Below are 53,915 nucleotides of genomic sequence, written 5' to 3' on the forward strand. Positions count from 1 at the left end.
CCTTCCTTTCTTCCTTCCTTTCTCCTTTCTTTCTTTCTTTCTTTCTTTCCTTCTCCCTTTTCTTCTGAGCTGTGTGGCTGACAGGGTCTTGGTGCTCCAGCCAGGTGTCAGGCCAGTGCCTCTACGGTGGTAGAGTCGAGTTCAGGACATTGGTCCACCAGAGACCTCCCAGCTCCATGTAATATCAAATGGCAAAAGCTCTCCCAGATATCTCCATCTCATCACTAAGACCCAGCTCCACTCAACAACCAGCAAGCTACAGTGCTGGACACCCCATGCCAAACAACTAGCAAGACAGGAACACAACCCCACCCATTAGCAGAGAGGCTGCCTAAAATCATAATAAGGTCACAGACACCCCAAAACACACCATCAGACGTGGTCCTGCCCACCAGAAAGACAAGATCCAGCCTCATCCACCAGAACACAGGCACCAGTCCCCTCCACCAGGAACCCTACACAACCCACTAACCAACCTTAGCCACTGGGGGCAGACACCAAAAACAATGGGAACTATGAACTTGCAGCCTGTGAAAAGGAGACCCCAAACACAGTAAGTTAAGCAAAATGAGAAGGCAGAGAAACACACAGCAGATGAAGGGGCAAGGTAAAAACCCACCAGACCAAACAAATGAAGAGGAAATAGGCAGTCTACCTGAAAAAGAATTCAGAGTAATGATAGTAAACATGATCCAAAATCTTGGAAATAGAATGGGGAAAATACAAGAAATGTTTAACAAGGACCTAGAAGAACTAAAGAGCAAACAAACAATGATGAAGAACACAATAAATGAAATTAAAAATTCTCTAGAAGGAATCGATAGCAGAATAACTGAGGCAGAAGAATGGATAAATGACCTCGAAGATAAAATAGTGGAAATAACTACCACAGAGCAGAATAAAGAAAAAAGAATGAAAGGAATTGAGGACAATCTTAGAGACCTCTGGGACAAAATTAAACACACCAACATGCAAATTATAGGGGTCCCAGAACAAGAAGAGAAAAAGAAAGGGACTGAGAAAATATTTGAAGAGATTATAGTTGAAAACTTCCCTAATATGGGAAAGGAAATAGTCAATCAAGTCCAGGAAGAGCAGAGAGTCCCATACAGGATAAATCCAAGGAGAAACAGGCCAAGACACATATTAATCAAACTATCAAAAATTAAATACAAAGAAAAAATCTTAAAAGCAGCAAGGGAAAAACAACAAATAACATACAAGGGAATCCCCATAAGGTTAACGGCTGATCTTTCAGCAGAAACTCTGCAAGCCAGAAGAGAGTGGCAGGACATATTTCAAGTGATGAAAGGGAAAAACCTACAACCAAGATTACTCTACCCAGCAAGGATCTCATTCAGATTCAACGGAGAAATTAAAACCTTTACAGACAAGCAAAAGTTAAGAGAATTCAGCACCACCAAACCAACTTCACAACAAATCCTAAAGGAACTTCTCTAGGCAGGAAACACAAGAGAAGGAAAAGACCTACAATAACAAACCCAAAACAATTAAGAAAATGGTAATAGGAACATACATATCGATAACTACCTTAAATGTAAATGGATTAAATGCTCCAGCCAAAAGACATAGACTGGCTGAATGGATACAAAAACAAGACCCATATATATGCTGTCTACAAAAGACCCACTTCAGACCCAGGGACACATACAGACTGAAAGTGAGGAGATGAAAAAGATTCCATGCAAATGGAAATCAAAAGAAATCTGGAGTAGCAATTCTCATAACAGACAAAATAGACTTTAAAATAAAGACTATTACAAGAGACAAAAAAGGACACTACATAATGATCAAGGGATCAATCCAAGAAGAAGATAAAACAATTGTAAATATTTATGAACCCAACATAGGAGCACCTCAATACATAAGGCAAATGCTAACAGCCATAAGAGGGGAAATCAACAGTAAAACAATCATAGTAGGGGACTTTAACACTCCACTTTCACCAATGCATAGATCATCCAAAATGAAAATAAATAAGGAAACACAAGCTTTAAATGACACATTAAACAAGATGGACTTAACTGATATTTATAGGACATTCAATCCAAAAACAACAGAATACACTTTCTTCACAAGTGCTCATGGAACATTCTCCAGGATAGATCATATCTTGGGTCACAAATCAAGCCTTGGTAAATTTAAGAAAATTGAAATCGTATCAAGTATCTTTTCCGACCACAACGCTATGAGACTAGATATCAATTACAGGAAAAAAATCTGTACAAAATACAAACACATGGAGGCTAAACAATACACTACTAAATAATCAAGAGATCACTGAAGAAATCAAAGAGGAAATCAAAATATACCTAGAAACAAATGACAATGAAAACACGATGACCCAAAACCTATGGGATGCGGCAAAAGCAGTTCTAAAAGGAAAGTTTATAGCAATACAATCCTACCTCAACAAACAAGAAACATCTCAAATAAACAACCTAACCTTACACCGAAAGCAATTAGAGAAAGAAGAACAAAAAACCCCGAAGGTAGCAGAAGGAAAGAAATCATAAAGATCAGATCAGAAATAAATGAAAAGGAAATGAAGGAAACAATAGAAAAGATCAATAAAATTAAAAGCTAGTTTTTTGAGAAGATAAACAAAATTGATAAACCATTAGCCAGACTCATCAAGAAAACAGGGAGAAGACTCAAATCAATAGAATTAGAAATGAAAAAAGAGAAGTAACAACTGACACTGCAGAAATACAAAGGATCATGAAAGATTACTACAAGCAACTATATGCCAATAAATTGGACAACCTGGAGGAAATGGACAAATTCTTAGAAAACCACAACCTTCCAAGACTGAACCAGGAAGAAATAGAAAATATAAACAGTCCAATCACAAGCACTGAAATTGAGACTGTGATTAAAAATCTTCCAACAAACAAAAGCCCAGGACCAGATGGCTTCACAGATGAATTCTATCAAACATTTAGGGAAAAGCTAACACCTATCCTTCTCAAACTCTTCCAAAATATAGCAGAGGGAGGAACACTCCCAAACTCATTCTATGAGGCCACCATCACCCTGGTACCAAAAACAGACAAAAATGTCACAAAAAAAGAAAACTACAGGCCAATATCACTGATGAACATAGATGCAAAAATCCTCAACAAAATACTAGCAAACAGAATCCAAGAGCACATTAAAAGGGTCATACACCATGATCAAGTGGGATTTACCCCAGGAATGCAAGGATTCTTCAACATACGCAAATCAGTCAATGTGATAAACCATATTAACAAATTGAAGGAGAAAATCCATATGGTCATCGCAATAGATGCAGAAAAAGCTTTTGACAAAATTCAACACCCATTTATGATAAAAACTCTCCAGAAAGTGGGCAGAGAGGGAACCTACCTCAACATATTAAAGGCCATATATGACAAACTCACAGCCAACATCGTTCTCAATGGTGAAAAACTGAAACCATTTCTTCTAAGATCAGGAACAAGACAAGGTAGTCCACTCTCACCACTATTATTCAATATAGTTTTGGAAATTTTAAGCACAGCAATCAGAGAAGAAAAAGAAATTAAAGGAATCCAAATCAGAAAAGAAGAAGTAAAGCTGTCACTCTTTGCAGATGAGATTTTACTATACATAGAGAATCCTAAAGATGCTAGCAGAAAACTACTAGAGCTAATCAATGACTCTGGTAAGTAGCAGGATACAAAATTAATGCACAGAAATCTCTTGCATTCCTATACACTAATGATGAAAAATCTGAAAGAGAAATTAAGGAAACACTCCCATTTACTGTTGCAACAAAAAGAATAAAATACCTAGGAATAAACCTACCTAAGGAGACAAAAGACCTGTATGCAGAAAACTATAAGACACTGATGAAAGAAATTAAAGATGATACAAACAGATGGAGAGATATACCACGTTCTTGGATTGGAAGAGTCAACATTGTGAAAATGACTATACTAGCCAAAGCAATCTACAGATTCAATGCAATCTCCATGAAACTACCAGTGATATTATTCACAGAACTAGAACAAAAAATTTCACAATTTGTATGGAAACACAAAAGACCCCAAATAGCCAAAGCACTCTTGAGAAAGAAAAATGGAGCTGGAGGAATCAGACTCCCTTACTTCAGACTATACTGCAAAGCTACAGTAATCAAGACAGTATGGTACTGGCACAAAAACAGAAATATAGATCAATGGAACAGGATAGAAAGCCCAGAGATAAACCCACGCACATATGGTCACATTATTTTTGATAAAGGAGGCAAGAATATACCATAGAGAAAAGACAGCCTCTTCAATAAGTGGTGCTGGACAGCTACGTGTAAAAAAATGAAATTAGAACACTCCCTAACACCACACACAAAAATAAACTCAAAATGGATTAAAGACCTAAATGTAAGGCCAGACACTATAAAACTCTTAGAGGAAAACATAGGCAGAACAATCTATGACATAAATCACAGCAAGGTCCTTTTTGACTCACCTCCTAGAGAAATGGAAATAAAAACAAAAATAAACAAATGGGACCTAATGAAACTTAAAAGGTTTTGCACAGCAAAGGAAACCATAAACAAGACAAAAAGACAATCCTCAGAGTGGGAGAAAATATTTGAAAATGAAGCAACTGACAAAGGATTAATCTTTAAAATTTACAAGCAGCTCATGCAGCTCAGTATCAAAAGAACAAGCAACCCAATCCAAAATGGGCAGAAGACCTAAATAGACATTTCTCCAAAGTTGACAGATTGCCAACAAATACATGAAAGGATGCTCAACATCACTAATCATTAGAGAAATGCAAATCAAAACTACAGTGTGGTATCACGTCACACAGGTCAGAATGGCCATCATCAAAAAATCTACAAACAATAAATGCTGGAGATGGTATGGAGAAAAGGGAACCCTCTTGCACTGTTGGTGGGAATGTAAATTGATACAACCACTATGGAGAACAGTTTGGAGGTTCCTTAAAAAACTAAAAATAGAACTACCATACGACCCAGCAATCCCACTACTGGGCATATACCCTGAGAAAACCATAATTCAAAAAGAGTCATGTACCACAGTGTTCCCTGCAGCTCCATTTACAATCATCAGGACATGGAAGCAACATAAGCCCATTGACAGATGACTGGATAAAGAAGATGTGGCACATATATACAATGGAATATTACTCAGCCATAAAAAGAAACGAAATTGAGTTATTTGTGGTGAGGTGGATGGACCTAGAGTCTGTCATACAGAGTGAAGTAAGTCAGAAAGAGAAAAATAAATATCATATGCTAACACATATATTTGGAATCTAAAAAAAAGTTATGAAGAACCTAGGGGCAAGACGGGAATAAAGACACAGATGTAGAGAATGGACTTGAGGATATGGGGAGGGGGAAGGGTAAGCTGGGACGAAGTGAGAGAGTGGCATGGACATATATACACTACCAAATGTAAAATAGATAGCTAGTGGGAAGCAGCCGCATAACACAGGGAGATCAGCTCAGTGCTTCGTGACCACCTAGAGGGGTGGGATAGGGAGGGTGGGAGGGAGACGCAAGAGGGAGCAGATATGGGGATATAGGTATACATATATCTGATTCACTTTGTTATAAAGCAGAAACTAACACACCATTGTAAAGCAATTGTACTCCAATAAAGATGTTTAAAAAATAAAAAAGGAGGTTTTGACCTGCGTAGGACAAGTCATGCTTCTCTACATAAAGAAAGGTAGTTTAGGATCAGTAGGCAATAAATATAGGATAAGTGGGCTTCCCTGGTGGCGCAGTGGTTGAGAGTCCGCCTGCCGATGCAGGGGACACGGGTTCGTGCCCCGGTCCGGGAAGATCCCATATGCCGCGGAGCAGCTGGGCCCGTGAGCCATGGCCGCTGAGCCTTTGCGTCCGGAGCCTGTGCTCGGCAACGGGAGAGGCCACAACAGTGAGAGGCCCGCAAAAAAAAAAAAAAAGATAAGTAACAAAGGGGTGTTCTTAGTGTGGGTTCCCAGGAAGCTGGCCCTGAAATGGGGATTTGTATGCAGGAAGTCTATCGAGGATCCTCTTGGGATCAACATCTGTGAGGGAGTGAAGGGAGTGGACTAGGCAGAGGCAACAATTGATCCACAACACAGTCACAACACAGGCTTCAGTCAATCCCACAGGATGCTCTGGAGCTGGGGAATCCTTCAGAGTTGTCACCCCTTGAAACAAGATGGCCTCACCTGCATAAACCTCCCCGACCAGGAATTAGATGCAGCTGTCCCCAGGGACGGTCCTGACCTCAGGCCAGGTGGTTCCCTTTGGCAGTGAGCCATCAGCTGGCAACACTCCCAGCAGCAGAGGAAATGGGTGCCTGGGTCCTGAAGGGGGGCTCTAGGCAGCACAGCACAGCATCCACTGCAGGGCGGATCGGTGACCTTGGTGATAAATGTTCATAGCAGGAGGGGGCGGAAAGGCCCATTCCTAAGGAACTAGGAGCAATCAGGGAATTTGAAGCATAGTATTATCACCAGGCTCGGTTTGCTATTCATTTCACTCTGACCTAAGACCGTCTCAGACCCCTAGAGTTACAAATACTACTGCAGTGTAACATTTGCCCCATAAAATCTAGTAAAGAATAATTGAAAACTCAGCTGACTCTTTTCAAACCATAAAGGTCAAACACATTCCAAATTTGGTTTAATTATCTATTTTACAATTTTGGCTATGATCCTATTGTTTTCCAAAACACTGTCTAAATGACTGTGAGATTCCGTCTTTATAAAATTGTTTCTTTTGGATTTGCCTCCTTGGTCTGTCACATTTATCCCAAGTCTCCATTCCTACTGCCATTAGCTTCTTTCAAGTCTTTGCCCAAATGTCACCTCCTCAGTGAGGACTTCTGACCATTTTTTTCTTTTTTTGGTACGCGGGCCTCTCACTCTTGTGGCCTCTCCCGTTGCAAAGCACAGGCTCCAGACACGCAGGCTCAGCGGCCATGGCTCACGGGCCCAGCCGCTCCGCAGCATGTGGGATCTTCCCGGACCGGGGCACGAACCCGTGTCCCCTGCATTGGCAGGCGGACTCTCAACCATTGCGCCACCAGGGAAGCCCTGATCCTCTTAATTTAAATTGCCCCCCTCACCTCCACCTTAACATCTTTATTCTTTCCATAGCACTTATCACCATCTGGCCAACTCTAATTCATTTATTAGTTGTATTTATTGGTTCCCCCCCACCCCACCCCGTGATAGAATGTAAATTCCATGAGGGCCAGGATAGTCTGTTTTATTCACTCTGTATTCTTATTGTGTAGGAGAGCGCCTGTAGTATAGTAATCGCACAATAAATATTTGTGAATGAATGAATTAATGAATAACCCCAGTTTAGGCCTCCATCAGCTCTCTCCTCTCCGTCTCCACGTCTCTGAGGTGTCCCCTTTCTAGACTACTGAGGCATCACTGCTAGGCTGACTTCCTCACGCCACTCTCTGCTCAGAAGCTCTCCATGGCTTCTCAATGCCTACTCAGGCTTTCAGCACTCTCCGAGAGCTGGTGCAGCCCTCCCGGCCCTGGACAGGCCCCCTCCTCTGTGAGCAAATTCTCTGCCTCTCCCCTCCCCTCTCTCCTCTGAATTCCTCCAGCAAGAGATTGTAAGAGGGGCAACTTAAACATCCTCTAGGGTGCTCTGCAGAGTAAGTGTGAGGTTGAAGGTTAATGCACATCACAGAGACCAACACTGTTACAGACGACCACGGCTGCTATGCCATTATACGATTCTGCCACAGCTTCTCACTTAAATCATAGGCTGAAGCTAGGAGCTAAAAAATCAAGTCGGGTTCTCCAGCTTACTAGGAACAAAGCTGATCTAGTGACTCAGATCACAGTGGTGTATCAGAGCTGGCTAGTGCCAGCTAACAAGATCCAAAGGTGAAGTGTTCTTGAACTTTGAGAGCTGATTGTTAAACATTCACACGCTCCTGGCCGCCTATCTGATTCCTGTGTTTATTTCTGGTTTGCAATCCAGAAGGGATAGAGGTGTTACTGGTTACTTCACAAACACTATCAAGTGAGAAGGAGAGAATTAAAAGGATCTGGGAGAGAGGTGAAGAAGTTTGGGGAGGGAGGATAGAAGTTCTGTTTCAGACATTTTGAGTAAGACCCATAAGAGGAGAATATACGGGCTAGGCATTCAAGGGAGAGGAATGAACCGGAGATAAAGATTAGGAAATCCCCTGGTTCTGGCAGCACTGGAGGACTTACCCCAGGGATCCAGCAGCCACTGCTAACCCCAGTCCACCCAACCTACGGCCAACAGCACAGTCACCAGGGCCTGCCTCTGTCACTTTAGACTCGGTTCAGGTTCTCTCCTGCCGTCCCAGATCAGTCTTTGATCACCTCATGCCTAGATTAATCCAACGGTCTCCTAATTTCTTCCCTTCTCTCTACCTCTCCGATTCATCCCATTCATTACTGCCTGGTTGGTTTTCCTGAGGCTCCATGTCACCACATTGTGCCTTTGCTCAAACACCTTCAGCAGCTCCCAATTCTCTGCAAATAAAATCCCAACTCTCCTATTCAAACTCTTCTTCAAGGCAAACACCTGTACTTTCTTACCTCCATGCTTGACACCCATGCTTTCACCCACCATTTTGTCCACAGCTGGAGTTTAATAAATATTTTTTTTATCGAAGTATAGTTGATTTCCAATGTTGTGTTAATTTCTGCTGTACAGCAAAGTGATTCAGTTATACACATATAGACGTTTTTTTAAATATTCTTTGCCATTATGGTTTATCACAGGATATTGAATATGGTTCCCTGTGCTAGACAGTAGGACCTGTTGTGTATCTATTCTATATATAATAGCTTACACCTGCTAACCCCAATCTCCCACCCCATCCCTCCTCCAACCCTACCCCCCTTTGGAAACCACCAGTCTGTTCTCTATGTCAGTGATTCTGTTTCTGTTTCATAGATAGGTTCATTTGCGTCATAGAGTTTAATAAATATTTTTGAATGAAGACTAGAAGTCACAAATAAGCTGTTGTTTCCATCAATTCCCTTGTTCTTGCCATCATTCCTCACCTTGTGGATGAAGGGGAAACCTCAAGTTATAACTAAAATATAGAATTTTCTTGTATTTATTGGCATCAAGGATACAGAACTACAGATTGATTTTTGAGTGGCAAGAAGCAAATTTTCCAAGATTTTTGTCATTCAGGAAACTCCAGGAATTTTCCCGAGGAGGCAGCTCAAAGCTCCAAAAAACACTTGCTGCTGAGAACCAAACACAGCTGTCCAGGCGCGGAGGAAGCTGGTGCTTGGTGAGAAACCAAACCAAAACAAAGCCCTGCCCGCACATTTGAGGATGGCAGAGTTCCCAGGTCGACAGCTTGAAGTGAGTAGATGATACAAGACTTTTGATATAAAAGAAAATAAACCTACCGGAAGCAGAAGTTTTCTCTCTCAAACTGACTTCTTCTAATGCACAGAAACGGAACAACAACAAGACTTCTCAGGACAAAAATAACGTTTTGTTTTTTTTTTTCTTCTTTTGACGGGAAGAAGCCCACTTCCCCACCCAACCCAGGGAGAACCTGCAACCCTCTCCCTTCTCTCCTGCCCCAGATACTCATACTCAATAAAGGTCTATAAGATCAATCATATGGATACCAAGTATTATCCCAGATGGGAAAACAAATCAAGATTAAATGAAGGAGAACAGCAACTGCATAGGAGCCGGAGAGTGGCAGCCAATGGCCAGGTGTGCTCTCTGTTTCCTCATAGCTGCCATCACCTACCCAAGCCAGGACCACTGGTTGTGTCTCCAGCACATGGGAGTGGCAGTACGAAGGGGAGGGTAGAATAGGGACCACGAACCCACAGTGGGCCAGGTGGCTATGTTCATGTTATCTTGTTCATCACTTACAATGCAATGAAGTCGGCACTATGATTGCCGTTTTACAAATCGGAAGCCGAAAAGCCCACAGGTTAAGTGACTTGCCCAAGACCACACACCTGGTGAGTGGCAGGTGGTTACCAGGCCTAACTCCAAGACCCCAGGCTGAGTGTGTATGCAGCTGTCAACACCTGTGGTGTTCAACAAGGTGATCTAAGTGTTCTAGGAAACAAACCAACCAAAAATTCAAGCAAGTTGGGAATACATTGGGCTAACCTAAAATAAACAGGTTTCTTTACTGCAAGGCTCCCCGAATAGTCTAACACACATAAAGTTTTTCTGGCTTCCCTAATACACCACAGAACTTTCTGTTTTGCATGGAACACTTCATGAGAATAGTGTCACCCAGGGCCCATTTTGGGAATCATGGCAGGACACCCTTCCAGTCTCATTGAGATCCTCTGTCTGTTCTTGAGTGGGCCTGACACCACTTTTGGAAGAGTCTAGGGAAATCAAAAGTCCAGTGAGAAGTACTGTGACAGAAATACCTCTCAATTGTGTGGGAACACCACAAGGGACAGGGGAGGGAAGGGGGCAAGAAAGATGAGCTATTATAATGACAATGAACACTTTTTAGCACTTGTTGCCTGCCGGGACTATTTGAGGTAATTATTTAGTCCTTATAACCACCTATAACATAGAAATAATTATAACCTCCATTGCACAGATGAGAGAATTGAGGCACAGAGAGGTTTGATAACTTACCCAAGGTCACACAGCTCATAAATGTCTGGGTGTTGAATTCAGGTAGTCTGGCTCCTTTATTACTGTGTTATACTTGCTCACATTGAAGAGACATTTAGGTGGGAACTTGTAGCGTGGAGAAAGGCAGACATGGCGGAAGATTCATATCATAGTTATCCAAACAGCATAAAAGCTTAACAAAAACACCAAGTTAGATTTGATTTCTAGTTTATTCTACATTTACTGGTGCCTACTGTACAAGGAGCTGTGTTAGGTGCTGGGGATTCAGATGTTAACATGCCCTACATGATTCCTGTCCCAACAGGATTTACGGTCCAATAGAAGGTACACACAAGGGATTAGTGTATTACAGCACAGAATAGCATGTGCTCTTATGGGCAAGGGGACACAGAAGACTGTGGGAGCACAGACGGCACCTGACCCAAACTTAGGATAGCCCTAACTACTTTAGTGCTTTATAAAGCACTTTCACCTCTATATGATGCTTGAAAGAGGGAACAATTGGTATGAAGTTATTTCAGGGGGGTCACATCTTCTTGTCCCCAGGACCATACCCACAGCTTGGAATTCTGGCAAGTGCCCAGAATGGCCTGACCACTGTACAGTGTGGTCCCCCTCTTGAAGCCTCTCCTCTAGGAAGTGTAGGGCTCTGGCCCTCCCTAATCTCTTCCCCAGGCTTGGTTCAGGTGCAGTAATGTCCCCTTGACTGGGAGTCTTCACAACCATCTGTCAGCACTTAGCTTGATCCTAGGCATGGCAGAAACAGGAACACTCCCCCTAAATCCCATGTGCTCCCCTGCATTTCCAAGCCCTGCTGTAGTTAGGTGGACTATGTGGCTAATTCTGACCAATGGGCTATGACCAGCAGTCATATGTGTATCATTTCTGAGACAAATTTCCCCTTAGAATAAGTATGCCTTCAGCAGTGTAGGTGATTCTCCATTTCCTACGTGATTCTCCATTTCCTACACCCTCACTTTCACTGGACAATGTATTTGTCAGTCAGGGTCCAGTTAGGAAATAGGAAAGCACACTAGATCTTTCAACAAAGAGAATTTAATATAGGAGAGTGGTTTAGCAGGCATCGGAGGGCTACAAAGCAAAATGAGAACACTGAGATATCTCAGAGAGAGTAACTATAGGAAGCATGTCCCACCCCAAGGGCTGCAGGAACAAAGGGACAGAGCAGGCATTGTTGAAATCTGAAAGTTTGGAGCAGGCAGTCCCCATGGAGCTGGAAACCAGATCTCTGAGGAAAGGGTGCTGCCTGCTGCTGGTGGTGCTGTAGGAGTTCATAGGAAGATCCCTGCAGAGCTGAGACTGTGCCAGAAAAGGGGGAGAAAGGTTAAAAAAACAAAAGCTGGAGATGCCAGAGTGAAGAACCATTACTGAGAAGACCCTGAAAGTATCAGCAAGCAAATCAAAAGGGTCAAGTCCTCCCCTCTCCAGGCTTGCAGTCTCTCTCTCTCTAGTGCCCCCCTATTGGCAGGGGCCAACACAGAGCCAGATGACATGAGAGATGGAGTTTGCACGGTCCTAGCCCCAAAGTCATAGAGCAGATCATAGGAAGAGAGATTTCTTGATTGAGAGACAATAACCTAATAACCAGACAGGCATCATCACATTTTTAATTTTTGATAGTAATACTTCCAATACTAATGATTCAAAGCAAATTAAATAAGACATTGGTTAGCATAATATTTCAATGATTTAATAGCTTTATAAATCATATAGAATTGATTTCAGATCAAAGTGGGACTTCTCTAAAAACAAAACACGAAATCACTACCAACTGACATTTATTTAAAGTGCTTCCTCTGTGCCAAACACTCCACTCAGGAGTTGCTGTGGGTTACCTCAGTCAATCCTCATTTTACAGATGGGGAAATCTGAGGCTTAGAGAAGTGAAGCACCATGCTCAAGGTCACAGTTCCAAAGCAATGGAGATGATGAGATTTGTACAGGCAGCCCGATGTCAGAGCCTGAGCTCTCAGCCATGTCTCTGTACTTCTCCATCCCTTTTACCACTTAGGTGACATACTGGTTCTTCCTCTGGCCATACCCTGGAGGTGAACATGACAATCCCAGATTCTTGCCAGAATCTTTCCCCTACTCCAGGCCATGGGGCCACTTGGTAGTTAAGACTACATTCTCACGTGAAACATTCAGCACTTCAGTAACCAAAAGCCTACCAGCGAAGACCACAGTGGACTCTCATCCCAGATTTTGATCTTTGGCAAGCAATCACAGCACACTGGAACGGTAGAACTGCAGTAAAGGTCTTACCAGATGTTTAAATCCCTTCTGTAACATTTCAACAAACAGTTGTTTGGACTCTATTTGAACAATTTTCATGACCTGTAATATCCCACTGTGCAATGTGGCCTCTCTATTTTTAGAGAACCCTAGTTAATAAAAAGTTCTTACTCGCAGAGAGTTAAAATCTATTATTCTGGAAATTCCCTGGAGGCAGTGGTTAGGACTCTGTGCTTCCACTGAAGGGGGAGTGGGTTCAATCCCTGGTCCAGGAACTAGGATCCTGCAAGCTGCCAGCTGGGACCAAAAAAAAATGTATTACTCTATAAGTTCCATCTGAAAATTTTTGATCTTTCTTAATCAACACAGATAGCTTTCCAAATGCTTGAAGGCAGCTGTCATATCACTTTTCCCTGGTATTGTGGTGAGGAGTTCATGTACTTTTGAAGGTAGCAACAGTCTCAAATATGGCAGAATGGATGAGCAGAGCTCAGATTTGTTATTGGGGAAGACACATGTAGAGCAAGGCTTCTTTGCAGTTAAGAGCACAGGTTTCATACTCAGATTAAATTCAGTCATTTCCTACTTGTGACCATTGACTAGTTCTGTGACCTTGAGAAAGTTGTTAAACCCAGTGGGGATGCTAGTACCTACCAGACAGTGGTGTTGTGAGGATTCAATCAGCTAAGGCTTTTAGGTGCTTGCCATGGCCACAGAGTAGATGCTCCGGAAATGAGATTAGTAAAGTGTATTGATGAAAGACACGAATTTTATTTTACACATAAAGTTATGAAAATGTCTCTTTATGGCAGTAATTCTCACCTAAAGATCATCCCATCCCATCCCAAAAGATTAATTTTAGGCTTATATAACAGACTACTTAGTCTCCTGAACAGACAACATTAGTCTACTGAAAAGCTGAGATATTTAGCATTTGAAACCCAAAGACCTAAATCAAAATCTGATTCTGCCCCTTATTCTGTGATCTTGAGTACATTGAGCCTTTGTTTCCTAACTTATAAAATGCACCAGCATAGTTAAAATGCCCACCATGAAATTCCGATGGAGCAATTAGAGGCAACAGATTAGAACAGAGTAATGTGAAAGGATCTGAAAACACAGTTCTGAGTGAAAAATAAAAAGGTGACCAGCAGGATAAGAAGTATAACAGTGCCATTTATGTAAAATCAAAACAACCATACACGATGAATAACACTCATGCTAACTACAGAAATCCAATGTATTGCAGTGCTAATCTATGAGGGGAAGAGAATGCAAGCTACTTGGGAGGTTAAAAAATCATCAAAAATAAAGACAAGGGAACCCTCTTGCACTGTTGGTGTGAATGTAAATTGATACAGCCACTAAGGAGAGCAGTATGGAGGCTCCTTAAAAAACTACAAATAGAATTACCGTACGACCCAGCAATCCCACTACTGGGCATATACACTGAGAAAACCATAATTCAAAAAGAGTCATGTACCACAATGTTCATTGCAGCTCTATTTACAATAGCCAGGACCTGGAAGCAACCTAAGTGTCCATCGACAGATGAATGGATAAAGAAGATGTGGCACATATATACAATGGAATATTACTCAGCCATAAAAAGAAACGAAATTGAGTTATTTGTAGTGACGTGGATGGACCTAGAGTTTGTCATACAGAGTGAAGTAAGTCAGAAAGAGAAAAACAAATACTGTATGCTAACACATATATATGGAATCTAAAAAAAAAAAATTGGTCATGAAGAACCTAGGGGCAAGACGGGAATAAAGACACAGATGTAGAGAATGGACTTGAGGATATGGGGAGGGGGAAGGGTAAGCTGGGACGAAGTGAGAGAGTGGCATGGACATATATACACTACCAAACGTAAAATAGATAGCTAGTGGGAAGCAGCCGCATAGCACAGGGAGATCAGCTTGGTGCTTTGTGACCACCTAGAGGGGTGGGATAGGGAGGGAGGGAGGGAGGGAGACGCAAGAGGGAAGAGTTATGGGGACATATGTATATGTACAGCTGATTCACTTTGTTGTAAAGCAGAAACTAACACACCATTGTAAAGCAATTATACTCCAATAAAGATGTTAAAAAATAAATAAATAAAGACAAGAGGGGTCTCAAGAAATTTATAATAAGTAAATAGATTAATTAATTAATTAATAACATGGGAAAAATTATGCTTCCCTACCTTCCTCAAAAGGTTATTCTGAGGATCTGATGAGATTATGCATAGGAACCCAAAAGTTAATTTACCATTTCCATTATCATCTCTGTACTGGACAAATGAACAGAGGTGGCAATTCCCCATGGATCTTCAGCAGGAAGTCATGAACAGGGCAGAGCCCAGTGAGATGGTGAGATGACATCAGGGCTCCTTATGAAGGAGGGGCAGGCTCTCCCTCACTTCTGGAGACACCACTTGTTGGCACAGCCAAAGGCAGCAGCAGTCTCTTCCCATGGATCCGCTGCACGTGGCCCCCTCAGGCCCTCGGAAGAAGAGACCCAGGCAGCTGGGCACCTCAATGGCCTCCCCTTCTTATGACATCAAGTTTGGAGATTTGGTCCTCTTCATTTTGGAGAAGAAAATGGGAAGCACCCGCAGAACCTTCCTCATGGAGCTGGCTCGCAGGAAAGGATTCAGGGTTGAAAATGAGCTCAGGTAAGACATCACGGATTTCAGTTTGTGAATAAGCAGGGCTTCTTTGGAACCCGTGTTTTCCTCCACCTACAGAAGAGGTGACTCTCCCACTGGGAGAACAGGTATGAAATTAAACAACAAACTTGAGGCAATTAGTTAAGGGAAATAAGATGAGTGAGGATTTGATGCAATTATATTGAAACCAGTTGGCACCAAAAGATAACGTAATTTTTTTTTTTTTTTTGGCCTTTCACTATTATGAGATGAGGTATCTAGGGATGATCAACAGAAACCTAGTTGGGAAGTTCAATGATGAAACCATTCGAGTTTGTTCTTGACCAAATTAAACTAAAGCACCACTGAGTTCAATCAAAAACTGTCAGCTGCTTGGAAGCAAAAAGAGTGGTTTGATTGCTTGGCCCTTGAGCTGTGCATCTGACTGTGCTGAGGTGGGTAGTGTCTGTGATGGTCTAGGATGAGTGACTAGCTGGCTCACCATAGGCACCCAAATGTGGCTTTGATCATGCTTTTCTAAGCAGCAGTCTGAGTGGGATTTGTAGAGAGAGGGATGCTGGTTAAAGATTCAGGGGCAGCTCTGTCCAGGGGTGATGGACACCACGCTGAGAGTGGTGAGATCAGAGCCCAGACAAGAAGGCAGTTGAAGCAAACGTGTGGGGCACCTCAACTGGCTCACTAGCAAACCCACTCACATCCCAGCACTGGCCCTGCTCTTTTTCTAACGGTTACGTAAACTCTTCACTGGTTTCAAACAAAACAAAATCCAGACACAAATGGTATTAGAACCTTGGCATAAACAGTTCCAAACAGAATTGCCAGAGGGCTTGTAATGAATAAAGAATGATAATTAATGCAATTGGCTGGCTTTGATTGTCCAAGGAATAGTTTGACCGCATTTTTTTTTTTCAGGAAAATCGATAAGAATTCTGTGTGAAAATACATTTTTACTTTGAAGATAGTCTTTGACGTTAAAAAATAAAACTGACAAGCATTTCCTGAGGAAGTGTCAGTTTCAGATTGCTAGAGAAACATATGTCAAAAGTCAATATCAGATATGATAATTTTCACAATACCCATAATTCATATGAAGAGTCAATCTCATAGAAACATTTTATTTATTTATTTTTTACTGAAGTGCCCCATTTAGAAATTCCTGAGTTTCCCATGGTCTCCCTCACCCGATTTCTCTTTACATGGTCTCCTTCCCCCAACTCCTGCCTCTTTTTTCGTTTTTAACCCCTATCTCCTTTGGGATATTAAGCTCAAAATCTCATTGAAACATCCCTTCCACAAAATCATAGATGTCATCCAATTGTTGAGTCTGCCTTATTTAACAGACTTACATAAAATATTGGAATCAGGAGGGGGAAAGACGACATAGGTAAGTGGCTAAAAACCGAAATTGAAAAAAAGGAAACTGAAAAAGTAGAAACTAGAAGCCTTAGCAAATATGGAACTGCTTTTTGCGGTAAAGAAATTTGGCAAGGGCCAGACAGGAAGGTGAGAGCCAGATGGTCAAGGCATCACTTACATAGAAAGCTCTCTGTTGAAATGTCCACACTTCCAGCAAGAGCTGACTAGTTTAGTTACAGGCACAGCTACGAATATGCACACGGTAGCTGAGGCAGGTACTAGGAGAGACGCTGGGAGGCAAGCTTCTTTTGACAAGAGCCCAACAGGCAGCTTTGCTGCCAGGGACCGAGCCCAGCTGCTCAGGCGACAGAGGAAACTGGCGCACGGTGAGCCAACTGCTGCTGTGAGATGACGGTGGCAAGGTTCCCAGGCTGGCTGCTCAGAAGACACATTAAATACAAATGTGTTTTATGGCACAAAAATAAACCACAAGAAGTAAAAGTCCTAGCTCTCAAACGGAATTTCCATACATAGCTATATAGACTTTAACTGGAAAAGACGATGGAAATTATTGTAGGGGAAAATCTCTAGATAAGAAATCTAGAGACCTCAAATTCTGGCTCTGACCCTTCCCAGCCATGTGATGTGGGGCAAGACCCCCCTCTTCTCTCTGACCTTAGTTTCTTGATAAATGGTCTAGTCTATCTGATGTGATACCACATGTGATGATGGATGTCAATATACTTGGATAAATTAAAACAGTTATACAAATGTAAAGTGTGGTTGTTTTCTTGTTACTTAGCTGAATTCATTGACCTTTACAGTAAATCCCTAAGGAGAGGGCTCTCTCTCCACACTCTGAACTAGATCAAATGACATAAATAAATAGAACAAAGAAAGGAAGGAAACCCATCAAATCGTCTATTTCGTAGGGAAAGGGGTAGTAGGGAGAGACTAGGTAGTAGGCGGAGGAGGTCGTAGGGAGACATTATGGCTGCTTTTATGCTCTGTGTTTTCCAAATGTTTTTACAATAAACGTATATTTTTAAAATGAAAATAAAGGAAGTTGTTTTTTAAAAGAAAGGATACTTCTCAATAAGAACAGCTAGATCTCTCCTTTTGATATATAGGATTCAGAGAAAGAGGAGCTAAAATTAAAAATGCTCTGAAAATAGACAGTAATCTCCATAGTTTCTAACACATTCTTTGGCTGCCAGGAGGATTAAATTTGAGGAAAAATCTGATTCCTACTTTACATGGACCTGAACACACAGCTTAGAAATGGTGTACCTGAATGCATAGAACTATCTGGAACTATTTAAATTTCTAGCATATGTGCACTGTATCTTTATATTTGGATTGGACTTCATTAATATTTATGTTATATTGCAAAAGACATGCTATTCCATGTGCCATAGGAAGCTGGTTCTTGAAATATAAATCAGGAGAGGTGTCAAGTCCTTTGAGGCATTTGTGCACATTCATTAAAAAGGTTTCTGAATTTTATTCCATGGCCAACATCCTAAATTTTAGAGCGGCTTCATAATATTCGAGCTACTCTAGCTGGGACAAGATAGAGAAGGATCAGAATCTAGTGTTTGTCATGTTCTTCTTTTATCCTTGATTCCAGTACTTTGAGCTATTTTAAAACTTTATCTGCATCAACCCTCCTCTATGAACATATTAGCTAAGCCTACCATCTATGTCTTGACCTAAATCATTGATGCTGAGGAAGAAAGGGCTGGGTAGGAAGGGTGGATCTCCATGGTTACATCGCCCAGCAGATTAACACTTGCTGAGTTCCACTGTTCAAGCTGTAGAAACCCATCAGAGGATACTTTTGGCCTTCCTGGACCTGCATAATTTGTTTACAAGGGTACCTTTGGAAGGCACTGATTTTACTGAAAGCAAGATATACCATCATGGCATCACATATAAAGTGTTCTGTTAGTACCCACTCTGCACGATATGTGTCAGGTTCTGGAGACAAAAAATAGTAGAAGACTTGAACCCTGCAAGCAAAGAGTTTAAAATCAGACAGGAGAGTCAGGAACTGCACCTTTGTTGTCACCTAGCATGAAAAGATAGCATAATGTATTTTCCAAGTATGTACTCGTCTTCCTCTTTTTTTAAAATTAGCATTTTCCTACCCAACACTTCGAGCCTTCTTGTGTCATTTTGGTTTCCATCCATTCACTACATAACTTTTGAAATGTGGCTTCTGCCTCACTCATTATCCCAAAACTATTGTCTTCAAAGAATTTCCTGGTAGTCAAATCCATGGTTTTTCACCTGAATATTGATAAAGACTCTTTCCTTGACTAAACTCTAGCGTGGCTTCTAGCAGCTTAAGGCCATGTCCCTAGGATTGTACCCCTGGCCCCGCCTTAAAATGCCTGCCTGAGAAAGTTCAAGATTACCAGAGAATTTACTGTTTGTTCCAGCCAAAACCTGGCAATAGGCAGATAGACCCCTGAACCCCCTCTTAGAGCAGGTACTTTAGAAACCTTGCCAGTATAAACCCTTTCTCTGCCCCTTTGAGATGTAAATCTTCCAACCACCCAGAACTGTCTTCTCAAGGACCTGAGAACAAACATCCAAGGAGATCATTCTCACCCCCAGTCTCTGCAGGAAGGTAAAGGCCTAACTTCAGTGGGCCCCTTGCTCTAACTTGCCCCACTGCCTCCTGTCACAAAGATTCCAGACGTTTTCTCCTCTGAATAAGCAGCAATTAGCAAATCCAGGTGGCCAGGTCACAAGGACCAGCCCCCTTAATGCCTCTCGGTGCCTTTCCCACACTCCAGCCTTTACAAGGTCTCCTGCCTTCTGTTCGCTCGAAGTTGAGTTCCATTCATGATGGACCCTCTTCCCTATTGCAATAGTTATTACTGAATAAAATCTATTCTTACTGCTTTCAGTAGTATCCAGCTCTGTTTATCTTTGACAATGTCTGATCACTTCAAATTTGTGGTATCTCAAATAAAAATATTAAAAGTCATTGTTTGCCAAATAAACTGAACACCAGATGAAAGAGCTGTTACCTGCTCTAGAAAATACGATGTGGAACTGGTCCACCTCTAGGCCTCTTCTGGGTCCAATGTCAAAACACATCTTCATTGGTTTCTCTTTATGGGTTTTTCTCACTCTTTCTCCCCCAACCTTGAATGGCTCCTCCCTGCACCTCTCTGCATCTAAGACCTAAGGCCCCTGGAAGCCTTCCTAGAAGAATAAACTTCCTCCGTGGACACAGGTGTGATCCATGGCCTAGGGTTGGGCCCTGGCTCTTCCACTTGGGTTTGTTCCTCATCTCACCCAGTTGCCCGTCCCTGACTCCACAAAGGCAAGGGCGTCACCTGGGCCATTGTGTAGACCTCATCTTCATACCCTTGACAATTTTCTTACCCAGAGTAGGCTTCAGGAAATATTTGCTCAAAGAACGATTTATCTGGTGAATATGAAGCCAACCAAAGGAACTTATGATTACCAAGAGTAATTTTTGTCACTAAATTTTTTTTTTCTACAATGCACCTGTATTACCTTTGTAATCAGCAAAGTAATGAAGACTTTATTTTTCTGAGTTCAAGAGTATGCAGTGTAAAAATTAGTCCTGCTCTGGTCCAAAGTACTTTATATTTCAAAATTTGTGGACTTTAAAAATGAAAATGTTGGGCTTCCCTGGTGGCGCAGTGGTTGAGAGTCCGCCTGCTGATGCAGGGGACACGGGTTCGTGCCCCAGTCCGGGAAGATCCCACATGCCGTGGAGCGGCTGGGCCCGTGAGCCATGGCCGCTGGGCCTGCGCATCCAGAGCCTGTGCTCTGCGGCAGAAGAGGCCACAACAGTGAGAGGCCCGCGTACCTCAAAAAAAAAAAAAAAAGAAAATGTTCATAGTCTCATTTACTGTGGGTCAAAAACTCAAGGCAAGACCCTCTCAGTCTTAAGTATATCAAGGACTGGAAATAGAAACTTGGCTTTACTGGTGCTAGTAAGAATGTGCGATAAAACCAAATAAAACTACCTTGATTTTTCGGTGTCAGGGATTCTGAAACAGATCGGTTGCTAGGGAAATTTGCAAGAGGATATTTTTAAACTGTGAATGTCTCTGCTCAACTATAAATAACTATTTAAAGTTATTGTTTATAAAATAAGTCCTATGTCAGATGGAAAGAATTAAGAAATTAACAGATACAAACTACTATACATAAAATAGGTAAGCAACAAGGATTTACTGTATAGCACAGGGAATTATATTCAATATCTTGTAATAACCTATAATAGAATATAATCTGAAAAAAATATCTGAATCACTGCTGTACACCTGAAACTAACACAATACTGTAAATCAGCTATACTTTAATTTAAAAAAAAAAAAAAAGAATGCCCTCCCCAGGGAAAGAAAAGAGTTTTAAAGACAAAGAAAAAAGCAGGTGACCATCCATGAGGACAGCTTGGGGTGTCAGTCTGGCTCCTGGCAAAGAAGGATGGCTGCCTCTTTCCTCATGGAGAGTTTTTCTAATTGTATCAAGAGGCAGGACCAACTGGGAAAAGAAAGACAGAAAGATCAGGGATACTGGTATCTGAGAAAAAAAATCGGAACTGAGATTTGTGAGTTAATCTTTCAGTTTAGAGCTTTCTGGACATCTGAGGGCCACATTCATGATTCTTATAATATCTTTTACCATATGGATTATTATATACCTAATGTGTTTCTTTTAATTGCCCCTAAACGGAATCATTGCAATTTAGCCCTATCTTAAGGAATAATAATCATAAAAACCATGGGTCTGATATACATAATTTAAACATATAGATTTAATAAACATATAAACTTTTAAAATGTTCAGTTATGTACTCCTTAAAATTATCTCATGTGCCTGCAGAGAAATGAGTACCATGTGGGAAAACATTGCTGTAATTAAGCAGCAAGTCCAGCATGGGGATCAGATCTAAGCTGGGGCAGGTAAAGAGCGATCTTTCTCTATAGCTCCGTTCCACAAGGTGGAGTTCTTGGGCTGTGAGGTGGTTTTGAAATATGGTGGCCCCCACGGAGTGACAGGGACTATTTTCCCTTTCCTTGCATTGGGGGTGGGGGTGGGGCTGGTGTACCCGATAGGGTACAGCAGAAGTGACACTATGTGGCTTTGGGGGCTAGGTCATAAAAGGCCCTGAGGCTTCTGCTGTTCCTTGGACCCCAGAGCCTCAGGTAAGAAGTTTGAGTTCCCCCTGAGAGAGGCCACTTAAAGGTGCTCAGGCTGATCGATGCTGCTGAGCCCAACCTCCCAGCCACCCTCGCCAAGGTGCCAGACACGCATGCTGTGTGGAACACCAGTACCTCCATCAGCTGTATATGCAACAGGAGGATGGCCCAGCTGAGCTGCCTAAATTCCTGACCCACAAAATTGCGAGACGTAACAAAACTGTTCCTTTTCAAAGCCATTATATTTGCGGATTGTTGGTTGTGCACCAACAAGATAACTAGAACTGACTATGTCAGAATCACCAACGGAGTTGTCAAAATCCATATTTCTGGGCCCTAGGTGAGATTTACTGAATCTGAATCTCTGGTAATAAGGCTCATGCATCTGAATTTTAGTCCACCTTCCTGTGTGTCTCTAGTAGACACTAGAATTTTAGAAACTTTCCTTTAGAGCTATAGATTAATCAATTCATTCTACTAGTGGGCTCTCTATTGACCATTGCTATGAATCTGGCCATGAGCTGGGCGCCAGGCATGATTATAACCATGCAGATTATAATCAGGCAGATTATAACACTGTCCCTGCCCTTAGCGATGCCAAGCATCAAGTCAAGCACATTTCAGTTCAGCACCAGTTGAGGAACAGGACCCTGCATGGTTTTCCCTGTGGGAAGCTGAAGGACAAATCTGAGTTCAGGATTCCTGTAATTGGTTCACAGCCTCCCAAACCTACTCCAAGGCACTATTAATTGGTCATGGCTAAGAAACTGGATGCACTTAAAGAATGGAATCCACTGATATTTCAGGAACAGCCATCTCAGCACTGCCTTGGGGTCTTTAGAAGAGATTGAAGATGGCTGCCTGAGGCTCGCTGCCACTTTGTATCATAAGAAGAAAGCCCAGGTCTTTGGGGCCAGCCCCAAACAGCCATCTCAACCCCAATCCCAGGTTGATTTGACCTTGAAAATGACATGCATGTGTATTTATTCCTTTAAGTGGAAAAGTGATGAAAGATGGTTCATGACAGAAAATGGGAAAATATAGAAAAATGCTTAAAACAAACAAAACCTCGCACAGGGGTCTAACCACAGTCTAGCAGAACGTTAAGAGATCGCTCGAGTCATGAACACCTGGGCTTCATGTAACCTCTGTAGGCTTGGTTTTCTCATTTGAAATTTTATTCCCCACCTCATAAGACTCTTGGGCAGATTGAGTAAGAATATATCCGTGTGTGTGTGTGTGTGTGTGTGTGTGTGTGTGTGCGTGTGTGTGCGTGCATGCGCGTAGTTTTTGTTATTCTTGCTGATTGTCTGGAATGTTTCTCTCTAGTCTTTTTCTCTCGTGTATACCAGTATTTAATTGTTTGTTGATTGTTTTACAGCACCCTTCCCCCACATCCCTAGGCATTCAGAATGTCTGTTAGAGGCAGGGCTGAGTCCAGAGATACCCTAGCTGAGAGATGGTGTGGAGGAACAGGGGGTGGTAAGTGTGGATGGTGAAGGACCTGAATTTGGAAGAGGAGCCCCGGGGGTTCCTCCTGAGCACATCTATCTCCCTCCGAAGTTTAGGCAAAACCCAGAGCTCAGGGAGCCTGACAGCCCCTCTGTGACTACTCCAACCTGGTGTGTAGCCATAGCAACTGTTCTTTCAGACTTTCTGGGACAGTCCTTATTGTAGCCCATATTATACTGGACATAAAACATCGAAACATGAATCCTATGTGGCAGCAGCAGGGAGAGAGTGTCTAACAGTGTTATGTAGGAAGTGTCAGTCCACCTCTATTTCTGCACTTCAGAGAGAATCTTCATCGTGATCATGATGGTGGTGGTGGTGGTGGTGATACTCATCCTGATGGTATTCCTTTTGAGAAAAGGAATAGCTCTCGCCAGAGCCATGGAATTAAGCACAAAGTCACAGAGGGACAGCTCAGTGTGGTCTAGCACATAGGTTTTATTCTATTTTATTTTTTTGGCTGTGCCACACAAGATCTTAGTTCCCCTACCAAGGATCGAACCAGCACCCCATGCAGTGGAAGCATGGAGTCTTAACCATTGGACCACCAGGGAAGTCCCCCAGTACACAGATTTTAGATTAAAACAGACCTCAGATCAAATTTCAGCTCCACCAATTATTAGCTGGGTGAATTTTCAATGTCTCTCAAAAGCTCTCTTTTCTTATTTTTAGATGGGGATAATCATACCTACCTCATAGTGTTATTGACAATTAAATGAGGTAGCGTATGAAATGTGCCTACCATGGTTCTGGTACATGGTAATATTCAAATATTATTAGTCTTTTCAATACTGGAGTCTTCAGGGCGGAGAGGAAACCACTGTATCAGCAAAGGGCTGCCACAACACAGCAGTAAGACACTGGCAGCAGAACACTCTAGAGGGGGTGACCCTTCTTGGTAATACTATCCGCTAAGGGCTCAGAACAGAAAGTGAGCAAACGCTTTATTGTGGTGGTCTGGCGCCGAACCTGCAATATCTCTGAGATGTGACTGTACTGTGGTGATGTCAAAGTTCCTAATGCTGACTTTCGAGCTCTTCCTTTGTGGGAACGAGTGACAAACAGTACTGAACTCTGAATAGCACAATGTGAATGTTTGATTTTTTGTTTTTGTATGTGCTTTATTGCTGTCGTTGTTGTTTTGTTTTGTTTGCTAGTTGCTTAATGAGCAGGGGTTGGAAGTCTAAATCAGAGTCTTCCTTCATATGATGTATAGCCTATATTCACAAATACGCTTATATGAATTCAGTAAGAGATGAACGTGGTCCTCATCCAATAGGGTGAGCTCACATATCCCCACTGGGGGATGGTGGTACAAGAGTGGATGGTGGGGGTCTAAATTTGGACACTGAGCCCCAGAGCGCCTCCTCAGCACACCCTGCTGCCTCTGAGGTTCAGACAAAACCCTATTTATAATAATAAGAATAAATAGTATAATAAATAATGTAATAGTAAAATTTCCCTTCAAAGGGCAGAAATATAGAAGGAATAATAATTACTATGTAGCCCTGTTAATTCTTTTGTTGTTCAAGTCTTGACATAAACAATCTTTCAAGAAGTTTACCATAAATAATCTTTGGAATTGTATGGATCTGGAATAGGGAAGCAGCTAGCCGTCTTCCCTCATCCCCTGTAAAAGGTTGTTTTACCCTGACTTATTTCTGCCTGGGCCTGCTGCACATCCTGCCATCCAGATGGTCTCAGCTCTGATCTCCAGCCCTCACCTCTCTCCCAGCGCCAGCCTCAGATCCCAACTGTCAGCCAGCTATTTTCATTTGGATCTCCAGCCATCCTTCCAATGCAGCATGCCTGAAATAAACTTCAATTCCACTCCCCCACCCCTTCCCCCAAAGAGATGCAACTTCCTAAATCCCTATTTCTACCAAAAAGTGATAATACTTGAGTGTGATAGATATGCTGGAGTCATATCTGAGTCTATTCTCCACACCATCTTTCATAGGCGATGCCAGCTGTCCATCATATGTCTTCTTTGCCTTCCTTTCTAGAGCTATAGGAACCAGAGTGGGGTTTAAGTCATCTTATATCTGGTCCAGTGATTCATCTTCCTAAGTAGCTCCCCACCTTTCCCCAACCCATGACTCCCCCTTCCAAATCATTGTGTGTAACAGATTAGTCTTTTAAAATAACATGACAACGCTATCCATGTCCTGCTCACAAAAGCCTTCAGTGGCTCCATAATCCCAGAAAACAAGATCCAACTTCTTCAGCCAGGCTTCTAAGACCCTCTGTAATGTGGTACTCAGCCACATCTACAACTACTTCCCAACATGAATTCTTCACTCCAGTACAGGCCATTCTCCTTCCTTTCCTCTGAACCTTTTCTTCCAGGACGACCAAAAGTTCTGCCTACCAGGTACCTTATCCCTCCCATCCACCCAGACAGGGCACAAATCCTGCTTTTCCACAAAGCCATCCACTTCTCCCAGCCCACACCAAATTCTTTTCCCTCTCTGTGTACCATCTGCAGATCCTGTCCATATCTTGTGTCTTATCATAACATACTGTTAACATAAGATACTGATGCCCAGAGACTTCTCTTTTCTTCTTCGGTACCCATCACCACCACAAGAAACCTAGGGCTGTGCATATAACAGTGAACCAAAAAATACCCAATGAATCCAAGAGTCAGTCAAGAAAAGGAGAAGGAGAAAGAAGAAGTCAAGCAAGAGAAGTGAGAAAAAGAAGAGAAAATTGATTTTTTTCTCTTAGATACCTAAGTACACTATTTGCTCTTGTTATTTCCCAGGTTCATAGACTACTTGAACTGAAGGAGCCTTAAAAATTATTAGTTCCAATGATATAATGCTGACTGTGGAGACTTCTTAAAAACTAGAAATAACATACTTGACCCAGAAAAGACAGTCAAAAAGGATAAATATCATTTACCAGCTGTGTGACCTTCAGGATGTTCTTAACCTCTCTGTTCTTCAGTTTCCTCATTTTTGAAGTGTGACTAGTATGACATTTACTTGAGGAGCTATGTGAGTATTAAATCAGATAATGTATGTAAAGTACTTGGACAGTGCTGAAACATTGTAAATGCTCAGTACTTACTAGGAAAAAGATACAGGTCTTACGTCACAGGGTTGTACTTTGAAAAACATGTAAAACAGGGGCTTCCCTGGTGGTGCAGTGGTTGAGAGTCCGCCTGCCGATGCAGGGGACACGGGTTCGTGCCCCGGTCCGGGAAGATCCCACATGCCGCGGAGCGGCTGGGCCCGTGAGCCGTGGCCACTGACCCTGCGCGTCCGGAGCCTGTGCTCCGCAACGGGAGAGGCCACAACAGTGAGAGGCCCGTGTACCGCAAAAAAAAAAAAAAACAAAAAAACCCACAAAACATGTAAAACAATATTTCTCAAAGGCTGGTCACCTCCTATTAATGGGTTGTGAGATCAATTTAGTGGGATGTTATAAGCATATCGACATCTACATCTATATTTTGGGTGATGATATAAAATGTGTTTCTAACTGTGGGTCACAAATAAGTTTGAAAGGCACTGGGTTAAAGCCTTCTACAAATAAAAACGAAGTGGCACATCAAAGCCACAAGCAGAGTGCAAGGTGCTAATTTAAGAACGGTTTTATCCTCCATCCTCTCTGGACCTTGGTTTTCCATTGACACCACAATCTTACTAATGTTTTCTTAATTTTTCTTGCATCTGATATGTAACATAGACCACTGTTGTTACACTAATTTAAGTAGAATTCCCTTGCATGGAGGTCTAGGTTCTCTGTGCCTATGGTCAGGTCTACTGTGCATCTTTCTCCATCAGATGGAATGCTCTGAAACGCCTCAGGGAAAGAGGAGAGCTTCTCATTTCAAAAGTCCCTTCAGCTGGTAACTTTGTCTTGCATTCTGCAGTGATTCTGTCACCCACATTGTGGCAGAAAACAACTCTGGTTCAGAGGTTCTTGACTGGCTTCAGGTACAGAACATAAGAGCCAGCTCACAGCTAGAACTCCTCGACGTCTCCTGGCTGATAGAAAGTATGGGAGCAGGAAAACCGGTGGAGATTACAGGAAAACACCAGCTTGTTGTAAGTGTCACGAATGTGATTTTCATTGCCTTTTGCTTGATGATTAAAAACATGGGCTGTAGAACCAACAGACCTGAGTTAAACCCCAGGTTCTCTGCTTACTCCCTGGACAAGTCACTTAGCTTTTCTGAGCTTCAGTTTCTTCCACTACATTATGAGAACAGTAGTGCCTGCCTATCTTGTAAGATGGTTATGAGGATTAGAATAACACACATGTAAAATGCTTAAGACAGAGCCTGATTTATATATGCACTTAATAAATGGTAGCTATTTTTACAAACAAGTCTATACACAAATATTTCAAAATATTGAAGTCTTGATGTCTAGCAGTCAGAAAAGTAGAAGGTTCTTATCTTTTTTCTTACTGTGATCATTCATAAAGAAAAAAATAAAGTTAAGCTCTTAATTCCACACCCATCACCAACAGACCATAACTACATAAGTTCACAGAAAAGAAAAATGACATTTAATTGGTAGTTTTTTTTCATGTTATTTTTTCAGAGTGCAAAAATAATACATGTTAATTGTAGCAAATTCAAATATTAGAGATGCATATAACATAAAATTTGAGCCTCCTATGATTTTATTCTCTTTACAGAGACAATTGCCATCAAACTGCCTTTTTCTTCACACACATCTATTATTATCACCACTATTAATTGTTATTTAAAATGGATGCTGATGCATTTGTTTAGGTGAGAACAGACTATTCATCTACTCCCAACCCGGGCTTCCAGAAGACTCCACCACTTGCTGTAAAAAAGATCTCTCAGTACGCGTGTCAGAGAAGAACCACTTTAAACAACTGGAACCACATATTCACGGTAATGGAGATTTACAACAACACCTAGAGCAAACGCAGGGCTTTCTGCTTCTTTCCATGAATCTCCAAATTAAGTTAGGAATATTCCTGAAAATCTAGGAATGTTTTTCACACCCTTACCCACTCCTCTAACCTGATCTCTGGTTCCTCTTTCTGTCAAGAATGGGTCTCCTTTTGTCATGGAAATAGACAAATATATTCGGAGCACATTCTTTAGAGACGGTAGGTTACTATTTATCAGGAGTTGTCATTAATGGACGCAACAGTTATCAAAGGCAAATATTCTGAAAAAACAAATATGTACTGTAATTAGTCCATTACATAGTAAGAGCAAATTACATAGAAATAGCAATTGTGCATAAATAGCTTTGCTGGGAAGCCAGAGGACTGAGAGTCAGCAGACCTGGATTCAGCCTCTCTGATATTAACTAGCTGGGGCAAGTCAATTCCTCTCTCTGAGCCTCAGTTTCTTCAACTGCTCAAAAAGGAATTACCTATAGATCATCTCTAAATTCAGCCCTGAAATTCAATAATTATGTTTCAAATGACCCGAACAAGCCTATAACTGCTTGTCCTCCAGCCTAGAGTCAGTAGTCAGATAGATAAAACATGCTATATATACAGATAGTATATATATCTGTATATACAGATAGTATATCAAATACAAAACTTCTCCTTTCTAGTCTTCTAGCCCCACGTGTGCAAGGAGCACCAGGAAATTGCAGCTACTGGGCACACTGAGCATCATGCCGCACAACTGCAGCTGTTTCCTCCTCTGCCAGAAATGCAAACGTGCCCTACCTTAAATAACCCCCTACCTTAAATAACCCTGCCTGTGGGTTTGCGCCACTTATGATTATACCCATTCATTCAACAAGCCTATGCTAAGTGCTGACTATATTTCACGTATGAGATAAGAGATGGGGCTTCCCAGTGATCAGGACAGAATCCTGGCCACAGGCTGGTGGGAAAGTCAGCAAAGAGGGAAGGATCATGCCAAGTAACAACTAGGAAGATGCAATGAGCACAGTATCATTTTATAGTTATATCACTCCTGAATATCTAATGGCAGAGAACTCAAAGTTTCCTTACAAAGCACTCTGTGGCCTGTCTTTTCAACTCAATTCCGCTCATCCACCAAGGGACGGGTGCAAAAGCACAGCACACCCAATCCTGATCTTTGAGGAAATAGTCACGAGGTGTTCTAATACTTGACAGAGAGCAAGAGGTGTTTGCAAGTGGCTGCTGGCTCGCGGGCTAGGGGCCAGGAAACAGACCGTGTTTTGCTCATCTGGTTTTATTCTTCAGGATGCCTTTGAGGTATTGGCTGAAAATTATGAGTTTAAAGAAAATGAATTATCTTGTCTGGAATTTACGAGAGCAGCTTCTGTACTTAAATCTCTGCCATTCACAATCATCAGTATGAGGGACACAGAAGGAATTCCCTGCCTGGGGGACAGAGTGAAGTGTGTCATAGAGGTAAGGGTGAAAGGTGATTCGTCCCAACCCCTGATAGGTAGGGAGGGAGGGAGGGAGGGAGAGAGAGAGATGCAGTTAATGGATTTTCCTGTTAACTATATAGATGTGGTATTCGTGACTTATTTTCCTTTTTCTCTAATATAGATTATATAGATATATATATATTATATAACATATATATTACATAGATAGATAGATACACATATATATATGTGTAATTCATACTCCAATATTTTCTCTCCTGGAGCTATGTGGGGTCAGCTAGTGGGAAAATAACTCTCCCGTATCATTAATCACAGTGAAAGGCTCTAGTGACCTGAAAGCTCAATGGGAGAGAATGCTATGACTTCAAACACAGGCTGTGTGAAGAACCTCACTTCCACTCAGGGGACATTGCCCTCCAGAATGGTGGTGGGTGTGATGGGCCGTGGAGCTGATTCTGTATCTCTACCTGTATATTCTAAGAAGAGAGCCAGGGATGGGTAGTTATTTATTTAATGATGTTTAAGGATTCCCTGGCAAGGCAAATTGGTCATCCAAGAGTAAGTTTCAATATAGTCAAGCTCGAGGTAAATTATTCAAGGGAAATAATCCCAGCTCTATTTAGAGGATGTTGGGTGGCTCTGAGCTAGACATCATAAGGGCTTGAACCCGGATTAGCTTTTCAGTGGGTCCAAAATTAACCGGCTCAGATGAAAAGTCCTCTTGTTTCAGCTAGTTTATATTAATTGAAAAGAAAACTATCTCAAATATTTAGACACACCTTTTTCAGTGAATCTTTTGGTTTGGTGTTCTATAGATTTGGACCCTAATCATTCTGTACCTTCCTCCTTGAGGATTGTAAAGGGGTCCTTGGAAATATAATAACCTGAGATTTTTCAAGCAGGAAATGTCTTGTTTTCTCCAGATCAGCTAAGGAAATATCCTGTATACAACAGGTGTATTTCATGAAAAATTAAGCTACTAGATCTGGGGATTTGAAAATCTTAGACTGCAGTTAACATCACTAATGTAATATATTTTTCAACTGTTCGTGCAGGAAATTATTGAAGATGGAGAAAGTTCTGAAGTTAAAGCTGTGTTAAACGATGAACGATATCAGTCCTTCAAAGTACGTGATTTTTATATGTATTTATCAAAAATGGTTTTTCAGTTAATCCTATTACTTATTCTAAGTGGTTGTATTAGTCAGCTTGGGGTACCATAACAAAATGTCGCAGACCGAGTGACTTAAACAACAAATATTTATTTTCTCACAGTTAGAGCCTAGAAATCTGAGATTGGGGTGCCAGCATGGTTGGGCTCTGGTTAGGACTCTCTTCTTGGTTTGCAGACGGCCTCCTTCTCAATGTGTCCTCGCATGACACAGAGAGAGAGCAAACTCTCTGGTGTCTCTTCTTATAAAGGCACTAATCCTATCGTGAGGACCCACCTCATGACCTCATCTAAACCTAATTATCTCCCAAAAGCCCCATCTCCAGATACCATCACACTGGAGGTTAAGATTTCAACATATGAATTTGGGAGGAGGGGGCACAATTCAGTCCATAGCAGTGGTCTAGGAAGGAGATGCCTAAATAAATATGGGTGCTCGAGCTTATTGCCATGCTATGGTGAGATACAAATGACCTTACCTCCCAAGAGTCTGTCACTCCTGGGTACACTAAGACTGTGAGACAAAACAAGCCTACCTACTCTTAAAGAACAAACCTGTTCTTTAAGAAACCTGCTCCTCACTGAATCCTTGTCTACTTTGAAGCAGGGTTTGTTACCTCCCAGTGTTCCCTACTTTGGAGTTGCAGGGGACAGAGACTTCCACCTACCAATCCCTTGGGTTCAGAAGTGATGCTCAGGCTAAACTGTGGTTGAGGGCAGAAGGCCAGGCTTAGAGGGCGGACAGACTGGGTTGAGTCTGGGCTCTGACACTTACCAGTTGTGTGATGGTGGAGAATTTATGCAACCTACACGTGCATCCCTCTTTAAATTGTGAGGGTGAATATGCATCAGTGTGTGTAAGACACTCTTGGCAAAGGGCTGGGTACAGATCCCTGTTGTCACGCATTGACAGTGCAGGCAATCCTTATTGGATATCTGGAAGCCCTCGGCAGTGCCAGAGGCTGGCTCCTCCCTTCTGCTTCATTTAGTAATAACATATGTCAGGAAGGGACCCTCCTGAAATAGAAATGCCTCTGAAAAATTACCATTGCCCACCTGCTTGTCATATTCAGGAGGAACTAGGTCAGAGATTTGTTTACACCTTTTCTTAATCGCTTGACCTTGAAAAGTATCATTTCATTGACATAATGTTTGTTTTAGAAACTAAAGGCATGCCTTTCCCTTTGTTTCAGCTCTTTACTTCTGTATTTGGAGTGGGATTGAAGACATCTGAGAAATGGTTCAGGATGGGGTTCAGATCTCTGAGTAAAATAAGGTCGGACAAAACCTTGAAATTCACAAGAATGCAGAAAGCAGGTGAATTGTCTCTCCTAAAAAAATCTCATGTTTTTGCCACATGGGCTGGTCAGGCTGTGGTAGGGATCTGTCTGCTGTACTTCATACGTCAACTCCAGTCTTGGTGAGCTGGTCTCTTGTTTGGCCTCTTTTCATGCTATGGCTAAAAGCCCAAGCTTTTGGAATCAGACAGACCTGGATCCAAATCCTGGCTCTGGCACTCTCCAGTCGTGTCATCTTGAGAAAGTTAGTTAAAATCTTTGAGCCTTCGTTACCTCATCTATAAAAGGGAGGTAACATCAGTACGTAAGTGGGGAACAGATCAGATCTTGCAGGCAAAGCGCTTAGCCTGGCACAGAGCAAATATACCCTGCATGAGGGCTGTTGTCATTCCTTTATCCCGCTGTCAAACCTGGTTGCACCATTGATCTAGTTCTTACCGAACTGACCCTTCCAGATATTTGGGTCCTGGCTGGGTAAGAGGTATGGGGGAGGAATCCAAGACAGAACCTTGACCTGGAGGGTTGGGGAGTAAAGAATATTTGAACGAACTAGAGCTGTTGCTTGGTACAAATACGGATCTGCTTTAGAAACTGTAAGACACCAGGACATAGAAGGGAAATGGTGGAAATCTAGACAGGGGTTTATCTACCCAACCAGGACTCCTTAACCCAGAAGAGTGTAGAGACAGGCATCTGAAAGCCTGGCAGGGCCTCACGGAGGTTGAAGATGGCTTGATCACTTCTATTTATGAAGGGTCCTGGTATATTTTTTTCAATCAAGGAATGTCAAAAAACAGGGTCAAAAATTGTATGATTTAAATGTTTATTTTTAATATGCAATAGAAATACAATATAACTGGGATTTGAAAGGAAGTCACAGCCACAGTTCTGAGCACTATGCCTTCTGAGTTACAAAGAATGAGGACGTCATCAACATTTTTAATCATATGAAAGTAAGGGAATCTTCTACAGGAGGAGGCCAGAAAGAAAGAATGAGGATGTTGTCAACATTTTTAATAATATGAAAGTAAGGGAATCTTCTACAAGAGGAGACCAGAAAGAAAAGAAAAGAGAAAACAGCTATCTTCTGTTTAAGTGATGAAAATAAACAAGCAAGAGGAGAGGAAGAAATCAATTCTTGGTGGTTCACATCAACACTACCATAGAATTCCCCAACTTCATTAAGTTGCTAGCCTCCGAAAAATTGCTAATAAGGTTTATAAGATGCCACATAGGAACTAAAAAAGCCTAAGGAAAAAAAAGACCCATATTCATATTCTGGGCTTCTGAAAGTGCACACTTAATAAGCGTGATGTACACCAGCTCTAGAGTTGCCATAGAAATATATACATAAGTATTAAAATATACGTAAGTATTAAACATGGCTCAGAATGATAGTAAGGGCTGTCAACACATAGAGAGAAAATGGGAGGCAATGCCATATTTCCCTTAGATGAAAACCTTTATCAACTGACACCGAATGCTCTTGGGATCCAAGTAGCTCCCAATTCCCCAGCTTTGTAAACTGGATTTTTCTCTTCCTGTTTGGGCTCTTCCAGACAGATGAATGAAGCAGCTATTATTCTCTCAATCCATCAGTGATGGCCATCTGACTATCTAATGCTTTTGTTTTATGTAGAACTCGAGGAATGCCTTCCTATCATACTTATAGCTGAAAAACCCAGGCTTTATGTGTCCCTTGTAGCAGCGCTACAATGAATGGACTTGTCAATGGGAATAGTTTAGCATTTTGCCAAGGGTAAGCTAACTGAACATGTTGAAAGTACGATCCAGGGGTGAAACCCTGATTCAGTTTTACTTATAATCATACTTGGTTTTAATTCCCTGAGGCTTGAGGATTCACATGCCACATTGGTTTCTGAAATATAACAGCACACATGTAACACTGTACAGGGTAATAAGTTTCTTGTAATAAGTTCACCTCCCTACCATACCCAAAAGGAAAGCCAATTAAGTTGCTTTCATGGGTGTCAACAAATTATTAAACTATCTCCATGTTCGTTCCTGATACCTGCATAGGCCCTTAAAGAAATTGCTGTTAATCATGACTTTTGGTTTAGGTACATCCTGAATAATCACAGGAGTTTTATGGTTACCAAATGAGTTGTACTGTGAATATCAGCCATGATGAAATTTTTGTATCAAAAAAGAGCCAAATGGAGCATTGTTGTTCATTTTTTTCACATTTATACATTATTTGTTTAATTTTATTAAATTGATTTTTTAAAATATGGTAAGAACACAACATGAGATCTACCCTCTTGGCAATTTTTCTTCCATTGGTATCATAATTTATTTACCCATTTCCTGTTGATGGACATTAGAATTATTTCCAGCTTTTGGCTATGAACATTCTTGTACCTGGGGATATATGTTCTCGTTTCTCTTGTGCATACACCTAGGAGGGAAATTGCTGGGTCAGAGGCTGAATAGGTATTGATTTAGCTCTAGCAGACACCCCACCAGCACTGTGTCAGATACATAAAATGCAAATATCTTCTCCCAGTTGGTAGCGTGTGTCTTCATTGCTTGACAATGTCCTTCGATGAATATATGTTCTTATATTCAATGAAATCCAAATTATCAATCTTTTCATTATAGTTAGTGCCCCTGCGCCCCTGCTCTGTTTCAGAGATATTTGCTTACTCTCAACACCATAAAGATATTTTCCTGTTTACCTTCAGAAGCCTGATTCTTTTTAACTTTTGCATTGAAGTCTATGATCCACATCACATTTACTAATGAATTTTTGAGTGTGCAATAGAGTACTGTTAATGGAGTATTGTGTGGCAGGCACAATGATGCACAGCAGATCTCTGCTGAAACTTTGTACCCGTTGCACAGCAACCCCCTGAAAGCATTGTTTTTTAAATCAAATGCTCCACACACAAAAATGGCCATATTGCAATAAAAATGTGGCTTTATTCTATTTATTATTTTTTTAGCATCTTTATTGGAGTATAATTGCTTTACAATGGTGTGTTAGTTTCTGCTTTACAACAAAGTGAATCAGCCATACATATACATATATCCTCATATCCCCTCCCTCTTGCGTCTCCCTCCCAGCCTCCCTATCCCACCCCTCCAGGTGGTCACAAAGCACCTAGCTGATCTCTCTGTGCTTGTGACTTTATTTTTAAAAAAGAGAGAGAGTTTTAGGATTGATATAAAAAACAATAGTGTTCCACAAGCTGTGTGGTTTGGTATTGGGCACAGTTTATAGATGTATTAGTGTGAACGTTATCTTCTCTTGGTCCTGCCAATATGATTCTGCAACTGTCCTTATTTAGAGATAACATGGGAAGTTTGAACTGGAGAATTTTGTGACTGTGATGTTCTAGCCAAATGGCTTCCTGCCTCCTCCCTCCCGTGATCCTGGAGGTGAGAAGGACCAACATGGTGGCTCCACATCTTTCCAGAGAGCAGTGATGGGTGAAACTGCTAGGAGGTAGACTTAAGCTCATGAAAATAAAGAACTTTTGATGCTCCCCCCCATTTTGTTTTTGGTGAGAACAAGTAGGATCTACTTTCTTAGCAAATTTCAAGTATACCACAGAGTATTGTTAACTATAGTCACCATGCTGTACGCTAGATTTCCAGAACTTATTCATCCCGTGTATCTGAAACTTTGTGCCCTTTGACAAACATCTCTCCACTGCCCCAACCCTCCAGCCCCCAGTAACTGCTATTCTACTCTCTGCTTCTAAGAGACGTTTTTTAGATTCCACATGTAAGTGACATCATGCAATACCTGTCTTTCTGTGTCTGATTTATTTCACTTAGCATAATGCCCCCAGTTCATCCACATTGTTGTGAATGACAAGACTGCCTTCTTTTTTTAAGACTGAATAATATTCCATTGTATGCTAATTAGCTCGATTGTGGTAACCATTTCCCAACGTGTACATATATCAAAACCTTGTGTTGTGCACCTTAAATTTATACAATTTTTGTCAATTATACCTCAATAAAGCTGGGAAAAAAAGAGAAAGAACTGCCCTCAAAAGACCTTACAACTAGGAAATGGGCAGCTTCTGGAGGTATCAAAGCCTCCCATTATTAGAAAGATTCAGGCAGAGTTGGAATGCCTCCCTCTTGTGGATCCTAGGGAAGAGAGCAGTGCCTTGTATGGAAGGATAACTAGATGGCCCTCAGGCTCTATGGATCTCTCCTGCACCCTGCTCCCCTCCCCTCCTCCGCTTTATCCCAATTCTTGGAGATAAAGCTTCCATCTCCTTTACTCCTCTGCGCCACGCCTCCCTCTGTGGGTCTGTGGGGTTAACCAAGTCCTTAGAACAACTCTTCGTCATGACCACTCTGTCTGAGCTTTCGTTTATTCGTGATGGTCAGACAAAGAAGCAATAAGCCAGATCACCAGAGACATTTTCTGACTCTCCTCAGAGACAAATCTACCCTCTTCCTATTCTTCTTTTTTTTTTTAAATAAATTTACTTATTTATTTATTTTTGGCTGCGTTGGGTCTTTGTTGCTGCACACAGGCTTTTCTCTAGTTGTGGCGAGTTGGGGCTACTCTTCGTTGCATTGCACGGGCTTCTCATTGCGGTGGCTTCTCTTGTTGCGGAGCACGGGCTCTAGGCACGCGGGCTTCAGTAGTTGTGGCACGTGGGCTCAGTAGTTGTGTCTCGCGGGTTCTAGAGCGCAGGTTCAGTAGTTGTGGCACTCGGGCTTAGTTGCTTCGCAGCATGTGGGATCTTCCAGGACCAGGGCTCAAACCCGTGTCCCTGCATTGGCAGGTAGATTCTTAACCACTGCGCCACCAGGGAAGCCCCCCGCCTTCCTATTCTTGACTTCAATTCTATAATTCATCTATAACCGTGCAACCCCAAATCTTCCCACCCCTAATCTTTATGCATTAGCTTTTTAAAATAATAGGGCACAGCTTATTGATCAGGAGGGCTGGTTCTTCAATAGGAAGTCAGATTTGAACAGCTTGGTTCTAGGATATGAAATATTGCCTCTTCCTTAGTCAGGAAACTGTAAGTCTCTCAGTCAGAAAGCAAAGAGCCATTGTTAACATGAAAAATTCACAACCAAGAGAACGCAGATCACTCGGTCTCTGTGGAACAGTTTGGCGTTGATGTCTGTGGCCACGTTAGCTCTATGTGGGGACGAATCCCCTCTCACTGAGGGCTGGTCATTTCACACGAGACATGTCCCTTTCTCCATTGACTTGTCCAATGGCCTCTCAGGATTCCTCTATTATGAAGACCTTGTCAGCTGTGTGACCAGGGCTGAAGCAGAGGCAGTCGGTGTGCTGGTTAAAGAGGCCGTCTGGGCATTTATGCCTGATGCCTTCGTCACCATGACGGGAGGATTCCGGAGGTAAATAATGATGACGGCTGCTTTTACCTCCCCTGCTCTAACACCTTCAGTGGCTCCCCATGCTCAGGAGTTTTGGCACAAAATGCCTTCGGGGGTCTGGCGCCAGCTTCTCTCTGCAGCCTCAACTCCTGCACCTCATGTTTCACTCCAGCAACCCCAAGTGGCTTGTCATTCTCAGCACACATGGAGCTCTTTCTCGCCTCTGTGACTTTGCTCTGTCCCACCTTTCTGCTTGGGCTTGTTTCCCTCAACTCATCAGCTGGCTCACTTCTCCTCATCCTTTAAGCTTCAATTCAGGTGCCACCTCCCCCAGAAAGCCTTCCTTGACTCCCTCCTCCCCATGCTGGGCGAGGCACCCCTCCTCGGTTCTCCCTGGACAGCTGTCAAGTAATTGTTTGTATTGTTTGTATGCGTGTTTCCCCACTAAGGTTCGGGAGCTTAGTGCTCAGTGAGAGCCAGTGCATGGTGCCTGGCACACAGTAGGCACTCGAGAAATATTGGTTGTGTCAATAAATGAATAAATAAACTCTTCACAGAGACGTGTGCAATTTTTGGATATTGAAGCCCGTTTCAGAAAGAGACTCCTTCCCTCCCACACCCTTCTCCATCTCTCCCCGTGGTCCTCTTACGTGGTGGCTGTTGGCTGTGGAGGTGATGGAGAAAGTGGGAAGACAAGATCAAATCCAAGAAAATGCCCTTAGTCTATGTCATAATTGCAAGAACCCTATCTCATGTTACGTGAATATAATTCTTGGTTTGCTTGTTGTCCAGCTTGTCTCTGGTGTGTGGGAGTGTGTGCACGTGTGGGTGTGGAGAAGAAATAATCTTTGCCATTTTTACCCACATGTACATAATCATATACGTACCGTATATGATTTTTTAATTTTTCTGTGTCATAAATTTATTTTGCAAGGAGGAGAGGTGTGTAACCAAGGATCTTTTGTTTAAAAGATACATCATGAGCATTTTGTGTTGCAAACCTTAAGCATGGGGCATAGAAACACAGGTGGCTTTTTTAAATTGAGAGCTAAAAATCTAATTCATTTCAATTTTATACAATTTTTAAAATCAGGCGTAAGAAGACTGGGCATGATGTAGATTTTTTAATTACCAGCCCAGGATCAACAGAGGATGAAGAGCAACAACTTTTGCCGAAAGTGATAAACTTATGGGAAAGAAAGGTAAGAAGAAAGATCATAAGTGGATGTTTGGACGCTCAAGAATTGCATTAATACCGTTGAATTTGGCACACTATTGACCTTGTAAATGTGTAATGATCATCTAACTGATTCTCAGTTGTTTGCAACAGCTTACACAGTGCCAGTGACATGCAGTGAGACTTACCTGCTTTGGGTCCTAGAGTCCGGGTTGTGAGCTTGTGTATACACACTCGTCCTATTACCAAAGGGGCCGAGGGCGGCTTGTCTCTGTGCTGGATGTGCGGAGGCATCAGAGCCCTAAACAAAATGAACAGCGTGTGCTGAGAAGACCTGGGAGGTGTGAACCAGGGTAGAGCAAGCTTAGGGGTGGGGCTAATACTAGGATAAAATCAGCCCAAGAGGTGTTGGGGCTGCCTTGAACTCTATGCTGGTCAATAACCACCTTGACTTTGTGCTGAGATGGGAAAAAGTGAGCTAATGAGGGCAAGCTGGGCCCAGCAGAGGTCATGGCTCAGGAGCCCCCACCCACTGAGATCAGATTTGCCCCGGGCCGCATATTGCCCAGTGGAGGGAACTAAGGATGACCCTGTGGCCAGAGCCACCTGCAGGGCCCTGACTCCTGCCCAACCCCAGTGAGAGTGCTGAGGAGACGGAGGGCCCTTCCCTAGGAACCCGTAGGCCTGGATGGCTTGAGGAGGCTGGGGCTGGTGTTTTTCCAGCACAGCTTCATTTTCCCTGAGTGATTTAGCATCTTCCGGGTGTGGACAAATCTCCCTGACACACAGGAGAAAGAAGACCTCAGATACAGTTAGTCTAAGAAACACACGACTCTGGTGCCAGGAGTACTAGAATTGAAGACCCAACTTTGGAACCAGATCCAAATTCACCCACGAGGCCCCTCTCTCTCTCAGGAGCGGGGATCCAGACAGCCGGGAGCTCTGAGCGTGAGCATCATAGGCTGAGCCAGGGGAATGCAGGACGAGAAAGAGTCAGCCGAACCTAGGCTGGCCCTACTTCTCCACTCGAGCAGGAAAGCTGAAAGATTCTCATGGACAGACAGCACCCTGAGGGGCTCTGCCAGCCACGGCCTGGGTGGAGACAGGGCTGCCTGGACCCCCATCAGGGGCTCTGGCAAGGGTGGACCTATTTGACCTTGGTATACAGTCACCACCCTCCCCACGCTCTGAGACTGTCCCAGCACGACATGGGATGGGGTTGGGAGATGGGGACAAGAAGCCTCATTTTCGTTGGTCTGTCTTCGGCCGCCAGGCAGCCATACTGCTGGTCCCCAAGCAAAGAGATGGGCAGACACTGGTGGATGCAGAGGTTAAGCATGTGGGTTTTAGATTTAGGATTTTAAAAGCACAACCCTGCCATGTACTGGCTGTAGGAGCTGAGACTCTCTCCTAGCTTCTCTTTTCCTCATCTGTGAAACAGGGATAGCAAGCCTCTCTCATTTGTTAATGGGAGGATTAACTGAGAGAATTAGTGCAGGGCTTGATAAATGCCTATTAAACAGTGGCTGTAGTCATGATCTCTCCTGCACGACTGTATACTGAACTCTGCCGGAGAGCCAGGCACTGTGCCGGGCGAGGGGACCCAGGGGAGAACGCGAGCAGCTGTTCCCCTTCCCTTGCTGACAATCAGGCACCAACTCTGTCCACACCCCTGCAGCCCCACGCCTGCCCCCAACACCTCGGTTGTGCATCATGGTTAACTTCCACCTCTACCTCACTCCCCACCCCTGCCTTTCTTACCAAAATCTGCACTTTCCAGATTAAAATGACTGTATCTCATGCAGGCACACTCAAGCACATGCTTACACGACACGTGCGTATACACATACGATGTTTTAAAACACCTGCAGAACGAATGAACAGCCAATGGGTATGGTTTTCAGTTGCCTATCAGATGAATCTACATGTGGTCCTTGTAGAAGACCTCTCCGTGGGAGAAAGGGAGGAAAAGAGCTAGGAAATACTGATCTTGGGGGGAGGGTGCCATCCAGAAGACTCCACTGGCCACCAGAAATTCACCCCAAAGAGGGGAGGGCTGGCTGGGTGTAGTTTGGGTTCCTGCCTGGTGGGTGGCCCGTTTGTCTATGACCAGCCAAAGTGTCACCACCACGTGGCAATAGTGCAAACACAGTTTACAGCTTTTAGGAAGCCAGCTTTGTGAATTTTTTTAAAGGGGGGAGGGAAGTTACAAACTTGGCTTCAAAGTAAGACTGTTTTGATATTTTAATAGCTCGCTTTTCAGATTTACATAATTCAAATTGACATGAAAAGTTGTGATATTGACTAATCTTAGTAAGTTTCCTTAAAAAGCAGAATTGTGTCTTCCCGGAGTTGGTTGTTAGATTTGCCTAGGGCAACACCTGCCTGCTGCACCAGAGGCTCTTCCTGACATCAGCGCTCCCCCCACAATCCCCCACTCCCCACCCCAGCTTCAGACGGCGCATCAGCGCTCCCCCACAAACCCCCACTCCCCACCCCAGCTTGCTTCAGACGGCACCGGTTCTTCCTCATGCCTTTTCTGGGAGAGGCACTGAAGGGCCAAGTGTTCCCTCTTCTGAGATCAGCAAAAGGAAAAGCATCCCCTCCTCAAAGTGTTGAGTTGAATTGAAACAATGTCTCTTGGGGGTGGGGGTGGATTGCACAGGAAATGCCAAGTGCTTCTAATAACAATAGCAAATGGAACTAGTGATGCTCCAACTGTGGTCCCTAGATCAGAAGCATCAGCACCACCTGGGAACTTATTAGAAATGCAAATTCATCTCCCCCCGCCCCCGCCCCAGCACGAATCACTCCGGGGACAGGACCTCCCAAACTGTGCTTTAACAAACCTTCCAAATGTGTCTGATGATAATATTTGAGAATGTCTGACCTAAAGAATCCGAGAACAAATCATACACCCTAATAGCTATGACTAGATTATTTTCAGGTTATTTGCTCTTTTAGTTGCTACTCAGATTCAGCAGTTAGTTGCATAGTTCTGCCTTTCCCTACCCCACATCTGCCCTGTGCCGTGAGGAAGTCCCACGGAGTAGATAAATTGGAGGATGGCAGCTTGCTGGGCGTAACTTTCTGACTAGGCGACGTTCGGTGACGTGCCACCAATTTTGTCTGAGTCTCCAAGGCAGGCAGAGTAACAATCTCAAAATGCTCCCTAGAAAGAGTGAGTCATCAGGCCCCAACGCGGCTGAGCCTCAGCCACAACCTTTGGGGCCAAGTAGACCTAGTCATCAGTATTTTATGGAGGGACACTAAATCTGAACAACCGCATAGAAACGGCACGGCTTTTTGTTCAAAGTTGGTTTGTACCTAAGGGAATGCGGCAAGTTTGTGAACACTGGTCAGCCGTCAGACCTTGCGGGAGTAGATTCTCTGGCAGCTTTGCCATGAAGTGGCCTTGGCTTGGCCCCTCTAATCGCTAAATTCCTCTGCTGCAGAGGGAGTGTAACACACCCACTCCATGGCTCCCTCTGCTAGTGTCGCCAGGTGGGCTCACAACGCACGGACAAAACGCACCCACGTTTTGCTTAAATCTGCAAAGCTTTCTTTAAGAGCGTTCATTAAGAGCCCAATATAAAATCTCCGACCCTCTGCATCAGGGACTCTTCCTGATGTCTTTCTGTTAATTTTCAGGGATTACTTTTATACTGTGACCTTGTGGAGTCGACATTTGAAAAGTTCAAGGTGCCAAGCAGGCAAGTGGATGCTTTAGATCATTTTCAAAAATGCTTTCTGATTTTAAAGTTGCACCATCAGAGAGTGGACAGTGACAAGTCCATCCAACAGGAAGGAAAGACCTGGAAGGCCATCCGTGTGGACCTGGTCATGTGCCCCTACGAGCAATATGCCTTTGCCCTGCTGGGCTGGACTGGCTCCCGGGTAAGCGCTACCTGTATCCGTGGGATGGTCTTAGCTTTCCAGAAGAGGTAGACTGGGTCTACCTGGGCCCAGGGGAGAGACAATGGCAGTGGGGGTGGGGATGGGGGGGAGATGGACAAGGAAGGGGGAGGGGGTGGACAGGAGAGAGGGAAGTGGACAGAAATCTCTAAATCAGGGCACACAAAAAAGAAAGAAGCCAAGACACAAAAGGCCACATATTGTATAAATCCATATGAAATCTCCAGAATTGGTAAATCCATAGAGACAGAAAGTAAATTAGTGGTTGCCAGGGGTTAGGTGGAGAAGAAAAGGAAGTGACTGCTAACAAGCATGGATTTCTTTTGGGGTGATAAAAACGTTCTGTAATTACAGATTGGTGATAGTTGGACAACTTCATAAATATACTAAAAGCCACTGAATTGTACACTACAAAACAGTAAATTTTACTGTATGTGAACTATACCTCAATTTAAAAAAAGAATAAATGAGCACAAAATATGTAGTTAGTGAAACTTACTGATATATTAAATGAAGCATATCTTAAATATTTCATCTGTCATGAAATCTTACCCTTCTAATAAGTCTAAGAAACTTGTTTTTAGGATGTAAACATTTTTGTTAAAAAGAATGTCACAACTGTCAATAACTTTTACCGTGTTTCAATGTACCCATCAAAACTTTAGATTAAAAAAGACTTTAAGAAGAAAAGTTGCAAATTAAAACAAAACCAAGTACGGATTTATACCAGTTACACGATTCCCTTAGAGTGGCTCATGGATCACTGGTATATTCTGAGCATCCTAAATGATTATGATTACAGACTTATTTACACAAGGTAAAGTTTATAAATCTTTGACTAGGAGTCAAATTTCTAACAAGGAGTCAATGACTGCTAATTTTTTATTTTGTACCACAACGGATGTCCAAAACCAAGTATTTCTGCTCTTGTTATGTCTCAATTCTATTAATTCCCTTCTGGGGAAAAAAAAAAAAAAAAAAAAAGACAATTCTACAGGAACTCAGAACAACTGCATGTAATAGCTTAAAATCGTATTAATTCAAATTAATATTACCGGAGGAATGTATGACATTACTACCATAAAATAATAATGTGTGAATTATTAATATATGAAAATAAAAGAATCTTCTTATTCCTACTACACAGAGTAATTCATTTTAATTCTAGAGAAGTATACTTAACTGCCAAGCCAAGAGCCTGCCTACTTCATTAAGTCAACAACTATTGGCTGAGCAGTTATTATGTTCACAATATAAGGAATACAAAGATACTGGTCCCTACGCTCAAGGGATTTATAATGTAATACAAGATGGAAGTGGGCAGGTAATAGAATGTGGGGATGGATTATAAACGTTGAGGATCTTACAGTTTAGCCTATAGGTAACAGGGAAACTATTAAATGATCTGAACCATCTACTGAGTTAGACCAGGAGATTAACACAATAGTCTAGATAAGGATGAGAAAGATCTAAATTAAAGTAATGGCCGGGAAGGGCAGATGAAGAAAGACTCTCAAGTCTTATTTAGGTGGTAAAAATTAGTAGGACTTAGGTGACTGCATATAGAGGAAGCAATACCACCTAGAAGTTAAGGCTTGCATAGGCTTTGAAAGCACACACACAAAAAGAAAAAAAAAAAAGAGATCCCCTGACCAGCAGCATCAGTCTTACCTGGGAACAGGTTAGACATGTAAATTCTCCACCCCACCTCAGACCTTCTGAATCAGAAACTCTGGGGGAAGAGCCCAGCAATTTGTGTTTGAAAGAACCCTGCAGGTGACGCAGCTAAAGTATGAGAACCATGGAAGCAGAGAAAGCAGTCTGGTGGCTAAGGGCACAGTGTGGCTCATCCCAGACCTGGTCACAAGCCCTTGCTCTGACTCTTACGAGCTAGGTGATCTCCGTCAAGTTCCCCATGTCCTCTAAGACTTAGTTTTCCCGTCAGGAAAGTCAGGGCAAAAATGCCTCTACCTCCCTGGGTTGCAGAGATCCAGTGAGATGAAGCTGGCAAAGCCCCCAGCACCACGCCAGGCACGGGGCCAGGGCTGGCGGAGTGGCAGCTCCCAGCTCTCATCATGTGATATTCATAGACATGGCGCCCGAGATTTGTCCCATTAGCTTGTGCTCCACCCTCCCAGCTAACACCCCACACTGTTTTCCCACGTAGTTGGCTGTTGCTTTGAGTGACATGAGTCGTTAAAGGATTTTATATGATAAATGACGTAGAATTTAATTGTCCTCAACCTTGAGTTAAATGTCAGGTGTGTTTGCTTTCGGCCGGAATCATTTCAGCACAGGATCTCAGCACCACAGCTTCTCACCCTAATCAAAAACGTTGGCTGGCATCTTTCATTCATTAAAATTAGGAAAGCTGATGAAACAATACATCATAAATGCATTTTGTTTGATAGACATACATCTTTGGGAACAGAGTCTGTTGGGAAAGGGGAGAGTTCCAAAAAGAAGTCCAGCGTTATACAAGGTCATGCCAGTCAGGATTCGTTGGCAGAGATGGTTGTTCTTTGTTCACTTTGTTTTGAACATGGGCATCTCTTCAGCACATTTTATTCTCTTTTCTCAGAAATTACTGTTATTGGCTCTGCGGGGCACTAACAGAGCACTAAGCTCTCCCACTTTTTAGCTGGGTGACTTTAAACAAATTATAACCTCTTCAAGTCCTAGTTGCCCCATCTATATTGTGGATAATAGTGGTGCCCACCTCCCAAGTTTGCCATCCGGTTAAATGAGATGCATGTGTTTAAACGTGGTAAGAGCTCAGCAAACGGTAGCTACTTGTGTTACCATCTTTACGCCCCCGCTTATGTGACCGCTGAACGTGATGTGTTTTGTCCCCAGGTGGATACATGTTGGTGGGTGACCAGGTTTAGGTCTGGTCTAAAATTTTGTAGGTGAGAAATTTAATTTCACCTTTTAACCCAAAGATTTCAGCACCTGGGAAATGTTCTTAAGCCACTTCACCTATTAATCTCACCCCAGTTTGGGGTCATTAACTTACCAGGTTGTCTCGTCTACTAAGCTGACAAAGTTTCCTTTGGATCTTGTGCCCTAAAGATTTCTTAAATAGGATGCATCCACTGGGACACATTAAGCTGAGGTTTTTCTAGAACCATCCAAGTACAGTGCAATTTCTGGACTGGGTATGGACTTCATTAGTTTAAAAAAATAAACAAAAGAAGCTTTTGTTTTCCTCTGAATCATATTTCTTCAAACTAGATCTGCCGTTTGTCAGCATGACTTTATTGGCTGAGATTCCTTCAAGAGTATTGTCCACGTTTGTGTCAGAGGCTAGAGGAAGTACACTCTCTCCTCAGGAAACACATGGACAATGGTGGCTAGATGCCTAGGCTACCCCAGCCTCTTTACTAGCCCAAATGGCTCCCTTTCGCCAACTTTAAAAAGCATCTCTTCCTTAAAATACCTTACTGCCATTTCCCAGAAAATTGTCATAAGAAACATGCATATTTACAAAGACTACACAGTGAATGGCGCCCTCTAGAGTTTTGCAGTGCACAACTTGCACAACTGCATGTGGCATGCACGGGCCAACCTCTGAAGTGTGTTGTGACCAGTGACACAGCCAGACTGTAGTATCACTGCCCCTGCTCCATGTTCAGCTTTCTTTATCTGAAACAAAAAACACCATGCTTGCCCTGCCTATCTCACAGGGTTGTTGAGAGAAACTAAAGAGCTTGTAAAGCAGAAGGCAGAACTGTCCAGGGTAAAGAACCTGAGCTTCGGGATTCAGGAGTCTGAGTCCTAGCTCTATCATTGGCTGTGTGGCCTTGGGTAAATTACTTAGGTTCTCTGGGCCTCCTTTCTTCATCTGAAAAATGGGACTAATAACAGTACCAACCTCACGGGATTGTAATGAGGATTAAATTAGACAGCGCCTTCATCTTAACACAATTCTGAGGCTAATTGTATACTTAATACTGTTCTTTTAGAAGTATTGTTAGACTCTTTTAGAAGCTGTTAAATACTAGTGATAATAGAGTAGATCAGAAATTAATATAAAGCAAGAAATCAGCCCAGCACCCAGCACAGGGTAAGCCCTCCATAAACATTAACTAGGATATCATTGCCCGGATTATGACCACAGCTGTTCTGACTGGTCTCTTGCCCCCTACAGCCAAGTGATGCTGTCATAACATAAGTCAGATCCAGTCACTCTCCTGCTCAAAACCTGGCAGGGGCTCTGCATTCAACGCAGAGTAAAGGCCTTCCAGTGGCCACAAGACCCTGCCCACACCCTCATCTCTCTGAACTCCTCCCCACTGCTCTCTCCCTAACCAGGCAGGCTGGCCCCTCCCTAAGGCCTCTGTTCTAGCTGTTCCCTCTGCACGGTGTGCTCTTCCCAGAGTCCACTTGGCTAGCTCCTTCACCTTGGGCAAGTCCTTGCTCAGATCCTACCTCCTTTATGAGGCCTGCGCTGTATGCAGCATGACCTTTTAACATATCATGTAATTTACTTATGCTGTTACTGTGTCTTATTTGTGTCCCCTGTTGAATCCAAGCCTCACCAAGGCAGACATCATTGTTTTGTTGTCTGTTATAGTCCAAGCATCCAGAACACACCTGTCACATAGTAGGTGCTCAATAAATATTGGTTGAGTCACTATAATTACCCTCCAAATGGAAGACACCATTATAATTCCTAACACAATATGGAAAAATGCTCCTGAGGATTTAGCAGAGGAGTCCAGGCATAGATCTCGCACCACACAGAACTGGGGAGCCAAGGGGGGCTTCTCACTGCACCTGTTACCCCATCCTCTCCAGCCTCCCCCCATGCCCAGCGTGAGGAGCCGTTGCTCTAAGTGCTGGGGGGACTGGAGGCAAGTGGCCCAGGGCTGTAGGAGTCCGTGTGCTAAGCAACACTCCTGTACTTTCACACGCCAGCAGCTACTGCACCCAGCATCTGCTTCACCCTGATTCTTCCACAGCCATAGTTTCTCTTCCACTCCCTTATAAAGAACTTCTGGCTGGAAAGTCTGTCTTCACACAGCCAGGTGAGGAAGGGCAGTTCCCAGTCTCTGCCAGCTTTCCCATACTCGCCACTAGAGGGCGCAATGATTCCCTCCTTGCTCCCTAATCCCACATGGAAAGGACATTTCTAGATCTGTGCTTCTTAGGAAAATTAACCTCAACGACAACTTCATTCATTGTCTTCCTTTTCCAGGGTTTCCCTGTCCTCTATCTAAGGCTGCAGGTTTTGCTCCCTGGAGCCTCCGAGCTCACCCTGATCATAGGAGATGCTACTCTGGGGCAGGTGGCTCAGACCATCAGTTTTACAGAATCTCGTATGAGAGGATGTTACAGCCAGAGGGGACCTTACTCATGCACTTCTCCACCCTCTGAACCGAGATTCAGAGAGGCTGGGTGACTTGCAGAGAGATGCACAGCCAGACAGGAACAAAATCCAGGCTGGAATCTGGGTCTCCTAACTCATCCTCTTTTATATGAGTGATATTCCAAATAAAAAACAACACCAAGTATTATTTATCCAGCATTTACTCTGGACCAGGTATTATTTTGGACACGATCCTCACAATCCTCATTTATTCATTCAGCAAATATTTGCTGTACATCTATGTGCCAGGCGTCATTTGAGGAGGAAATATGGTTATGAACAGAACAAATCAGGTTCCTTTTTTCACAGAGCTTACAGTCTAGTGTATGCATGTGAGCATGGAGCTTTGTCATCGTAGACTATTGCCCTGGGGGAGAAAATTGCTTGGAGAATGTTTAGTGGAGATAGACATTTCATTACAGTAAGTCCTCTACATACTAACCTTCAAACTGTGAACTTTCAAAGATGCAAACGTGCATCTGGTTCCAGCAAGGAACCAGAACCTGTGCCATCCACGTCTGGCATGAGTGAAATCGCAGCTTGCCCTCTGTCTCCTATTGCTGACGATCCTTCAGCTCTACCATCTCCCACCTCCTCTCCCTCCTCCAGTCAGTAACTCTTCTTGCCTGTTCACTCGATGCCAGCCCCTGTATGCCAGCTGTTGTACTGTACTACCGTACTTTTCAAGGTACTGGACTGTAAGATTAAAAATGTTTTATTTTTCGTGTTTTTTTTTGTATTATTTGTGTGAAAAGTATTATAAACCTATTACAGTACAGTACTATATAGCCGACATTGTTAGTTGCGTACCTAGGCTAACTTTGCTGGCCTTACCGAACAAATTGGCCTTACGAATGTGCTCTCGGAACGGAACTTGTTTGTATATAGGGGACTTCCTGTATTGGGATTTAAATATCTCTAAACACATAATACTGAAGACATTCTAGACTTGATAGTAATTTATTTATTTATTTATTTATTTTAAAAAATTTATGTATTTGGTTGCATTTGTTCTTAGTTGAGGCAGGTGGACTCCCTAGTTGCAGCACGTGGGCTCCTTAGATGTGGCATGCATGTGGGATCTAGTTCCCTGACCAGGGATCGAAGTCGGGCCCCCTGCATTGGGAGCGCAGAGTCTTAACCACTGCTCCACCAGGGAAGTCCTGATAGTAATTTGTTTTAATTATTTCTTACCCAGCAGTTTGAGAGAGACCTCCGGCGCTATGCTACACACGACCGGAAGATGATGCTGGATAACCACGCTCTGTATGACAAGACCAAGGTGGAGCTGTCTCCCTGAGATGGGCCTCTTTGATCCTCATCACCAAGGCTGGCTCCCTGAGTGCTTTTCCAGAACTAATTTTAGTGTCCAGGTTCAGTTTCCTTTGCCCCGAGTGCCCTGTCCGCACAGATCACAGTTGAGGGCAGCTGGAAAGATCCTGATGGGAGCATAGCCCCCACCTGGCCCAGAATGCATCTCAGAGGCTTTGGACTCAAAGATGATGGGCTAGTTGGGCCCCTAGAACCAGTCCAACAGTGAATATTAATTGAGTTTGGTATATCCTTGGTAACTGCAATGAGTAGCTCCAAAGAAAACTAAGGATCCCCCCAAATCACAAATATCACTCAAGTACCCCTCAGATGCAGTGAGAATTAGCATTTTGAGTGATCATATAGGTCATTAATGAGAGTCCACTGCAAGAAGGAGAGCAACAGAGCTGCCCTGAGATGTAGATGAGCAGTCAGCTAGACTCACACACCAGCTGAGACTCACTTGGTATGCTAGCCTTGCAGTAGTCCAAATGCTGCAAAATGTCCAAAATGATAGATTACTGTATGAATTAGGAAGAGTTAAATATTCAACTAAGTCCGCAAGTGCCAAGATCTACTCTTCCTACGGTGATCAAAGACACTAAACAGAGCTCTGAGGAGGAAGAAGACACAAAATAACTAGAAGTAATGGCTTTTACCCTTTAGGAGCTTACAGTCTAAATGAGGTGTATTTAGTTAGAGCTGTCTCACAAGTGTCAGAAACCCAATAGAAAATGGAAATGGCAAAAAAAAGAAAAGAATTTGGCTTATATACTGTAGCATCTGGGATAACATGGACTTCAGGTGTGGCTGTATCAAGGTGATCATGCAGATTTCCCTCAGTATTGGTTTCACTCTCAGGCAGGGTATTCCTCTGAATTCCAACCTTCTAGCTTAGCTACCCCTTCAGAAAAGAGCTTCCCTCCTAATAGCTCCAGCAAGAGCCCTAGCTGATGTCCACTGGCCAGACCTGGGCCATGTGCCAATCCCTGAACCCTTTTCCATGGCTCTTATTGGCCAGGCTTGGGTCATGTGCCCCTCCTTGGAGGTGGGATTAGCCCCACCAGACCCTCAGAGATTGAGAGTAGGGAGGGGTGGTTTCCCAAAGAAAAATCAAGGTGCTGCTGTCGTAAGAGAGGGCTGTGGATGCTGGCAGGAAAGCCTCAGTGGTCTAGCATGTGAGTGGAGACAGCTTCACATAACACGATGTAGGAAGACTTACAAATTGACACGTAACAAATAGTTCAACATAAGCGAGTGCCTCCTACAGGCCCAACGCTGTGCTGTAACAAGAAGGGCTGGAGGAGAAGTGGCGCTTGCTCTAACAGAGACCATGCGGTGGGAGCCTGGCGGGAGCAGGGCAGGGGTGGAAGGCCAGGAGGAGGCCCCAGCATACACAAGTATCCTATAATCACCGTTCCTTCTTACCAATGGCAGCAGTACGTAATACTGACTGCACAGGAGAATTTCCCAGCCCCCTTAAACAGATGGAGGACAAGACCTCTGCTGAGCTTCTGACTTCATTGGACTGGAGTATAGCTCAGTTTTCAACATTTTTAAAAAAAAAACTCCTTCAGGTAGTTCTAATGAGCAACTGTGGTTAAGAACTACAGATGCGTAGGAAGAATACCAAATGCCTCTAGTTGAATATGTAAGACTGTCATCCTTTTACCTTAATTTATTAAGTTTTGGGGGGTGGGAAAATACAAAAAGTACGAAAGTCAGGTAAGATGAATTTCTGTCCTCAGAAGCAGGGTAATGTGTTTTGGCAGTAATTTGTTTTGACAAAACAGTTTTACAAGTAATATTTTCACTGTTTCATCAGCACTGAGATGCTTAACAAAAATATCTGAATGCACACATGTCTTGTTATGCTTTCAGAGGATGTTTCTCAAAGCAGAAAGTGAAGAAGAAATCTTTGCACATCTGGGATTGGATTACATCGAACCGTGGGAAAGAAATGCTTAGGAAAAAGTGGTCGACTTCTTTTCTGTTTTGTTTCTTTTTTTCAGGTTAGATAAATTATGCTTCATATTATAATGAAAGATGCCTTAGGAAAGTTTGGGATTCTTTACGTCTTACTGAAATGCAGATTGCTTCTAGAAATAAATAGTTTGGGAAACATGATCATGCCCCACCTGGTAATGGGTTATGCTCTAATAGGCCATTTGTGGGACTGTTACTTAGAATTCACAATGCATTTGCCACAAAAGCAGTGTTGTAATTGGTGGCTTGTTCTCAGGAAAGCTCATCAAAGCCCACTTTGCCCACAATGTAGCTGAAATTCTGTATATTTCCAATAAAAATAGGAGAAAACAAGATGGTGGAGTCTTTTGTTTTTCACTCAAATATTTTAAACTATTCTTAAACAAAAATGTAAGAAAATGAAAGAATAAAGAGTTTCAGGTTTACCTTGAGGGGCAAAACAGGTTTAATCAGAAGATCAGAGATTCTAGAGGGGGTTGTGGGTCCCTCCTGGAGCTTTTGGAGGAGGGGGACTGAGTCCTGACTCTCAGCTCAGGTCAAAGCCTGCTCCTCCCCTGTCACCTGGAGCTGTGTCCCTTGGTGTCCTGGCACAAGGCCACATACGGGATGTATTCTCACTGCTTTCACTCAGAAGGAAGCACAATTTCCTAAACCACCATCTCTGAGTCTCTCTCAGGGAGACGATCTCTCTTGCCCTCTTCATCTCAGGGCACCCAAGGGAACGGAGGCAGCCTTTGGAACTCCCAGGCTGCAGACCCATTTGGACGTCATGCCTTCTCTAGGAAGGCATCGACTCCATGCCTTGAAGAGACCCGAAAGGCCATCTGTTCCAGCTGCTTCTGTGTCCTCAGCCTGCTGGAGAGCTGGGAGGCCTCACAATGATCCTTGCCCTTTCCTTCCAGCCCCCTCAAAGGAGAGGAGATGGCGAGATCCAGGACCCCATAGAGAAGCTTGATGCCCCGCCCTGGGCACAGGGAAGGAGCCTCCTTCCCTTCCTGGTGCTGGAACCTGGGGGTGGGGTGTATATCAGCTAGTATTGCCCCAAATTCAAACTATTCCAAAACTCAGTGGCTCAAAGCAGCGCAGATCTGCACACAGCCTGGGGTCTGGCTGAGCCAGGCGGGGCTCTGCTCCTCGGGTCCATCCTCCTACTCCAGGGACCTGCGGGCGAACCTGGCCCTCTCCTTCTCACGATGACAGCAGAGACAAGAGAGCAAGCAAACCCCAGCGTGCATGTGCTTTTCAAGACTCTTTCCATGTCTGTTAATATCCAGTGGCCGAAGCCGGTCACATGGCTAAGCCTCCAGAGATGGGGCGTTATGCTTTGTCACAATGGGATGTATTGCAAAGGGCATGAATGCAGGGAGGGTGAGGAATTGGGCCCATGAATACGAGCTACTTCAGAGAGTTACATGTTTGGTTTCTTTTACATTCTTTTCTCTTCCTGTAAAGCATCTCTTTAAATCCTGATAAATCTGGAGGTGCCATTAGAAGCTGGGGAGGGGATTCTTCTGCTCAGCTGGTGACCATGAGCCCATACACGGGGGAGCAGGGCCAGAGGAGAGCACTGAGGAAGCCGTGGGAGGGAAGGAAATGGGAGCAGTAGTGCCAGGAGGATGGAGGCAAGGTCCCCTGCCAAAGCTGGCTTCCGAGGGATGGCGGGGACATGGGGAATGCCTGCTCTCCTGGTCAGCTGTTCCACTGCCCATCAGGGCTTCACGGCTCAGCGTGCTGGTCCATGACAGTGAGGTTGATTATCATCACCCACCTTCCTCTTCCGGATTATTCAGCAGAATGCTCTGTGGCTGGGCTCAGGCAGCATCTGGGAGATGGACTCATAGCAACACATGGCAGGCAAGCGCAGCCGCGCCCTAAGGATTGAGGATGAGCACGTCCGTCTCATGGGTGCTGGGCCCCAAACCCAATGGCCAAGCAGCACCCGGGACCAGGTGAGCAAATCGGTGGAGAAGGATGTTTGAATCAAAGCTCCTCCAGACACCACATTAGGCATAAAGAGCAGGAAGAACAAAGATCTCCAGGAGCCCAAGGGTCGACAACAGAACACAGCTGGGCATCCCCTGAACCGCTCCTTGGAAGGGACAGCCAGAGCTGACTCCCAGGGCTCCCATGCCCACCTTGCTTCTCTCTTTCTACAGCCCAACAGTCCTTCAATCTCCTATTGAAATCTTCTGTTTCTCAAGACAGAATCTGATAGGGTCAGCTTGCCAGTTTCATGTAGGCCAACTGGTCACTGGCTGCTCTCCAGCTAATAGGTGCGCTGCCTTTGGGCCAGGTGTGCATTATGGGTCCAATCAGCCATGTGACGGTGTGTGTGTGTGTGTGTGTGTGTGTGTGTGTGTGTGTGTGTGTGTGTGT

General features: G+C 43.2%; 1 protein-coding gene across 2 annotated transcripts; it reads left to right on the forward strand.

The window, feature by feature from the left end:
- The first annotated feature begins 15,252 nt into the window (after nt 1-15,252).
- On the forward strand, nt 15,253-51,872 carry DNTT (DNA nucleotidylexotransferase). 2 transcript variants are annotated; one of them, XM_029245767.1, is made up of 11 exons: nt 15,253-15,566; nt 27,507-27,681; nt 28,377-28,505; nt 29,813-29,983; nt 31,023-31,094; nt 32,332-32,455; nt 37,668-37,800; nt 38,873-38,981; nt 42,608-42,853; nt 49,444-49,524; nt 51,435-51,872. In XM_029245767.1, the coding sequence occupies exons 1-11, from the start codon at nt 15,364-15,366 to the stop codon at nt 51,519-51,521; spliced, it is 1,530 nt and encodes a 509-aa protein (XP_029101600.1). In that variant the 5' UTR covers nt 15,253-15,363; the 3' UTR covers nt 51,522-51,872. The 2 variants fall into 2 exon arrangements, with proteins under 2 accessions (XP_029101600.1, XP_029101599.1); XM_029245766.1 differs by having other exon boundaries at nt 15,262-15,566; nt 49,441-49,524.
- The last annotated feature ends 2,043 nt before the right edge of the window (nt 51,873-53,915 follow it).

This window comes from Monodon monoceros, unplaced genomic scaffold, assembly GCF_005190385.1.
Source record: "Monodon monoceros isolate NGI ecotype Baffin Bay Population unplaced genomic scaffold, NGI_Narwhal_1 Super_Scaffold_4, whole genome shotgun sequence".
NCBI classification, from domain to species: domain Eukaryota; kingdom Metazoa; phylum Chordata; class Mammalia; order Artiodactyla; family Monodontidae; genus Monodon; species Monodon monoceros.

What these genes read in the sequence shown, in the direction of transcription:
- DNTT (XM_029245766.1), top strand. Translation starts at nt 15,364, where the DNA reads ATGGATCCGCTGCACGTGGCCCCCTCAGGCCCTCGGAAGAAGAGACCC. An exon ending in CACAAGAATGCAGAAAGCAG is followed by an intron (nt 32,456 to 37,667) that starts GTGAATTGTCTC and finishes ATGGCCTCTCAG; the next exon opens with GATTCCTCTATTATGAAGAC. An exon ending in CTCTGTATGACAAGACCAAG is followed by an intron (nt 49,525 to 51,434) that starts GTGGAGCTGTCT and finishes TTATGCTTTCAG; the next exon opens with AGGATGTTTCTCAAAGCAGA.